Genomic DNA, 71883 nt, shown 5'->3' on the forward strand with positions numbered 1-71883 from the left:
TTGCCAGTTTCCGCTTATTCCGCAGCCCCTGCTTTGAGTTACAAATGTGAGCAACTGCACCGGTATCAAATACCCAGGAGCTACTACGGGCACTAGTAAGGTACACATCAATTACATGTATATCACATATACCTTTTGTTTTGCCGGCCTTCTTATCCGCTAAGTACTTAGGGCAGTTCCGCTTCCAGTGACCGCTTCCCTTGCAATAAAAGCACTCAGTCTCGGGCTTGGGTCCATTCTTTGGCTTCTTCCCGGCAGCTTGCTTGCCGGGCGCGGCAACCTCCTTGCCGTCCTTCTTGAAGTTCTTTTTACCCTTGCCTTTCTTGAACTTAGTGGTTTTATTGACCATCAACACTTGATGTTCCTTCCTGACTTCTACCTCTGCTGATTTCAGCATAGCAAATACTTCAGGAATGGTCTTTTCCATCCCCTGCATATTGAAGTTCATCACAAAGCTCTTGTAGCTTGGTGGAAGCGACTGGAGGATTCTGTCAATGACCGCATCATCCGGGAGATTAACTCCCAGCTGAGTCAAGCGGTTATGCAACCCAGACATAGTGAGTATGTGCTCACTGACAGAACTGTTTTCCTCCATCTTACAGCTGAAGAATTTGTCGGAGACTTCATATCTCTCGACCCGGGCATGAGCTTGGAAAACCATTTTCAGCTCTTCGAACATCTCATATGCTCCATGTCTCTCAAAACGCTTTTGGAGCCCCGGCTCTAGGCTGTAAAGCATGCCGCACTGAACGAGGGAGTAGTCATCGAAACGTGCCTGCCAAGCGTTCATAACATCTTGTTCTGCAGGGAGAACGGGTGCGTCACCAAGCGGTGCTTGTAGGACATAATCTTTCTTGGCAGCTATGAGGATGATCCTCAGGTTCCGGACCCAGTCCGTATAGTTGCTGCCATCGTCTTTCAGCTTGGTTTTCTCTAGGAACGCGTTGAAGTTGAGGACTACGTTGGCCATTTAATCTACAAGACATATTGTAAAATATTTAGACTAAGTTCATGATAATTAAGTTCAACTAATCAAATTATTAATGAACTCCCACTTAGATTAGACATCCCTCTAGTCATCTAAGTATTACATGATCCGAGTTAAACTAGACCGTGTCCGATCATCACGTGAGACGGACTAGTCAACATCGGTGAACATCTTCATGTTGATCGTATCTTCTATACGACTCATGCTCGACCTTTCGGTCTTCCGTGTTCCGAGGCCATGTCTGTACATGCTAGGCTCGTCAAGTCAACCTAAGTGTTTGCATGTGTAAATCTGTCTTACACCCGTTGTATGTGAACGTCTGAATAAAACACCCGATCATCACGTGGTGTTTTGAAACAGCGAACTGTCGCAACGGTGCACAGTTAGGGGGAACACTTCTTGAAATTAGTATGAGGGATCACCTTATTTACTACCGTCGTTCTAAGTAAACAAGATGCAAAACATGATAAACATCACATGCAATCAAATAATAAACGTGACATGATATGGCCAATATCACATAGCTCCTTTGATCTCCATCTTGGGGCTCCATGATCATCTTGTCACCGGCTTGACACCATGATCTCCATCATCATGATCTCCATCATCGTGTCTCCATGAAGTTGCTCGCCAACTATTACTTCTACTACTATGGCTAACGCGTTTAGCAATAAAGTAAAGTAATTTACATGGCGTTTCTTGATGACACGCAGGTCATATAAAAGAATAAAGACAACTCCTATGGCTCCTGCCGGTTGTCATACTCATCGACATGCAAGTCGTGATTCCTATTACAATAGCATGAACATCTCATACATCACATATAGATCATTCATCATTCATCACAACTTTGGCCATATCATATCACAAACCACTTGCTGCAAAAACAAGTTAGACGTCCTCTAATTGTTGTTGCAAGTTTTACGTGGCTGAATTAGGGTTCTAGCAAGAACGTTTTCTTACCTACGTTAAAGCCACAACGTGATTTGTCAACTTCTATTTACCCTTCATAAGGACCCTGTTCATCGATTCCGCTCCAACTAAAGTAGGAGAGACAGACACCCGCCAGCCACCTTATGCAACTAGTGCATGTTAGTCGGTGGAACCGGTCTCACGTAAGCGTACGTGTAAGGTTGGTCCGGGCCGCTTCATCCCACAATACCGCTGAAGCAAGAAAGGACTAGTAACGGCAAGAAAGTTGACAAATCTACGCCCACAACAAATTGTGTTCTACTCGCGCAAGAAGAACTACGCATAGACCTAGCTCATGATGCCACTGTTGGGGAACGTTGCAGAAAACAAAAATTTCCTACTCGTTTCACCAAGATCATCTAGGAGTTCATCTAGCAACGAGTCATTGGATGCATCTACATACCTTTGTAGATCGCGAGCGGAAGCGTTCAAAAGAACGGTGATGATGTAGTCGTACTCGACGTGATCCAAATCACCGATGACCAGCGCCGAACGGACGGCACCTCCGCGTTCAACACACGTACGGGACGGGAGACGTCTCCTCCTTCTTGATCCAGCAAGGGGAAGGAGAGGTTGATGAAGATCCAGCAGCACGACGGCGTGGTGGTGGATGCAGGGCGTCACAGCAGCAGGGCTTCGCCGAGACTACGAGGGAGAGACGTAACGGGGGGAGGTGGAGGCGCCAGGGGCTGGTGTAAAATCCCTCCTCTCCCCCCCACTATATATAGGGGTGCCAGGGGGGGCGCCGGCCCTAGTAGATGGCATCTACTAGGGGGGCGGCGGCCAAGGGGAGGTTTCCCTCCCCCCCAAGGCACCTAGGGGTGCCTTCCACCACATGGACTCTTCCATGGTGGAAACCCTAGGCGCATGGGCCTATAGGGGCTGGTGCCCTTGGCCCATCTAGGCCAAGGCGCACCCCCTACAGCCCATGTGGCCCCCCGGGACAGGTGGCCCCACCCGGTGGACCCCCGGGACCCTTCCGGTGGTCCCGGTACAATACCGATAACCCCGAAACTTGTCCCGATGCCCGAAATAGCACTTCCTATATATAATTCTTTACCTCCGGACCATTCCGGAACTCCTCGTGACGTCCGGGATCTCATCCGGGACTCCGAACAACATTCGGGTTTCTGCATATACATATCTTCATAACCCTAGCGTCACCGAACCTTAAGTGTGTAGACCCTACGGGTTCGGGAGACAAGCAGACATGACCGAGACGACTCTCCGGTCAATAACCAACAGCGGGATCTGGATACCCATGTTGGCTCCCACATGCTCCACGATGATCTCATCGGATGAACCACGATGTCGAGGATTTAATCAATCCCGTACGCTATTCCCTTTGTCTATCGATATGTTACTTGCCCGAGATTCGATCGTCGGTATCCCAATACCTCGTTCAATCTCGTTACCGGCAAGTCACTTTACTCGTACCGTAATGCATGATCCCGTGACCAGACACTTGGTCACTCTGAGCTCATTATGATGATGCATTACCGAGTGGGCCCAGTGATACCTCTCCGTCATACGGAGTGACAAATCCCAGTCTTGATCCATGTCACCCAACAGACACTTTCGGAGATACCCGTAGTCTACCTTTATAGTCACCCAGTTACGTTGTGACGTTTGGCATACCCAAAGCACTCCTACGGTATCCGGGAGTTACACGATCTCATGGTCTAAGGAAAAGATACTTGACATTGGAAAACTCTAGCAAACGAACTATACGATCTTGTGCTATGTTTAGGATTGGGTCTTGTCCATCACATCATTCTCCCAATGATGTGATCTCGTTATCAATGACATCCAGTGTCCATAGTCAGGAAACCATGACTATCTGTTGATCAACGAGCTAGTCAACTAGAGGCTCACTAGGGACATGTCGGTGTCTGTTATTCACACATGTATTACGATTTCCGGATAACACAATTATAGCATGAATAAAGACAATTATCATGAAGAAGGAAATATAATAATAATGCTTTTTATTATTGCCTCTAGGGCATATTTCCAACAACAGTCACATATGACCCGTCTCACCGTGCGTTCTTGGCGACTCGGGAGCCTACTGACCACCGTGAGGCGGTGACATCTCTGGAGTGGCGTCGCGCCATGCAACTTGAGCTTGACGCTCTACATCAGAATGGTACCTGGACTTTAGTTCCTCCTCCATCTCATGTTAATGTCATTATTTCAAATGGGTCTTCAAGCTCAAGCATAAATCCGATGGCTCTGTGGATCTTCACAAGGTACGTCTTGTTGCCAAGGGGTTCAAACAGCGGTATGGTTTGGACTATGATGATACATTCAGCCCGGTGGTCAAACCTGTCGTGGTTCGACTGGTTCTATCCATTGCCACTATGGTGTGGAGTTTGCATCAACTAGATGTGCAAAATGCATTTCTTCATGGCATTCTTCAGGAGGAAGTATACATGCGGCAACCCCCTGGTTTTGTTGATCCCTCCGCTCCTCAACATCTATGCAAACTCCACAAGGCTATTTATGGTCTCAAACAGGCTCCTCGAGCGTGGTATTCTCGGTTGAGTTCCCGGCTGTAGCAACTTGGTTTTTCAGCGTCAAAGGCTGACACCTCACTTTTTGCCTTCAATCGTGCTGGTGTTACTATTTTCATGCTCGTTTATGTGGATGACATCATTGTGGCGAGCTCCTCTCCTGTTGCAACCACCAAGCTGCTTGCTGATCTTCAAGCCTCCTTTATGCTTAAAGATCTTGGCCTGTTGCACTATTTTCTTGGCGTCCATGTGCAGTCTTCGCCAGGGGGAATCATTTTGTCTCAACAGAAGTATATTAGCGGTATCCTGCTTCCTGCCAACATGGAAAATTGCAACATATCCACTACACCTATGTCTTCAAGTGAGAAACTAGACAAGGGCAGCGGAATACCTCTCTCTTTGGAGGACAACACAAAATACCGTAGTTTAGTTGGAGCTCTTCAGTACCTGACACTCACGAGGCCGGATATCTCATTTGCAGTAAATCGTGTTTGTCAGTTCCTTCATGCACCAACAACTACGCATTTCTCAGCTGCCAAGAGGATCCTGAGATACTTGAGGTACACCCATACCATGGGACTTTCTATCAAGAAGTCTCCTTCGATGCTACTGAGTTGTTTGTCAGATGCAAATTGGGTAGGGTGCAGTGATGATCGACGATCTACATGAGGTTTTGCTGTTTTCCTTGGTCCTAATCTCATATCTTGGAGTTCAAGAAAGAAAGCTACGGTCTCTCGGTCAAGCATAGAGTCTGAGTACAAGGCCATTGCCAATGGAACAGCGGAATTAATCTGGATACAATCAGTCCTTGGGAGCTTGGTGTTTTCTTGTCACGTCCTCCTGTTTTGTGGTGTGACAATCTTGGAGCCACATATATATTTGCAAATCCTGTGTTTCATGCCAGAACAAAGCATATAGAAGTGGACTTTCATTTTGTTAGAGAACGCACTGCGGCCAAGGCACTTGATATTCGGTTCATATCCTCCAAGGAACAAGTGGCTGACATCTCCACAAAGCCACTAGCCGAGACTTCATTTGTTTCAAATCGGTACAATCTAAATCTTCTTGTCGGAAGTTCAGATTGAAGGGGGGTGTGCTAGGTAAGAAGGTTGTTAGTATCTAGGGTTATGTATATCCTCTGTAACAACCCTTGTGTAATCCGGCACCGCCGCAACCCTAGATGGCTAAGTATATAATGAACTCAAAGGCCACCGTTCCAGGTGAGCCAATCTAATCTACATCTCCATAGTTTCACAGCATTCTGCGTCACATTATCGAGATTTCGCACAGGAGTTGGCGATCGAGTGGTGAGCTGGGCCGACCTGTTAAGGCGTTCCAACGTTCCTGGTTTTGGGAACCTTCTAGGAGGTTCCTGAACCATTTTTTATTGGTATTTAGCTTTTCCCTTTTTCTTTTCTTTACGTTATTTGTTTCATTTTCATGTTTTTTTATTTCAAAGAATGTTCCTGAATTCAATAATTCATATGTTTGTTCAAAATTTTAGAAAATATTTGCATTTTTAAAAAGTTCTTCATATAACTATTTTTTTTGCATTTTTGCAAAATGCCAACCTTTTCAACTTTATTGAATTTCAGAATGTGTACCAGGTTTCAATTTATTCATAAATTCAAAAATTGCATGCATTATCAAAAATTGTTCAGGATTTTTAAAAGATATTGTTGTTTATTAAAAATTGCCTAGAATTTTTAAAGCTGTTCCTGTTTTCAAATTTGTTAACAAATTTAAAAAAATAAATATATTTTGAATTTCAGAAAAGTTCTCATTTTCAAAGTTTGTTCAAAAAAAGATAAAAAAATGTTGTTTTTTTCCTTATTTTTTATTTTTTGTAAAGAAACGGTTCGCTACATTAGCCAAATGCTATTGTGACCCAGTTATTTCAAAAAGTGTTGCAGATTGGCGCTGTTGTTTGTTCTTTAGAGTTTCAGGCTACCAATTAGAGAAACAATGCTGGTCTAGCGCAATTGGCTAGTGCTCTGTATTTAACAGCGGAGGGGGAGGGGCTGGCGGTGTTCCATTCGTAGCGAGCGCGCTTCTCTTTTCGAGGGATTTTCACTTGAAATAAATACACCGGTGGTCACTGAAGTTGTGGCTGAAGCACACTACGGTCATTAGACTTCAAAATACGCTCAATATGGTCATTGAATATGAGTTGTGGTGATTATATGGTGACTACTCACAGTAGAGCTATGTATTTTGTCCAGTTGACCGGTCAAATAGTCTATATGTCACTAAGGCAGCACCGTCAGTGTTTTTTATGTCTCTCTACTCTATGGGTCCCACCTGTAAGTGAGTATAAGAGATAATAATGAAGAAAAATAAATTACTCCAATGACCGTGAATCGAAGTCAGCGTCGTATAACTAACGCGCAACCCATCAGGACCGTTGTGTTTTAGCGTTGATAACCTGAGGGTTAATTTCTACATAAGCAATACAATGTTTCGATGTAACCCGTCTGTGTACGATTGCTTGACCACGCTATTGGCTGCTAATGCATGCATATTTTCTTTTGCTAGCGCGTGCATGTCAGTGTGTGCTTTGTGTTTTTCTCATTTGTGTCGTGCGTGTTAGTGTGTGTTGTTTTAATTATTTCTGTAGTGCGTGCGTATGGTGTGTGCATGTTAGTGTGTCCGTGCGTGTGTGCAGCCTCCACGTGATGCTCCATGGAGATGGGAACCATCGCGGCTGAGGGGGGACACCTCTTGTCGGCGCCAGACCTCCTCCCATGTCATGTTCGACAGGCCGGACAGCGTTGTCGTCCCGACCGATGCCATGACGTGCCTCGTCACAGCCTACCCCTTCATCGCCTTTGATATGCGCATGTTTTTTTAATGCTCACTACCCGCTGCGGCGAACGTGCTCCTGCTCGACATGTTCGTCGTCGATGCGCTCCTGCATGGAGTCCTGCTCGTGCGTGAGCCGCTCTTGATCACCTGCCGGATCAGCCCATCGAAAGAACCTCCTCGACTTGCAACCATGGCCCTAGCACCCGAGCAGTAGCAATACAGGCGGCTTAGCCGGGACGCTCGGCGTCAGAGGGCACCCCGTATGTCCTTGTGTGTGCGTGTGTGTTTCACTGATGCTCTAAGGCTGAGGATGTGATCGCCTTCATCTCCGTCGAGCCGTCGAGCAATGACGACAAAGAGGTGCTGCAGGAGATGGCACAGGGCGCCGTTGTGGGCAAGTTTCGCCGTACCACGATGAACCGGACATTGCCGCAGATGATGAACGCCTCCATGCACTGCAGATGATGCACCCCTCCATGAACCCCGGTGTGTGTGCATGCATGCGTTGCATATGTACGTGATGTGTCTGGTGCATGTATTGTGCGCGACTGTGCGTGCGTGCTGTGTACCTGACCTGGGTGCATGCGTTGTGTTAACTTACACTGTGCGTGTTGTACGTGGGTGCATGCACTGCTGTTTATATAGAAGATAAAAGATCTGTGTTTATTCATCCAAGCTTGTTCAAGTGGTTAGCCTCCGTGGTCTCCAACTCTGAGATCTTTGGTTGGAATCCAATCCCCGACAAGTAGGACCTACAAGATAGAGAGGACGTGGCGGTGACCATGCATCACTAGTTGACAGTTTGACTGGTCAACTAGACAAAATACAGAGGTCTACGATGGTGCAGTGACCGTATAATCACCACAAGTCATATTCAATGACCGTATTGAGCATATTTTAAAGTACAATGACCGTATAATCACCACAAATCATATTCAATGACCGTATTGAGCGTATTTTAAAGTACAGTGACCGTACTGTGCTTTGACCTCAACTTCAATGACCACCGGTGTATTTATCTCTTTTCACTTCGTGCGAACCGTTTTGCTACAACGTCATATAGGAGCCTCCCTGTTTGCGGACGTTTAGGCAGTCGAATTTGCATGATCCGGTCGTAGATGCTCAAATGGCCTGTTTTTTTTTGGTGACATTTTAAATGCCCTTTTTTTAGAATTAAATGGCCCGTTTAAATGGGCAAGGAACCCATGGACCGGTAAAGGCTGGCAGAAAGCTCAGCCCGGCCCGCTGTGTGGCCCGGCTGGAATGGAGCACTACGCCAAAAGTTGAAGTCGGATTTCTCAAATCTCAAAAAGAAAAAAGAAAGGGAGCCGGAGACTTCGCAGCGAAGGGCACATTCCTCCCCTCTGCAGGCTGCAGTCACCACGCACAGCGGCGGCGCTGGCCGGAGATGGAGCCGACCGGCCGGAGTACCAAGAGGATGAGACCCGCGCCGCCCCACACCCACGAATCTACGCCAGGTCCAGCGGAAACGACGGATCCGGCCGCGGGGAGAACCCAACACCCGCCGCCGGGAGCTGGGGGTGATGGCGGCGAGGGACCGCCGGACCGCATCAGCGATCTTCCCGACGCGGTCCTCGGCGAGATAATCTTCCTCCTGCCCACCATGGAGGGCGCCCGCACCCAAGCCCTCGCGTCCCGGTGGCGCCACCTCTGGCGCACCGCCCCCCTCAACCTCGACTGCCGCGGCATCCCCGGCAACCTCCCCGGCGCCATACTCTCCGCCCACGGGGGCCCCGTCCACCGCCTCTGCCTCCCGTCGCTCCTCCTCCAGTACAGAGCCGATGTGGCAGGCACCTGGCTCCGGTCCCCCTCCCTGGACACGCTCCAGGAGCTCGAGTTCTACCTAGAGCTACCAATAACATACAGATTTTCGTTCTCAAGGTTACAGCTGCTGCAACCACCGCCGGCGTCCATCTTCAGGTTCTCGTCCACTCTCCGCGTCGCCACCATCAGCCAGTGCCATCTCCCGGACAATACCGTGGAGACGCTTCAGTTTCCCCTGCTCAACAAGCTTGCGCTCGTGGAGGTCAAAATCTCGGAGGGCTCGCTGCAGAGCATCATCACCTCCGGCTGCCCTGCCCTGGAGAGCTTGTTGCTCAGGACTAGTTTTGACATCCGTGGTCTCAGGATCAACTCCCCTATCCTTAAAAGTATAGGCGTTCATTCTAGGTTTGTAGAACTCATCATTCAGGATGCCCCTTCACTTGAAAGATTGCTCTGTCTGAGAATGGATATGAGAATGCGAGTGTCAGTACTCTCCGCACCTAGACTGGCGACCTTGGGTTACATTTCTCAGGATTCACAGGACTCCAAAATCATGTTTGGCTCCACGGTTATTCAGGTAGCTATGCCATGTCCTTTATACTTCTTGCTACATTTTGTTGTGCCGAAATCTTACATGTCATCTGTACTTATCTCTTAATATTGTGTTCCATGCATGATGAAGAGATTGTGCGTTGTTAGCCTGACAATGGTGGTGCCTACTATCAAGATCTTAGCTGTGCATATGAATTTTAATCTGGATATGGTTATTGAGTTGATGAAATGCTTTGTATGCTTGGAGAAGTTGTATATGAAGGTAATGGTTTGCATTGATACTCTGTGAAGTGGTAGTGTTTGCTGTCCAGATGCCCTTTTGATCTACTTGGAGTTCTGAAGTTTGTGATTTCTCCTGTCTATTCAGATTCAGACAGATTCACCAGCAGGAACAAATTTCTGGCGTCATAAACACCGGAATTTTCTCACATCTCAGGACATTCGTTTGAAGACCTTAGTGCTGGGACATTACCGAGGCATCCAGGCACAAGTTAACTTTGTCACATTCTTTATACTGAATGCGAAACTGCTAGAGTCCATCCGACTTGAGGTTGATTCCAGGGATTACAATGACAGATTTTTCGCAGAACAGTGTAGGATGCTTCAGATGGAGAACAGGATTTCTAGAGGTGCTCAGCTCTGTGTTACAACAGGTTCTCACAATGATGTTTCGAGCACCGTTGACCTCAATGATTTGGATTTGGCTGATCCGTTCGCATGTAGATGTTGAGAGTGGGCCTGGCTCCTGGTTGAGTTATTCTTGCGTATCTCATTCTGTGTTTTTGCCCAAGCATGGTTAGTTTTCTCATACCTGTAGTCTTTCTAACCTTGTGTTATCCCTTAACTTTATGTTATTTAAATACTAAAAGAAAACAGGACCAAACGACGATGGCCAGAGTCAGCTATATTATGAAGATGTCATCTGGGGGTGCTCATTTTGATTGTCCACTGGCACACCTCCCAAACGGTTCCATTTGCAGTGAAGATTGTACAGTGTCTTCTCAATGTCGCTAGCTCTGAGTTTGTATAAAGGAAAATTTCTGTTGTTCTCTCCACTGTTCAACTAGGGTGTTTTGAACCATGTTATTTGACTGACAAGGTAAATTTTATAAAGGCATGTACAATGTTGAAAACCTGGGTTTGGTAATTCTGGAGTTGGTTATTCTTACATATCTCATTTCTCATGTTTGTGCTGTTGCTAAGCTTGCACTATCCCAAAACAACATGATGTTAAAACCGGCTACTTGTGAAGCCATCAGCCATGCCTGGTGGCAGCAGCTATATTCACAGGCTACTTTTGACAATGAAGATATTTTTACAGAACAACATATATAGGATGCTTCAGATAGAGAAGAGTGTTTCTAGAGGTGCTCAGCTTTGTTTCACCACAGATTGTCACCATGATGTTTCGAGTATCATTGATCTCAGTGATTTGGATTTTCGTGATGCCTTCTCGTGTAGATGATGAAAGCCGGTCTGGCCCTTGGTGAAGTTATTCTTGCATATCTCACTCAGTTTTGGTCCAAACTTAGCCAATCTTTCTAACCTTGTGTTGTCCCTGAACTTTGTGTTATTTAAACACTAAAAGAGATCAGGACCAAACAACAATGGCTGGAGTCAGCTATTTTTGTTCCTGGTGGTGCTTATCTTGACTGTCTGCTGGTACACTCGCCCAAATGATCCCATTCGCAGTGAAGATTGTACAGTGTCTTCTCAATGTCTATTGGGAAGCACCGAGGTGTTACTGAATTGTACCCAGACTGTATCCATCTGAGTTTGCATAGAGGAAAACTTGTGTTGCTCTTTCCACCATCTGGGTTCCGCTGCTAAAGCTGGGAGGGAGTGTTGTGGCAATTAATTATCAATCGCTCACAACTTCATATTCCATAACCAGGGTGTTTTGAACCATGTTTTTTTAACTGGGTTTGGTAATTGTGGAGATGGTTATTCTTTTGCCCAAAGTAACTTGTTTAGATCTCGTGTCTGTAGTGTTGCTAAGTTTGTACTATCACAAAACAACAGTGTGATGTTTAAAACAGGCTAGTACTTGTGAAGCAATCAGCCCTGCCTGGTGATGTCAGTTATATTCAGATTGCGGCGCTCATTTTTATTTTCCAATTTGAGCATCGTTCAAGTTACTTTAGAAGCTAAACTCCATGGTTTGACTCTATCAAATATTAAACTATACTATTACTTGTCATTTCCGGTTCTTACTGCAGAAAGTTTACACAAGCAAGTAGATTTTCCATTTTCTGAACAGAGACATGCTACCGAGATTGTAGCATCATGAAACTAATCACCTGAGCGGCACAGGGGAAATATTTTCTAGTACCTGAATGTACTTTAAATTGGTTATTTTGGGAGAAGACAAAACTCCAGGGGCTTCCGCCGTGGAATGTGTTGGAAATGTTCAGGCATATAACTACTGAAGCTGAATATTCTGTTTTAAAGGTGCTCTGCCTGCCTTTTTTTCTTTCTTTCTTTACCATCGAACACTCGTATTCCATTAGGACACGGCTAAATCGCTGGTCGTAGCACGGGTTAGGCATCAGTCGGGCAGTCAGCGAACCAGATAGCATGATCACCATCGACTAAACCTGCACCCAACTCAGCCGGAAACAAGCGCTGCTGGCTGGCTTGTTACAGTCTCTGAATACATTGACAACACCCGGCTCAGTAAAAGGAGTAGGTAGCTTGAACTTGAGATCGCAGGATAGAACACCCAGTGGCTCGCGAATCGCAATAGACGTCGTTCCAAACGGGGCCTAAACGCGTTGCGATACATGGGCCGTTAAAACTGGCAAGGAACAACGGGTGGGTGGACTATTAAAATGTCGGCGAATTTTCTATAAAAAATAAATAAATTAAAATGTCGGCGAAGAACTCAGCCCGGCCGGCCCGTCGTGTGGTCTCGTACTCGTAGTAGCAGATGAAGTCCCGGCCCTGCACTACAAAAAGTAAAGCTGAAGCCGGAGACTACGCAGCGAACGGCGCTAGCTGACCATGGAGCCGGCCGCCGGAAAAAGCCGCATCAGCGATCTCCCTGACGTCATCCTCGGTGAGATCATCTGCCTCCTTCCCACCAAGGACGGCGCCCGCACCCAAGCGCTCGTGTCTCGGTGGCGCCATCTATGGCGCACCGCCCCTCTTAACCTCGACTTCCGTGGCCTCCCCGCCAATCACGGTGGCGTCCTCCCCGGCATCATCCTCGCCGCCCACGAGGGACTAGTTCACCGTCTCTGCCTCCCGGCGCGCTACCTCTCGGACCACGCCGCTGCCATGGAAGCCTGGATCCAGTCCCCTGCCCTGGATAAGCTCCAGGAGCTCGACTTCTACCTACTAGAGCTATCAGTAACAGCGACAGCTCTGCAACCGCCACCGGCGTCCATCTTCCGCTTATCATCCACTCTCCGTGCCGCCACCTTCAGCCGCTGCCATCTCAGACCGTACGGTCCAGACGCTCCTATTTCCCCAGCTCAAGAAGCTTGCGCTTGTGGCGCTCGTAATCTCTGAGGCCTCGCTGTGCCGCATTATCAACATCTGCTGCCCTCGCCTTGAGTGCTTGCTGCTCAGAACCGGTTTTGACGTCTATGGTGTCAGGATCAACACCCCTACCCTTAAAAGTATAGGCGTTTCTGCAATCTCTGTAGAACTCACCATTGAAGATGCCCCTTCACTGGAAAGGGTGCTCTTCTTGAAAAAAGTGAGTCAGCATATGAGAATGCGAGTGTCAGTAGTCTCCGCGCCCAGACTAGAGACCTTGGGTTACATTTCTCACGATTCATGGGACTCCAGAATTATGTTTGGCTCCACTGTTATTCAGGTAGCTATATATGTCCTTCGTACTCCTTGCTATTATTTGTATGTATGTGCATAAAGGTCGCGTGTCATTTTTACTTATCATTGTCATAATATTGTGTTCCATGCTTGATGAAGGGATTGTGCATTGTTAGCCTGACAACAGTGGTGCGGACTATCAAGATCTTAGCTATCCATATACATATCGATTTTAATTTGGATATGGTTATTGACTTGTTGAGATGCTTTCCATGCTTGGAGAAGTTGTACATAAAAGTGATGGTATGCATTCATAGTCTAGTAGTGTGTCAGTGTTTGCTTTCCAGTTGTTCTTGTGATATTCATGGAGTTCTGAAGTGGTTTATTTTTCCCTGTCTATTCAGATTCAGACAAATTTATGAGCAGGAACAAATTTGTGGCACTCCAAACACAAGAATTTCCTCACGTCACATGACATTCGTTTGAAGACGATAGTGTTGGGATATTATCAAGGCATCCAGGCACAAGTTAACTTTGTCACATTCTTTGTACTGAATGCGAGATTTCTAGAGTCCATCTGACTTGAGGTTGAATCCACAGATTACAGTCGGGTATTTGTCTCAAAACAACATAGCAAGCTTCAGATGGAGAAGAGGGTTTTCAGAGGTGCTCGGCTTTGTTTTACAACAGACAGTCACTATGATGTTTCGACTATCGTTGATCTCAATGATTTGGAATTGGCGGATCCCTTTGCTTCTAGATGCTGAAAGTGGGTCTGGCTCCGGGTGGAGTTATTCTTGCATATCTCATTATGTGTTTTTGTCCAAACTTGGCTAGTTTTCTCACATCTGTACTCTTTCTAACCTTGTGTTATCCCGAAGCTTTATGTTATTTATTATAAACACAAACAAATCAGGACCAAACAACAAACTTGTGGTGCAGATTGTACAGTATCTTCTGAATGTCTATATTGGGAAGCACTGAGCTTTTACTGAAATTTCAAAGATTATATCCATCTGGGTTCTGCTGCTGGAGCTGGGACTGTTGAGGTGATTAATTATCAACGAAACTGCTGGACGGACAACACTAGCTGGCCGAACCCCACACGATGCAGGAATGAACGGTGTTGTCTGCTTTTGCTCTAACGCATCAACGGCTTGATGTGTAGTGTCGTCCGCTGATCGTCCAAATTTGTCCTCTGTATAGCAGCGCTCAATTATCAATAGCTCACAACTTCATACTCCCTCCGTCCCAAAATTCTTGTCTTAGATTCGTCTAGATATGGATGTAGTACTAAAACATGACTTGATACATATGTATTTTTTTTTCGAAACGGAGGCAAAAGATTTGCCTCATCTATTAAAGTAGAGGAGAATAGAGTTTTGTAGAGTTACACAAGGCCGGAGTACGGCATGACAATTACTCGCGCGATACAATTTTCCCTAATTGTTTAGCCCCTGCAGTAACCCATAGGTTGGCCTCATCTATAATAAGCTTGAGAAGGATTGGCGGTGGCGTCTCTTTGTGGCGGAAGACTCTAGCGTTTCTTTCGTTCCAAATTGTCCAGGATACGAGCATGGTAAGGGAGGCCATGGCTCGACGATCCGGAATGCTCGAATTGATGCGCTTGTCCCACCAAGAGAGGAGGGAATCCTCAAGGTGCCAGTCAGAAGGGTCCAGATGCGCAAGCCCATACTTGTCAATGAGCATCCGCCAAAGCCTCAAGGTGAAGCGGCATTTGGCGAATAGGTGGACGCCCGACTCCTGCACCTGCTTACAGAGCGGGCAAAGACCGCAATTGTCCCAGCCACGTCGCTCTAGCCTGTCGGCGGTCCAAATCCGATCTTGTAGGCCAGCCAAGAGAAGAATTTGACCTTTGGGGGCGCCCACATTTTCCAGACCATGGAGTCCATGGGGGAAAGCGTCAAACCCAGAAATTGTGCCTTGTATGCAGTGGACGCCGAATATGAGCCGTCCGAAGAGTGCTTCCAAATGATGTCATCCTCAGAGTGGATGTCGAGGTGTATGTCATGGATGAGCAGCCAGAGGGTGAAAAATTCCTGCACATCTGGCCAGTGATGGTAATGTCTCATCTGATCGTAAGCATCCAAGCATTCTCTGTAATAGCCTCTCGCACCTTCCAGTTCTTTCTCCTCGAGGCCTCAAAGACGAGAGGTGCAATGTCCTTCGGCTTGCGGCCAAGCAGCCAGGGGGAGTCCCAAAAAGGCGTTTTGGCCCCATTGCCCACGATGATGGAAGTGGAGGCGTAGAAAAAATCACGGTCCTCCTCGGTGCAAGGGTTGCCCAGGCCAACCCAGAGCTTGGAGGGCTCTTTCCATTCAAACCAAAGCCATTTGAGCCTCAAAGCACGAGAAAATTTGTCGGTGCTAAGAACACCCAAACCCCCATAGCTGGTGGGGCGGCAGACCATGTCCCAGTTGACTTTACATTTGGCACCGGTGGTCTTGTCAGAGCCGGACCAAAGAAAAGCTCGCTCAATCTTGTTGAGGTTGTCAAGGGAACCCTGAGGGACAATGAGTGGTGTGATGGAGTACACAGCCTGAGAGGTGATGACAGATCGAACAAGGGTCGTGCGCCCAATGGTGGTGATGTTCTGCCCATCCCAGGTGACCAATTTTCCAGCCGCCTTGTCCTGGAGGTATTGGAAGTCAACTTTCTTCAGTCTCCAAACCGAGATCGGGAGGCCCAAGTATTTGATAGGGGAAAACGCCCTGGTCGCCGGGATGCTGCTGAGAATGCTCACAAGATCCAGGTTGGCGCATCGAATGGGAATGAGAGAGCTTTTGTGGAAGTTGGTGCAAAGGCCCATGACGTCTCCAAAGCCTTTTAAGATGGTTGCAAGGTTGTCAATATCACTCTTAATTGGCGCCATGAACACGGCGGCGTCATCCACATAGAGGGAGGTTCTGACCATTGTACCTCGGCCACGAATCTTATGAATGATTCCCTTGCGTGTAGCCAAGTCGAGGATTTTGTGCAACGGGTCAATTGTGAGCACGAAGAGCAGAGGCAAGATGAGGTCTCCTTGGCGAAAACCACGTCCATGCCTGATGGGGGGGCCAGGCAGGCCGTTGAGGAGGAAGCGCGAGGACGAGGATGAAAGCAATGCCGCAATCCAATTTCTGAATTTGTCAGGGAACCCCATGCGTTGCATGAGATCCAAGACATACTCCCATCGGACTGAGTCAAAAGCCTTTTTGATGTCCAGCTTGAATAATAGAGCTGGAGTCTTGCACTTGTGCAGCCGACGAGTGAAGTTGCGAAGATACATGAAATTATCATGAATGCTTCTCTTCTTGATAAATGCACTCTGCACATTGGAAACCAGAGCATCCATGAGTGGCGCTAGGCGCATGGACAACACCTTGGCGATGATTTTGGCAACGGCGTGGATAAGACTGATAGGCCTATAGTCGGAGATCCCCTCAGCGCCGTCCTTCTTGGGCAATAAGACCACATTGGCAGAGTTTAGCCATTGCAGGTTGTCCGTGCGCAGGGAGTCAAAGCAGTGGATGACTCGCATGAAGTCCACCTTGATGAGGTCCCAACATTTCTTGAAGAAAATGCCGGTGAAGCCGTCTGGGCCGAGAGCTTTGTCGTTGGGCATTTCTTTGATAGCAGCCCAGACCTCCTCCTCAGTGATGGCAACGCCAAGAGCGTGGAGGTTGTGATGTTGGATGTCGAGCTCATCCCAGTTAAAGTCTACGTTACTATTGGCTCCAATCCGCCCCATGACCTCAGAGAAGTGGTCGTGTATGATCTTCTCCTTCTGCCCATGCTCAGTCACCCAACCGTGAGCCTGTTTGATGCGGTGAATATGGTTTTTTCTTCTCCTGGCATTGACACGGCGATGGAAATTTTTTGTGTTCGCATCCCCTTCTTTGAGGTTGGCCACCCTCGCACACTGGCTCTTCCTAGCTCTCTGAAGGACCGCCAGGCTAATGATTCGTCGTTTAAGTCTAGCCCGAAGGTCGGACTCGGCGGGGGAGAGGAGACGCGTCTCTTGAGCAATGTCCAACCGAAGGATGACCAACAGAACCGCATGGAGTTGGACGTTGGCCTTCGAGAACATTTTTCTACTCCATTCCGAAAGGCGGAGGGCGGTTTTTCTGAGCTTATGATGAAGGACTTGATAGGGCTCCGAGTGGGGCATGTGCTCGTTCCAGGCCGTTTGGATCACCTCAGCGAACCCAGGCAAGGAGACCCAAATGTTTTCAAATTTGAAGGAGCGTGGACGTCTGGGTCCTTTGTCATCTGCCAGGAGCAGCGGACAGTGGTCCGACAAGGAGGATGAAAGCGCGTGGAGAACGTGGGTGTTGTGTGTGGTGTCCCACTCTGCATTGCAGAAGAAGGAGTCTAGCTTGCACAGGGTTGGATTGGATCGCTCGTTACTCCAGGTGAAGCGCCTGTTCTGAAGATGGATTTAAGATAAGAATTTTGGGACGGAGGGAGTATTTGACCCACTAGGGCGTTTTGAACCTGGTGAAGTTCAAGGCTGGCCCCGAAGGCTCCGACAGTAGTCTTATAATATAGTGTGAGATAACATATCCTAACTCCTAAGCATCACCTAGAAACATAGAAAGTGCTGTATGACAGTCCTGAATGACAGTTCAGAGGACAATGAAGCCATATCATTTTGCAGTACGGGATATGTATTATACTCTAATGATTTTACAGGACATAACTTTGCATTGATTGTTTCTAGTCTAGAGAGCAAACCAACCAAGAGAGAGATTCAATTTCCATACATATACTAGTCTGCACACTTGGGGTTGACCTTTTCAGGCCGGTACTTCCAGTACGTTGACATGTTGGCGATGAACTCTTTTCAGCTAACTGACGTCATTGTACAGGACAAGTAGTAAGAGATCAGAAGGGGTCAGAATCCACAAAGTGGTTTTAAGGTGAAAAACAAAAACATATAAAACTATCAGAAACCACAAAGTACTCCCTCCGTTCCTCAATATAAGGTGTATTATTTTTCCAAAAAGTCAAACTTCTCTAAGTTTGACCAAGTTTATAGACAAAAATATCAATATCTAGAATACCAAATCATTATCACTAGATTCATCATGGATTATATTTTCACATTTTATATATTTAGTATTATAAATCTTTATATGTTTTGTTGTAAAGTTGGTCAAATATAGACAACAGTTGACTTTTTGAAAAACTAATACACCTTATATTTAGGAACGGAGGGAGTATAAGGTAAAACATAAAAAAGAAGAAAAATGCACTTTTGTACAATATTAGACAACGAGATTGTGTTTTCTGAATAAAGAGGGATCAACGTATAGCTTTGCAATCAAGATGTGTTAGCTTTGCTAAGCTTGCACTATCCCCCAAAGAAAAACATGATGTTAAAACCGGCTACTTGTGAAGCCATCAGCCATGCCTGGTGGCAGCAGCTATATTCACAGGCCACTCAATGAAGGATTTTTCGCAGAGCAGCATAGCTTCAGATGGAGAAGAGGGTCAGCTTTGTTTCACAGCAGATTGTCACCATGATGTTTCGAGTATAATTGTTCTCAGTGATTTGGATTTTTGCAATCCATTTACATGTAGATGATGAAGTTGGTCTGGCCCTTGGTGGAGTTATTCTTGCATATCTCACTCTGTTTTGGTCCAAACTTAGCTAGTCTTTCTAACCTTGTGCTGTCCCTGAGCTTTGTGTTATTCAAACAGTAAATGAAATCAGGATCAAACAACAATGGCTGGAGTCACCTATATTTTGTGGGGGTGCTCATTTTGATTGTCCACTGGAATACACCTCAAATTATTCCATTCAGAGTGAAGATTGTACACTGTCTATTGGGAAGCACTAAGGTATCACTGAATTTACCCAGATTGTATCCGGCTGAATTTGTATAGAGGAAAACTTGTCTTGATCTTTCCACCATCTGGGTTCCGCTGCTAAAGCTGGGAGTGTTGCGGTAATTAATTATTAATCGCAAACGACTAAAGATTTGATGACTAGGGTGTTTTGAACTGTGTTTTTTTAACTGGGTTATTCTTAACTGTCTCGTTTCGTATTTTTTCCCCAAAGTAACTTGATTAGGTCTCGTGTCTGTACTGTTGCTAAGTTTGTACCATCATAAGCAATAGTGTGATGTTTAAAACAGGCTACTTGTGAAGCCATCAGCCATGCCTGGTAATGTCAGTTATATTCAGACTGCGGGGCTCATTTTGATTTTCCAGCTGAACGTCGTGCAAATTACTTTAGCAGCTAAACTCCATGGATCGACTCTTATCAAATCTTACACTACATACTTCTCATTTCCAGTTCTGACTGCAGAAAGTTTACACAAGGAAAACTAGTTTTTCATTTTCTGAATAGAGACATGCTACCGAGATTGTGTCATCATGAAACTAATCACCTGAGCGGCACAGGGGAAATATTGTCTACTACCTGAATAGTACTTAAATTGGTTTGTTTGGGAGAAGACAACCTCTTGGGGTTTCCGCTGTGGAATCTGTTGGAAATGTTCAGGCATATAACTACTCAAGCTGAATACATTGACTAAACCTGCACCCAACTCAGCCGACACATACGTGGCTTGTTACAGTCTCTGAATACAGTACATTGAAAACACTCGGCTCAGTAAAAAAGAGTACGTAGCTAGCTTCGAACACCAACACTGATCTTCACCGCATTTTGTGGAGCAGGCTCGGCAGCATTCTTTTCGGATTCAGGAACTCCTTCCGCTCATCACAGTGTCTCAGTCTCCGGATGGTAAACTGAAACTGAAAGTAACTTCTTTTTTTAGGGGTAAAGAACTGAAAGTAACTACGGAGAGACACGTCGTTCCAAACCGGGCCTAATGTGTCACGACACACGGGCCGTGAAAACTCAGCCCGGCCCGTCGTGTGGTCTCGTAGTAGCAGATGAAGTCGCGGCCCTACCCTACAAAAATAAAGTTGAAGCTCGAGGCCACGCAGCGAACGGCACGTCCCTCCCTCTCTGCGGCGGCGCTGACCATGAACATGGAGCCGGCCGCCAGAAAAAGGACAAGAACCACCGTCCGGAGCTGTGGAAGACGAAAAAGTATTGCTGATCGCATCAGCGATCTCCCTGACGCCATCCTCGGCGAGATCATCACCCTCCTTCCCACCAAGGAGGGCGCCCGCACACAAGCCCTCGGATCTCGATGGCGCCATCTATGGCGCACCGCCCCTCTTAACCTCGACCTCCGTGGCCTCCTCGCAAATCACAATGGTGTCCTCCTCGGCATCATCCTTGCCGCCCACGAGGGACCAGTTCACCGTCTCTGCCTCCCGGCGTGCTACCTCTCAGACCAAGCCGCTGCCATGGAAGCCTGGATCCAATCCCCGGCCCTGGACAAGCTCCAGGAGCTCGACTTCTACCTACTAGAGCTACCAACAGTATGGATGCGTATGCAACCGCCACCGGCGTCCATCTTCCGCTTCTCGTCAACTCTCCATGTCGCCACCTTCAGCCGCTGCCATCTCATAGACCGTACGGTCCAAACGCTCCTATTTCCCCAGCTCAAGAAGCTTGCGCTTGTGGCGCTCATAATCTCTTAGGCTTCGTTGTGCCGCATTATCAACACTTGCTGCCCTGTCCTTGAGTGCTTGTTGCTCAGGACTAGTTTTTACATACTTGGTCTCAGGATCAATTCCCCAATGCTTAAAAGTATAGGCATGTATTCAAGCCTTGTTGAACTCATCATCGAGGATGCTCCTTCACTTGAAAGGTTACTCTGCTTGAAAATGCATATGAAAACGACAGTGTCAGTAGTCTCCGCGCCCAGACTGGAGACCTTGGGTTATATATATTTCCCACCATGCATGGGGCTCCAAAATCATGTTTGGCTCCACAGTTATCGAGGTAGCTATGCCCGTTGTACTTCTTGCTAGATTTTGGTGTCCAGAAAGGTTACGTGTTGTCTGTACTGATTTATGTCTTAATATTGTGTTCCATGTTTGATAAAGGGATTGCGCGTTGATAGCCTGACAACAGTGGTGCGTACTGTCAAGATCTTAGCCATCCATATGAATGTTAATCTGGATATGGTTATTAGCTTGATGAGGTGCTTTCCATGCTTGGAGAAGTTATATATGAAGGTGATGGTTTGCATTGACAGTCTATGAGTGTGTTAGTGTTTGCTTTCCAGTTGCTCTTTCGATGTACTTGGAGTTCTGAAGTAGTTTTTTTTCCTGTCTATTCAGATTCACAAAAGTTCACCAAAGGGAACAAATTGCTGGCGTCGTAAACACCGGAATTTTCTTACATCTCATGACATCCGTTTGAAGACCATAGTGCTGGGATATTATCAAGGCACCCAGGCACAAGTTAGCTTTGTTACATTCTTTGTACTGAATGCGAAATCGCTTGAGTCCATTCAACTTGAGGTTGATTCCAGGCATTACAGCCGCGGATTTGTCTCAGGACAACGTGAGATGCTTCAGATAAAGAAGAGGGCTTCTAGAGGTGCCCGGCTTAGTTTCACCACAGATAGTCACCATGATGTGTCAAGTATCGTCGATCTCAATGATTTGGATTTGGCCAACCCCTTTGCTTGTAGAAGTTGAAAGTGGGTCTGGCCCCTGGTGGAGTTATTCTTGCATATCCCTTTTTGTATTTTTGTCCACTTGGCTAGTTTTCTCGCATCTGTACTCTTTGTAACCTTGCGTTATCTCGAAACATTATGTTATTTTATAAACACAAATGAATCAAGAGCGAACAACAAACTTGCAGTGCAGAATGTACAGTGTCTTCTCAGAGTTTGTATTGGGAAGCACCTAGTTTTTACTGAATTTTCCAAGATTGTATCCATCTGGATGTGGGTTCTGCTGCTGAAGCTGGGACTGTTGAGGTGATTAATTATTAATAGCTCACGACTTCATATTTGACCCACTAGGGCGTTTTGAACCATGAGTTTGATCTACAAGGTAAATTTTATAAAGGCATGTACAATGTGCAAGGTATCGAGCATGTTCAGATGTTTGGGTCTGACCACGGATGTCGAAACAACATGATTTGGTGGAGCCATCAGTCATATGGCTGGTGGCTGGTGGCAGCAATGATCAGATTGTGGAGCCCATTTTGATTTTCCTGTGGAGCACCGTTCAGTTTAGGCAATAATCTCCTTGACTGCACAAACTTTATGCAAGGAGCAAACCAGGTTTTCCTTTTTCTGAATGAAGGCATGCTAGAGGTCCGAGATTGTATTCTGAAACTGATCACCAGAGCGGCATAGTGAAAAAATTGTTTAAAGATATATTAAAACTGAATCTCTAGGAAATGTTCATGTACTATATAACAATAGAAGCTGAAGAGTCTGCTCTTGTGACCTCTCCACCAAGAAAAGGACGGCGTGCTCTGGCCACCACAGATTTCGCTTGGGTTTCGCACCTGTTCATAATGCAGCCGAGGCCGCGGTAGAAGTTGCCATATCAGATGTGCAGACTGGTCTTCTCAGTTCCATTGTTTCTGTTTTTGAAGGGACAAGAAAAGTTTCAGATTTTCTGTGTCGCTATCGGTAAGTCGTGTGGCTTACGGAGGTTTGGTTTTTGAACGCTGTCACATGGGTATCGACCGTGATGCATTTGAAGTTGAAGGCTGGTCCCCCGAAGGCTCCGGCAGTAGTATCGAGCGCAACTGTTCCTTCAAAGCTAAGCTGAATGGATACGACAGCCATCAGATAAGTCTTGAGCTTGCTCTATCTCGGTGAAGGCGACTTGGGCGGTGTTGGCGTGTTGCCTCGCCCTGGTGAATAAATTCTAGTGTCGAAACTCATCTTACATTCTGGGACGGAGGGAGTAGTCACTTAGCTTTTAATGGTGTCGTGTAATCTTTCACTGGATGGATATGTTTACTTTGACTAGACATTGCTTAATTTTGTTGCCGGCACCGAGTATTGTTAAGCTCGATATATCCCTGTTTCCGTCGGTAGTAGTAGAAGACTGTTTTTAGGTGCGTCAAACGGTCAAAGCATCAGTAATTGGTTCCAAACAAAGGTGTCAAATTTATCAGCTGCTAAGACGTAGTAATACTAACACGCATCGTTAATCCAAAAGATTAACATCAAAGGAATACTTGTTCAATCAAAATGGATATGCAAATTGTCCATGCTAAGAACGGCGCCGGAGACTCACCTACAGCATCGCACAAGCCAACTGCACCACCATGTAATTATTGTTGAGGCAGGCACCAATCGAGCACATGCAAATGCAGGCTTCGAGAGTCTCCCCATGGACCATGGCCATCCATGATTTGCACGAGTGCCACTGTATGCGGTAACTAAATCAACTCATAATGTAGTGTGAGATAATATTGTTGGATAATGAGCAACTATCTCTCCTGAGGGCCAAAGGCCATTACATATACATGTGTGTCGAAGTGCAGAAAACCCCTTATACAACGGGGATATATCGAAAAGGGACTATACACATCTAACACCCCCCTCAAATTCATGGTGGATCAACAACACTGAGTTTGGAGAGGAAAAAGGTATGTTGCGCTTGAGTCTGTGCCTTCGTGAAGAAGTCAGCCAACTGTAACTCCGGGGGCACATAGTGAAGGGCGAGAGTCTGATCCTACACAGCAGCACGCATAAAGTGGGCATCCACACCGATGTGCTTGGTGAGCTCATGCTTCACCGGGTCACGCGCAATACTGATGGCACCAGTACTGTCGGACAATAAGGGAGTCGAGGTAGTAGCCAACACACCAAAATCCTCAAGTAACCATCGCAACCAGATCACCTTAGCCGTCAACATAGCCATGGCTCGCAACTCAGCCTCTGTACTCGAGCGAGAAACTGCAGTCTGTTTTTTTGTCTTCCAGGCAATCAGAGAGCCACCAAGAAAGACATAGTAAGCAGACAGCGAGCGTCGATCAGAGGGATCACTAGCCCAGGTAGCAACAGAGTAAGCCTGGAGCTCAAGAGAACTGGAGCGAGGAAAGAAAAGGCGCTGAGAGATTGTGCCACGAAGATATCGTAGAACACGGAGGAGGTGACTATAGTGGACAGAGGTGAGGGCTGAAACAAACTGACTCAGGATGTGAATGGGATAGGAGATGTCAGGACGTGTAACAGCAAGATAGACAAGGCTACCGACGAGGTGACGATAGCGAGTGGGATTAGGAAGAGGGTCACCATCAGAGGCACAAAGCTGAACGTTGAGCTCCATAGGAGTCACAACAGTGCGGTCATCACTAAGAGCAACTCGAGCAAGAAGATCCTAAATGTATTTCTCTTGAGAGATGTAGAAGCCATCAGAGGTGGAGGAGATCTCAATCCCAAGAAAATAGCAAAGAGGACCAAGATCAGTCATAAGGAACTGCTCATGAAGGCGGGCCTTAACAAAGGCGATGTAATCAGTGTCGTCACCAGTGATGATCATGTCATCAACATAGAGAAGGAGAAGAGTCCGACCACGAGGAGATGTGTGACCAAACAGCGCGGGATCATGGTCACTGGGCAAGAAACCAGCCGCGGTCACCACAGATGCGAAGCGCTCAAACCAGGCGCGAGGGGCCTGTTTGAGACCATATAGAGAGCGGCGAAGTCTACAGACCATACCATCAGGAGCATAGTACCCCTGTGGTGGCTGCATATAAACCTCCTCACACAACTCGCCATTGAGAAAAGCGTTCTGAACATCAAGTTGAGAGATAGACCACTGACGAACAGAAGCCACAGCAAGAAGAGTGCGGACAGTGGTCATGTGGGCCACAGGAGCGAAAGTCTCATCATAATCGCGCCCCTGCTCCTGCTGAAATCCACGGGCCACAAGACGAGCTTTGTAGCGCTCAAGAGAACCATCGGAGCGAGTCTTAAGCTTGTAGACCCACTTGTAGGTGATGGTACAGACACCGGAAGGGAGGGGAACGAGATCCCATGTGCCAGAGCGCTCAAGGGTAGCAAGCTCCTCGGCCATCGCAAGCTGCCATTCAGGCTGAGTCATGGCAGTGCGATAGGAAGTGGGCTCAGTCAAAACAGAGAGACCCGTACCAATCATGGGAGTAGCGATCAGGCGGAGGGCGAGGCTGAGCATGGAGGTTATGAACCGGAGGGGGTGTGAGAGGAGGTGCACCTGAGGTGGAAGGCTCGTCAGAGGCAATATCCTCAGTACGAGAACGTCGAGTATAGTGGAGAGGAAATGGTGAGAGAGGGCGACGGACTGGAGAGGATGGGGGAGAGGTGGAGGAGGAGGAGGGAGAAGACGGGGTCGGAGGTGAATGAGAAGGAAGGAGAGGTGCCGGAGGAAGAGGTGACACATGAGGCACATAGCAGGGTGTATCGGGGAGAAGAAGGAAAGAAAGGTCGTCCACAGAGAAGCTCGAGGAAGAAGAACGTGGGTAGTAAGAGCGAGACTCGTCAAAAGTCACATCAAGCGAGATGCGCAAGCGATGACCCACTGGATCCCAACACAGCCCTTGTGCTCATCACTGTAGCCAAGGAAAACACACTGGACCGACTGAGCAGTCAGTTTGGTGCGTTCGCGGGGGGCAAGAAGAACATAGCAGACGCATCCAAACATACGAAGAGCTGAGTAGTCAGGAGAGCGACCGGTGAGACACTCCATAGGAATGCCACCCTGCAGAGCAGTCGATGGCTGAATGTTGATGAGATAGGTGGATGCGGAAACAACCTCAGCCCAAAAATGGGGTGGAAGGGAAGCATCAATCATTAGCGCACGAGCCGTCTCAAGCAAATGACGATGCTTCCACTCGGCAACACCATTCTGAGCATGAGCACCCGAACAGGAGAATTGGGGAAGAGTACCCTATTCCGCGAGAAAACCACGCAACAGCTAAGAGATATACTCTCCAGCGGAGTCAGCACGAAAAGTACGAATGGGCGTGGCAAACTGGGTGTGAACCATGGCAGCAAAGCGTTTGTATATAGGGAGAACCTCGCTACGAGATTTCATAAAGTAGAGCCAAGTGTAGCGAGAGAAATCATCAATAAACAAAACATAGTAGCGATGACCACCTTTCGAATCAAAGGGAGCAGGACCCCAGACATCAGAATGAACTAAGTCAAAAGGACGCTGAGATACAGACTCACTAGTGGGATAAGGTAACTGAGTCTGTTTGCCAAGTCTGCAGCCATTACAATGTAAGGAGACATCTCTAGATACAGACCCTAAGAGGCCCTGACGAACTAAGGAAGACAAGCGAGAGCCATAGATGTGACCGAGGCGATGATGCCACTGCTGGAAGGGCGCAGACGAAGAGGCGGCAAGAGCATGAGAGCTGGCATCAGTGGTGGCAGCGGAAGGAACACAAAGCCAGTCAACCTCCCAAAGGCCCTCTGACTCACGGCGCCGGGGGCCAGCACCAACCAAAGCCTTGGTGCGACGATCCTGAATGGAGCAAGAGTCGGTATCAAGAATGACACGACAACCAGAATCAGTAAGTTGGGCAGCGGAAAAAAGATTCATGGTAAGGTGAGGAACATGTGAAACACTCAGAACAGAAAAAGATGGAGTGGAAAGAATACCACGACTAGCAACAGGAAGAGATGTGCCATCGGCAGTAAGAACATTGACAGGCGAATCAAGAGGTCGGAGAGAAGACAACACGGAAGAATCAGAAGACATATGAAAAGAGGCTCCAGAATCCAGAACCCACGAAGATGTACCTGACTGTGTAGATGCCTGTGATGGTGAGGAGGAGGATGCAGTCACAACAGCAGCAGAGCCAGTCGACGAGGAGCCTGAGGAAGCAAGGAGATGCTTGAGGCGAACAATGTCCTAGTCAGTGAGTGACGGAGTCGAGGAAGACACAGGAGGCCCGCTGGAGGAGGAGCGCCTCTGGTCTCGCTTCTTTTGACGACAATCAGACTCTGGGTGACCTTGCCGGGAGCAGTAACCACAGACGGTGTCACAGCGCGACGTGCCCTTCTCAGCATAAGAAGGACGGCTCACCCCCCTAGAGGAGTAGGCAGGAGCGGCGGAGCAGTGATGCGAGCAGACGACACAGGAGCCCGGGTAGCCAATACTGACGGAACCAGAAGCAACCCAGCAGAGCGAAGGCGTGTCTCCTCAGCACGAAGCTCGGCAAGCACCTCCGAGATAGGGACACGACCACGAGCAAGCAAGTGAGCACGCCTGGGCTCAAACTCAGAGCGGAGACGAGATAAGAACTCATGAACCCTCTGAAACTCCAAGTCAGACCGCGTAGTCTGACAACAACGGCAAGTGCCACAAACAACTGTCCGCAGTGAGTCAAGCTGACGCCAGATGGCAGAGCACTGTGAATAGAACTCATCAACAGACGAGTCACCCTGCTGAAGAGCATGCTCCTGACGCACCACAGAGAGGTATAAAGCATCGCCGGAGGGCTGATAGCGCTGACAAAGATAGGACCACATCGCTGCAACAGTGCCAAGGGCCATGAACTCGGAAGCAAACTGAGGAAGGACACTGGCAGTGAGAACAGCAGCAGCTCGAGCATCATCATTGCACCACTGAGTGTAAGCAGACAAATCATCCCGGTAGACTGAGAGGGCATCAGAGTAAGAGGATACCTGCTGATCATAGGTATCAACTGCAGCATCATCAAGGGCCTTGGCTGCATCCCGACTAGCCTGAGAAGCATCAGGAGCAAGGACCGGTGGTACCGGCGGAACAGGAGCCACCGGAGCAACAGGTCAGGGCGGACATGGTACCTCGCCAGAGAGAACACTCCACAGAAGAAGTCCGCGCATGTGGATACGCATGAACCCCACAAACTCAGCATAGTTTGTGCCATCGAAGATCACCGAGCACCAAGCAACAACTACATAGCCAGACGAAGACATGCTGATTGTCTTTTTTTTTGAGTCAACGGAAACAGGAAAACCCACGCACTGGATCGAGGGGATCCAGCACGCTCATGCGAGATCGAGGGGATCAGGCACCTCGCGTGCTCGCTCGCGAGCTGGATCGAGGGGAGCATGCCCCTCAGGCGCTGGAACGAGCGCTCGCTCGCGAGCCTCCCGCACGTGCACGCGCGGGCCTCTCGCGGGCCTCCCGCACGCTCGCGCGGCCAGGCGAGCAGAGCCCAGAGGCCGGCGGCAACAGCTAGAGCAGGGCTCGGCGGGAGGGAGGGGAGCGGCCGGACTGGGCGGCGGCGGAGGCGCGAGGGAGCGGCCGAAACCCGGACGAGCTCGAGGGAAGCAGCCGGTGAGCGGGTGCCGGCGGGGTAGACGGGGAGAGCGGAGCGAAGAGGAGGTAGCTGGGTCATGGACGAGGCCGGCCGGGCGCGAGACAGCAGGGACCTGGCCAGGGCAGCCGGATCCGGGACAGGATAGGCCGGAATCGGGAGAAATCTAGCACGGAGTTGCAGCGTGCGGGGGAGAGGGGAACCTAACATCTGATACCATGTTGGATAATGAGCAACCATCTCCCCTGAGGGCCAAAGGCCATTACATATACATGTGTGTCAAAGTGCAGAAAACCCCTTATACAATGGGGATATACCGAAAAGGGACTATACACATCTAACAAATATATCCTCAGGATCACCTGGAAACATAGAAAGTGTTGTATGACAGTTCAGAGGACAATCAAGCCATATCATTTTGCAGTATGGATATGTATTATACTCTAATGATTTTACAGGACATGCATAACTTTGCATTGATTGTTTCTTGTCTAGAGAGCAAACCAACCAGGCTGCCAACCAATCAAAAGAGAGAGCTAGAAAGAATGTTGATTATTCAATTTCCATACATCTACTAGTCTGCACACTTGGGGTTGACCTTTTCAGCCTGGTACTTTCAGTAAGGATGTGTTTGGTTTGAGGGCTATCCTCCCAGGGACAGGGATAGCCCTTTTTTCGATGGCTGCCACCCGTTTGGATCTGAGACGAGGAGGGATAGGGTCAGCCAGATGCTAGGAATATTCCTCCGTACTTGCTGTAATGGATTATGTGAAGTCAAATACTTGCTGTACTTCTTCCGTAATGCTCAAATACTTGCTGAAATTAGTATCTACAAGTCCAAACACTTGCTGTACCTCTTTCTTCATGCTCAAGTACTTGCTGAAATTAGTATCTACAAGTCCCAACACTTGCTGAAAATATTCTTGCTGGAATTCTTCCTATATGCTCAAATACTTGCTGAAATTGTTTCTTTATGTCCAAATACTTACTGAAATTACTTTTATTGTTTCTACAAGGCTCATCCAGAGGACGAACAGTACCTTAACAAGACTATTATTCATTATAAGGAGATGATGAATATAGCTGGAGGGAGCATGGCTACAGGGCAATATGCAAAAGACTCAAGTGACCCTCTTGCTACAGAAGTGGTTAATCTTGAAGAAGAGACAACCAAGAAACCCACTGTGCCACATGAAGAGGTTGCACAATCAACCAATGCAGGTTCATCCGGTCCCAAACCAAAAAAGGCCAAACCAAATCCTTGTGCGGAAGACAGGTTGCATGCCACCATACTCGCATCCAGTGAAAGAATTGCTATTGCCATAGAGAAGAGTTCTAGCACCGAGAACAATGCCATAGATGGTCTTTGGGAGAGCATGAAAGTACTTCCTGGGTTCAGTTTGGATTACCTTGCTCATTACTATGAATATTTGGTTGACAATCCTCGTGTTGCTATGGCATTCAAGGTGTTGGAAGAGGATCAAAAGAAGGTTTGGGTTTCTAGGTATGTCAAGAATACCTTTCCTAAAGCGTAAGGACGGTGAGTGCATATGTGGTGAACTGGTGATTGACTTGTGCTTTTGATGCAACCAAAACAGTAACTATGGGTTGTATGGATTAGCTCTTTTGACAACCAAGACAGTAACTATGGGTTGTATAACTATTAAGTTCTACTAGTACTCTATGGAATGCTGAACTGTGAGTTCTATGCACTTGACTTATGTATGAAATGTTGAGCTATTATATGTGATGAAGTCTGAAATTTCTAGTACTGTTTTGTTTTGTTTGCTGTGAAAAAGTTAAGATTTTTTAAATTATGTTTATACATACTGTATTTCCTTTCTTCCATTAAAAGGTGCAAATTATGAGGGTAATCTTACCATTTCAAGTAAAAAAGGTTACCACAACCATTATCCTTCATTCATCCCTCGAACCAAACACTCTGATGGCTATCCTCAACCACGCTTCATCCTTTGAACCAAACAAAATATGGGATAACCTCACCCTTCCAACCAAACAGAAAAAAGGGCTATCCCTAGCCACCTGGTTGGGGATACCCACAACCACCCTAGCATGTCCCCTAAACCAAACACATCCTAAGGTGCCATGTTGGACAGGTGTTGGAGGCGAACTATTTTCAGCTGGCTGACTTCATGGTACAGGACAAGCAGTAAGAAATCAGGAGTCAGAATCCATAAAGTGGTTTTACGGTGAAAAACAAAAACATATAAAAATATCAGAAACCACAAAGTATAAGGTAAAACATAAAAATAAGAGAAATGCACTTTTGTACAATATTAGACAACGAGACTGTGTTTTTTGAATAAACAGGGATCAATGTATAACTTTGTCAATACCCCGCAAAAGAAAGTATAACTTTGCAATCAAGATGTGTTTACTTGAGGCGTTTATAGGATCTACAATGTGAAATGACCGGCCACAAGAATATTTTCTATATTCGGGGCATCTATGGGCATTTCTAACCGACGCCCCAAGAGCAACTCCAACGGGGAGACCCATTTCGTCCGGCGCCGTCCGTTTGGGTCGGCGCGGACACAAAAGGCGGTCCAACGCGCCGACTCAAACGGACGCACGTCCACTTTTCATCCGTGGGCGACCCATTCTCGGCCTATTTTTGAGCCGGATTTGTATCGGCGCGGACACATAACGGACGCGCGCACGCTCGCCCTCTTCTCCCCCGGGCCGCTGGTCTGTGTCACATTGCCCTCCCCCATCCAAGAGCAACCCTTGCCCCTCCTCCTTCGTCGCCGACGCCACCGCCCATTTTTGCCGGCGACTCTGCCAGCTGCCTGGGCCTCCACATCCTCCCAGCTACGTCGCCCGCTCCTACGTCGCCTGCCACCACCTTCTTTGCCGTCGGGGAGCCGACTGCTCCCCCCCCCCCCCGCACCCTCCCACCACACAGCCGCCCCGACCAAGAAGCCGCCTTGCCGCTCGTCGGAGGCCGGTACGATCATCGGACGCCGCTAGGACAGCTAGCTGGCCGTGCGCGCCGCGACTCACTTCGTCGGCCTTCTCCTTCACCGACGCCCGCAAGCTGTTCAATAGTTTGCCAAGGTACAAAAATGGACTCTGCCGACGAGTTCTTTTTTCACAATTTCCTTTTGCGACTCCGACGATTCATCCTCCGATGATGAGGAGGAGATATTGGCTTCCGTGTTGGTCCATCACCACCTCAACAGCCAGCGGCCATTGTTCCATGGCTTCATTCTGGGCCACCTTTCGGCGTTGAATCGCAATCGAGAGAGCGGGCATTTCCTTCTTTGGAAGGACTACTTTGATACAACAAACCCGTTGTTCAAACATCAGAAATTCTGCCGCCGTTTCCGTATGAGTAGGCATATTTTCAACCATATTAATTAGAGAGGGGGTGGTCGGCTATGATGACTATTTCGAGTGCAAAAAGGATGCCGTTGGCAAGATTGGTTTTTCCTCTTATCAGAAATGCACTGCCGCCATCCGAATGCTTGCAAACGGAGTGCCTAGTGATCTCATTGACGAGTACGTACGTATGAACGAGTCTACTTGCCTAGAGTCCATGTATAAGTTATGCAAGGCTGTTATTGCTGTGTTTGGTCCTGAGTACTTGAGAGAGCCGACTGCTGAAGATACAACCCGTTTGTTGGCGATGAATGCCAGCAGGGGCTTCCCGGGGATGCTTGGTAGTATAGACTGCATGCATTGAGAGTGGAAGAACTGCCCTTCTGCTTGGCAAGGGCAGTATAAGAGCCATGTCAGGGCTTGCACTGTCATACTTGAGGCTGTGGCGTCTCATGGATCTCGCACTCTTTTTTTGGCATGGCCGGATCACACAATGATATTAACGTGCTTCATCTCTCGCCGGTGTTTGCTAGGCTTGCCGAAGGCAACAACCCACCGGTGAAATTTACTGTCAATGGCCACACCTACGACAAAGGATACTATCTGGGTGACGGTATCTATCCTCAGTGGATCACTATTGTCAAGACAATACCCAACCCTGTCGGAGAGAAGAGAAAAAGATTTGCCCAAGAGCAAGAGAGTGCTAGGAAGGATGTCGAGCGTGCCTTTGGTGTTTTGCAATCTCGATGGGGCATCGTTCGGTATCCTGCTAATACCTGGAGCACGCAGAAACTGTGGGAGGTGATGACTGCTTGTGTGATCATGCATAATATGATCGTAGAAGACGAGCACCCGGAACGTCTGTATGATCAAGGGTTTCAGTTTCAGGGTGAGAAAAAAATTGTGCCTGGGCATGGAGTAGTGGCAACGTTTGAACAGTTCACCCAATTTCATCAAGACATGCATGATTGGGAAACTCACATGCAACTGCAAAATAATTTGGTTGAGCATATGTGGGCTCATATTGGCAACCAATAGATGTATCTTCTTTTATTCGTTTGCAAAACTATCTGAGAGCTATGTGAGACCTTTTTATTTTCATTTGGCTTGTAATAAACTATGCTATTTTATTCGGTCCAAAACGATTTTATTTTAAACTATGCAATCATGCAAAAAATAGGGGGGCCAGGCAGCCACGCCGGCACATATGGGTCGACGCGTTGGGCGCCCTGCCGACCCATATCTAAAACAGGGCGGACGCCGGGCGGGCGGCCGACCCAAACGGACAAAAAGCAGACGAAATTGCCGTCCGTTTGGGCCGCCCCATTGGAGTTGCTCTAACGCCGTAAGGGACAATAAATTCGGTTTTCCTCCCTTACACTGCACCTAGCCGAAGTCATAAAACCTATAAGGGAGGATACATTTTACTCGAGCCCCTATCCAACCCCTAGCGCGCCGACATGTACGCGAACCTTGCTCTCGACGGCCACAACGACGCATGCACCGACGACTGGAGGGCATGTTTTCCTGTCCAGCTAGATGTAACGCTTCCCCAAGTACAAGTGCCGTGACTTCTACGTCGCCAGCGAGAGCTAAATCGCCGCCTTGCCCGTCCTGCCGTCGCCGGAGTGCGCGTGCCAATTGTTTGATGAAATGCTTAAAGCCAATTATAAGTTTTACTCCGCTAAATTTAGGGGATCGGCTAGGTCCGGCCAAAACTTAGTAGAGTAAAAATACTTCACTAAGGGTTTACTCTGCTAGATCCTCCTCTATTTTTAGGGGAGCAGTTAGAAATGGCCCAAGACATAAGGTGGTCAGTCGACGTAATTTTTTTTGTAAATGTTTGCCTTATGTGTTTGGTTTGAGGGCTATCCTCCCAGGGACAGGGATAGCCCTTTTTTCGATGGCTGCCACCCGTTTGGATCTGAGACGAGGAGGGATAGGGTCAGCCAGATGCTAGGAATATTCCTCCGTACTTGCTGTAATGGATTATGTGAAGTCAAATACTTGCTGTACTTCTTCCGTAATGCTCAAATACTTGCTGAAATTAGTATCTACAAGTCCAAACACTTGCTGTACCTCTTTCTTCATGCTCAAGTACTTGCTGAAATTAGTATCTACAAGTCCCAACACTTGCTGAAAATATTCTTGCTGGAATTCTTCCTATATGCTCAAATACTTGCTGAAATTGTTTCTTTATGTCCAAATACTTACTGAAATTACTTTTATTGTTTCTACAAGGCTCATCCAGAGGACGAACAGTACCTTAACAAGACTATTATTCATTATAAGGAGATGATGAATATAGCTGGAGGGAGCATGGCTACAGGGCAATATGCAAAAGACTCAAGTGACCCTCTTGCTACAGAAGTGGTTAATCTTGAAGAAGAGACAACCAAGAAACCCACTGTGCCACATGAAGAGGTTGCACAATCAACCAATGCAGGTTCATCCGGTCCCAAACCAAAAAAGGCCAAACCAAATCCTTGTGCGGAAGACAGGTTGCATGCCACCATACTCGCATCCAGTGAAAGAATTGCTATTGCCATAGAGAAGAGTTCTAGCACCGAGAACAATGCCATAGATGGTCTTTGGGAGAGCATGAAAGTACTTCCTGGGTTCAGTTTGGATTACCTTGCTCATTACTATGAATATTTGGTTGACAATCCTCGTGTTGCTATGGCATTCAAGGTGTTGGAAGAGGATCAAAAGAAGGTTTGGGTTTCTAGGTATGTCAAGAATACCTTTCCTAAAGCGTAAGGACGGTGAGTGCATATGTGGTGAACTGGTGATTGACTTGTGCTTTTGATGCAACCAAAACAGTAACTATGGGTTGTATGGATTAGCTCTTTTGACAACCAAGACAGTAACTATGGGTTGTATAACTATTAAGTTCTACTAGTACTCTATGGAATGCTGAACTGTGAGTTCTATGCACTTGACTTATGTATGAAATGTTGAGCTATTATATGTGATGAAGTCTGAAATTTCTAGTACTGTTTTGTTTTGTTTGCTGTGAAAAAGTTAAGATTTTTTAAATTATGTTTATACATACTGTATTTCCTTTCTTCCATTAAAAGGTGCAAATTATGAGGGTAATCTTACCATTTCAAGTAAAAAAGGTTACCACAACCATTATCCTTCATTCATCCCTCGAACCAAACACTCTGATGGCTATCCTCAACCACGCTTCATCCTTTGAACCAAACAAAATATGGGATAACCTCACCCTTCCAACCAAACAGAAAAAAGGGCTATCCCTAGCCACCTGGTTGGGGATACCCACAACCACCCTAGCATGTCCCCTAAACCAAACACATCCTAAGGTGCCATGTTGGACAGGTGTTGGAGGCGAACTATTTTCAGCTGGCTGACTTCATGGTACAGGACAAGCAGTAAGAAATCAGGAGTCAGAATCCATAAAGTGGTTTTACGGTGAAAAACAAAAACATATAAAAATATCAGAAACCACAAAGTATAAGGTAAAACATAAAAAATAAGAGAAATGCACTTTTGTACAATATTAGACAACGAGACTGTGTTTTTTGAATAAACAGGGATCAATGTATAACTTTGTCAATACCCCGCAAAAGAAAGTATAACTTTGCAATCAAGATGTGTTTACTTGAGGCGTTTATAGGATCTACAATGTGAAATGACCGGCCACAAGAATATTTTCTATATTCGGGGCATCTATGGGCATTTCTAACCGACGCCCCAAGAGCAACTCCAACGGGGAGACCCATTTCGTCCGGCGCCGTCCGTTTGGGTCGGCGCGGACACAAAAGGCGGTCCAACGCGCCGACTCAAACGGACGCGCGTCCACTTTTCATCCGTGGGCGACCCATTCTCGGCCTATTTTTGAGCCGGATTTGCATCGGCGCGGACACATAACGGACGCGCGCACGCTCGCCCTCTTCTCCCCCGGGCCCGCTGGTCTGTGTCACATTGCCCTCCCCCATCCAAGAGCAACCCTCGCCCCTCCTCCTTCGTCGCCGACGCCGCCGCCCATTTTTGCCGGCGACTCTGCCAGCTGCCTGGGCCTCCACATCCTCTCAGCTACGTCGCCCGCTCCCACGTCGCCTGCCACCACCTTCTTTGCCGTCGGGGAGCCGACTGCTCCCCCCCCCCCCCGCACCCTCCCACCACACAGCCGCCCCGACCAAGAAGCCGCCTTGCCGCTCGTCGGAGGCCGATACGATCGTCGGACGCCGCTAGGACAGCTAGCTGGCCGTGCGCGCCGCGACTCACTTCGTCGGCCTTCTCCTTCGCCGACGCCCGCAAGCTGTTCAATAGTTTGCCAAGGTACAAAAATGGACTCTGCCGACGAGTTCTTTTTTCACAATTTCCTTTTGCGACTCCGACGATTCGTCCTCCGATGACGAGGAGGAGATATTGGCTTCCGTGTTGGTCCATCACCACCTCAACAGCCAGCAGCCATTGTTCCGTGGCTCCATTCTGGGCCACCTTCCGGCGTTGAATCGCAACCGAGAGAGCGGGCATTTCCTTCTTTGGAAGGACTACTTTGATACAACAAACCCGTTGTTCAAACATCAGAAATTCTGCCGCCGTTTCCGTATGAGTAGGCATATTTTCAACCATATTAATTAGAGAGGGGGTGGTCGGCTATGATGACTATTTCGAGTGCAAAAAGGATGCCGTTGGCAAGATTGATTTTTCCTCTTATCAGAAATGCACTGCCGCCATCCGAATGCTTGCATACGGAGTGCCCAGTGATCTCATTGACGAGTACGTACGTATGAGCGAGTCTACTTGCCTAGAGTCCATGTATAAGTATGATCTCATTGACGAGTGACGGTATCTATCCTCAATGGATCACTATTGTCAAGACAATACCCAACCCTGTCGGAGAGAAGAGAAAAAGATTTGCCCAAGAGCAAGAGAGTGCTAGGAAAGATGTCGAGCGTGCCTTTGGTGTTTTGCAATCTCGATGGGGCATCGTTCGGTATCCTGCTAATACCTGGAGCACACAGAAACTGTGGGAGGTGATGACTGCTTGTGTGATCATGCATAATATGATCGTAGTAGACGAGCACCCGGAACGTCTGTATGATCAAGGGTTTCAGTTTCAGGGTGAGAAAAAAATTGTGCCTGCGCATGGAGTAGTGGCAACGTTTGAACAGTTCACCCAATTTCATCAAGACATGCGTGATTGGAAAACTCACATGCAACTGCAAAATGATTTGGTTGAGCATATGTGGGCTCATATTGGCAACCAATAGATGTATCTTCTTTTATTCGTTTGCAAAACTATCTGAGAGCTATGTGAGACCTTTTTATTTTCATTTGGCTTGTAATAAACTATGCTATTTTATTCGGTCCAAAACGATTTTATTTTAAACTATGCAATCATGCAAAAAATAGGGGGGCCAGGCAGCCACGCCGGCACATATGGGTCGGCGCGTTGGGCGCCCTGCCGACCCATATCTAAAACAGGGCGGACGCCGGGCGGGCGGCCGACCCAAACGGACAAAAAGCAGACGAAATTGCCGTCCGTTTGGGCCGCCCCATTGGAGTTGCTCTAACGCCGTAAGGGACAATAAATTCGGTTTTCCTCCCTTACGCTGCACCTAGCCGAAGTCATAAAACCTATAAGGGAGGATACATTTTACTCGAGCCCCTATCCAACCCCTAGCGCGCCGACATGTACGCGAACCTTGCTCTTGACGGCCACAACGACGCAGGCACCGACGACTGGAGGGCATGTTTTCCTGTCTAGCTAGATGTAACGCTTCCCCAAGTACAAGTGCCGTGACTTCTACATTGCCAGCGAGAGCTAAATCGCCGCCTTGCCTGTCCTGCTGTCGCCGGAGTGCGCGTGCCAATTGTTTGATGAAATGCTTAAAGCCAATTATAAATTTTACTCCGCTAAATTTAGGGGATCGGCTAGGTCCGGCCAAAACTTAGTAGAGTAAAAATACTCCACTAAGGGTTTACTCTGCTAGATCCTCCTCTATTTTTAGGGGAGCAGTTAGAAATGGCCCAAGACATAAGGTGGTCAGTCGACGTAATTTTTTTTTGTAAATGTTTGCCTTATGATGTTTTTTTAACGCCGAGGCAAAAGATTTGTCTTATGATGTTGCAACACATACTGCATGAGGGGCAGAATGGTCTTTTCACGTATCATTTAGGCTTAAAATGGACGGAAGTGTCGTATAGGGAATAAAATTTAGAATTGACGTCAAATAGGAAAGAAAAACGTTTCCAGTGTCAAATAAGGAACCAGATTTTAAGACAGTGTCAAATAAGGAATTTTCTCTTACTCTTGCCTATCTCATTTCGCGCTATGCCCAAGCTAACTTGGTTGGACATCATGCTTGTACTGTTTGTAAGATTGTAGCCATTGAAACCCTAACAATATACTCCCTCCGTCTGAAAATATTTGTCATCAAAATGAATAAAAAGAGATGTATTTAGAACTAAAATATATCTAAATACATCCTCATTTATCCCTTTTGATGACAAGTATTTCCGAAGGGAGTACACTTTCGCTATAGGCAGCAGCGCCATCACTGAGGTTGTTTGCGTTATTGGCCGGAGTGGGAAGATAATGAGCTTTGCTAGCGTTAGTGTATCTATCGATATCTCTTGCTTTTCAACACAAAGCAGGAAAAAGCAAAACCACTCACATGCATACGTACAATAATATTACCTGCAGTATAAAGCACATCAACAACTAAAGCAAAGCAGATAATGTATATAGGGTGGTATAGCGGCGCACATATTCTCACCACGAACGAAATGCTCATGCAAGTAAACTATTGGCCTGTTGCTCACCGACGAATATACCCGCACAACTCGTCAAGGAGCAGGAAGAAAGTGTGCGTAAAGGTGCGCGCGTTATTGCTCATTCACTCGTCAGGTTAACTAGCATGTACAATCAATCCTTGTTAATTTCACTTTCACAATACGAACCACACATGTCAAATTCGCAGCATCCATCTTTCGGTTACGTATCAGGTAAGCTATCTCTGTGTGGTTCTAGCTATACTACTACCTCTGTACCAAAACAGAAGGCAGTTTTACACGCTAGTTAGTCTAAAAGTCATCTTATGTTTTGATACGAAGGGAGTATTTAGCAAGCTAAAATACACCAAAAGGAACTTAAATTGGTATTGAGACGCGGGTGGAGGAATCTAAAAACAATTCTTAATTTGTTTCATCTGAGAGTCCATTTGGACAACTCTTCTCACCGGAAACAACCTAGTCGCTACGCAAAGTGTACCATATAAAGATCACACCAAATTTTGAACATAACTCTGATCACGGAATTGAATACAAGATATAAATTATATACTACACCTGATCAAGGCATGTAATTCATTGTTAACCAAATTAGTGGCCAAAGTTATGTTGAAAAATTGAGGGGAGCTCAAGAAAATACCATATATAGCACCTAGCACCCTGATATTCCCCGCCCCTTCGTCAGGCATCTTCTAGGGTCGCCAAGAAGGTAGCGAAGTATTTTTTTTCCTTTTTAAAAAGGAGGGTAAACTCTTGACCGGTTAGCAAAGCCTACATGAACTCGACGGTTTTATCTTGTTTGTTCGGGGATGAGTAGGACACGAGGCATCACTGGTTGTCGCACAAATACAAGAGACTCTGGTATATTCTTTCTCAACTGAATTGATGTGGAATTTTTGCCATAAAAACGCAGGAATGCCAACACACAAAGAAGCATCAACGAATAGTGTGATGGAAAATAACATGGGAAGAGGAAGAAGCTCCCCGGCTTATATTAAAAGTGATGTTTTTTCATCAGAAACCACAAACAAGGGAGGCTCAAATTCTGGTAGATGAGATTGTTTGTTTAAATCGACACCGGTGGCCAAGGGAGAAGGCGTGCCGTGCCGGTGCTACGCAATGACGGTCGGCGACAAGGATGCCAGTGCCTGGACCCTGGCGAAGCAGCAATCCGGACCCGCCAGTGACCTCGTGGTGGTGCAGACTCGAATCATTTGTGCCCTTGCCGTGCTCCCTGCCCTCAAAGAGGAGGTTCTGAACTTATCATGTGCCACGTCTGACAAACAAATCCAACTCCGGCGCCAGGAAGATCCGCCTCGATCCATATTGTGTCTTCTATCGCTGCTTCTACGACCACGAGAACAAGGGCAAGGGCAAGGGCTGCCGTCCACTACTAGGGAAAAGCCTAGCAGCAACGCGGGTTTTGGGCCTATTAGTAGCATGGGGGCCGGCGCTACAGCTAACGTATAGCAGTAGCGCGGGTGCCACCCGCGCTACTACTACGTCCTTTAGTAGTAGCGTGGGTAAAAACCCACGCTACTACTACCAGCGCAGGTTTTTTTTTGAATTTTTCGAAAAAATATTTCGATTTTTTCCCTAATTTTCAAATTTCTGAATTATTTTAACCTCAAATCTCTAATCACCCCTCATCGCTGCTCAATTTAATCTCTAATCACCCCTCATCATTCCAAATCATCTAACTTCCCGGACGGTCACCCATCCTCTAATTGCTCCAGCCTGAGTACGCTTAACTTCCGGGTTCTATTCTCCCTCGTTTCCAAGTCTGCACTTGTTGTTTTCCTGACAATAGTAAGATGTCAATCCTATTAACCTCAGGAATTTAGCTTGAGCATGAAGTCACACATTTCACTATTTGAGTTTGAAACTATTGTTCTAAAAAATTAGTAACACTAATATTTCTTGAATAATTAGTTTGACCACAGTTTGGCCATAGTTTGACCAGATTTGACCAAAATTCAAAAAAACTAAAATAATTATTTAGTAACACTAATATTCTAGAATAATTAGTTTGACCATTGTTTGACCACAGTTTGAAATTTTTTCAATTTTTTCCACTCTAGATCATAAAAGCCCCATAACTTTTTTTCTGTTAGGTTTTTGAGGATTTTGAAAATGTTTAATGGGGTTCCCTAGTTAAATTTGGATGTAACTTTTCGAGTAGATGATTTTTCATATAAAAAACTTTTTCATCCGAGTTAGTATGCAAAAGTTATGCCCATTTTTACAAATTCTCGAGAGATTTTGCAAATAAAGTCGAAATTCATATTTGCAAATTTTCCCAACAACTAGACCACATATCACATAGGAAACTTATTTTCTTTTATTTTTTTTGACATTTTCATCATTTTCTTTTATTTTTTTTTAAAACTGAAAAGGCGATCCGGGGGGGTAGAGTTTGACAATGGGACCTTTAGTAGTAGCGCGGTTTTTTACCCCCTCGCTACTACTATGGCACCACTTAGTAGTAGCGAGGGCTAAAAACCAATGCTACTGCTATTAAACTTAGTAGTAGCGAGGTTTTAAAAACCAGCGCTACTACTATGGCATGTCCCAGGGGGCACCGTAGAGACCGCTTAGTAGTAGCGAGGGTTAAAAACCCGCGCTGCTGCTATCAACTTAGTAGTAGCGAGGTTTAAAAACCCGCGCTACTGCTATCAACTTAGTAGTAGCGAGATTTAAAAACCTGCGCTACTGGTAAGTAGCAGTAGCGAGGGTTTTTAAACCTCGCTACTAGTAACTTTCTGTGTATAGGCTTTTCCCTAGTAGTGGTCGATGACGAAATTGGCCTATCCATATAGAATTAATTCAATTTAGAGAACATGTCGTGATTTTGATTGTCTCATGGTGTATGAACTCCCACATGCAATGTCAGTACTACCTCCGTCCGGGTTTATTAGTTCCCTTTGTATTTTGTGCCCAATTTTGACCATAAATTTGACTAACAAATTATAAGTTGTATGTCACAAAACTTATATTGCCAGATGCATATTTAAAAGAGGTTTCCAATTATACTATTTTTTAGGGTATATAACTTAAATTTTGTATAGTTAAATCAAAGGTCAAAATTTGGCCCAAACTACAAGGAGGACTAATAAACCAGGACGGAGGTAGTAAGTTCTATTATGTCCTAAAAGCCAAAGTGTGTGTGTTGATCAATGTGCATGCTTGTGTATGAGTTTGAGGTTTTAGACATGACTAGCAATGTGCCCGTGCATTGCAACGGATCCAAAGTAGAATAGTACTTATTCACAAACTTGAAAGAAAACACTCTTGTTTTGATATACATATACCACTATACGTTTCACTTAAATATATTTCTCAGGATGTTTTGATGAGGTGAGGGAGGGATGTGGTTGCTTTCAAGATAATAAGGGGTTTTCTGCAAATTGGAGCAAAGAAGTGGGCTATTATTGCAAAAATGCCACAACTTACCTCACAACCATTAGATGCAGATCTAATGGTCAGAAATGACGAATGGCAGACACACCATGCATTATCACCAACTGAGTCTTTTATAGGAGTAGAGAGACTGAGGGCTACAGATGTGGACAGCCGGCCGGGGCTGTCTCACACTCGTTCATTGGATTCCAAATTTGACATGTATGGTTGAAGATGGAGCAACTCCAAGAGCGCAGGTACAAAATTCATCGTAAAGTCTGGTTATTATTTAGAGTAGTTTCTCATGTGAGCTCTTTTCTCAATCTCTGTAAAAAAAGTCCCAGAAGTGATTTTTGAAGAACTTAGGATATCCTGTAAAAATATTGTGGGAAGGCCATCTTTCCATAATTGAAGGAGCTTGTGTCGGTGGTTGTGTTGGGCCGGCCCCCATGGGATTTGGGTGTAATTTCAGTTCTTTCTGGGTGCTTGTGTACCACTGTTATTGTGAGATCTGGGGTCTATTTCGTAAAAAAGAATGAATTTACGAGGGTGTCATGAGGATGGTGGATCCTTTGCTGTTGTTTGCCGAGATGGTACAGTTCTAGGTGCATCTGCAGTTTCTGTCCAGGACATTTTTTTTTCGAAAAGGGGGAATACCCCGGCCTCTGCATCTGGACGATGCATACGGCCACTTTATTGATTATTAACACAAGACCTTACAAAGTCGTACAACAGTAAGACCAAAGCCACCATCTTCGCAACCTCTGTCGCTACTCCTATCTAACTGATGAAGGGGCGCTGATGGTCTGGGCCTAATACCAAACAGACCTCGCAGCCAAACCTAACATCTTAGACCTGAGGTCCCAACCAGGACTCCTTCCGGGTATGGGTACCCACCAGTCCGGCGTGCTCGTCAACCAGGCCCCCTGCCGGGTATGAGGCCGCCGCAGCCACGTACCATCAATCCATCTTCAGAGCTAAACTGTTGCATGAACCGTGCCAGGCCTCACTGCCATCGACGCCACCACGACGCCAGACAGCGTCGTCCTCCTGCGCGAGTCCATCCTCCCACATCGAACTCCGAATCTGCACTGCGCCACGCCGTCAAGATCCGTCGCCATCAATGGATGGATGCAGCACCGCTCCACCAAAGAAACCGTCCGCTGGTCCCGCGAAGCAAGGCGCTGCACCAAGTAGAAGGCCGAAGCCACCCACGCCACCAGCAGCCCCGCCACCAAGAGCTGTTCCCAGCCGCCGCCTTCAAGAAGGAGCACGACACCAGGGTGCCGTCGACGCCCAGACCAGGGGAACAAAAGCTTTCGCCATAGCTCGAGGAGGAGGCGGAAGGGAGAGGATCCACCCCAAAGCCTTCAGGAAGGGGATCGGCGCCAAAGGCGTCGACTTTGGGGAGGCAGCCGCGCCAGCCAGGGGTTTCCCCCGGAACCTCACCCGCACGCCAGATCCGCCAGGCCGGCCATAGGGGACGCCGAAGCCGCCTCCAAGGACCGGTGCCAGCACGGATCGGGACCGATCGGAGCAGGGACAGATCTTCTACATGGAGCCGAGAACCCGTGTGGCGGCGGCGGTGCACGCCGCACTGCAGGGCCTCCTGCCGAGCTCCAACCGCCGCTCCCCACCTCCGGCCAGGGCAGATCTGGCCGGCCAACCCCGCCACGAAGAGCGCCGGGCTGCCGCCAGCCCGCGCGCGCCACCACGACGTGCCGACCCCGGCCAGCAGCAGCGCCGCCGCACACCGCCATCTGCCAGCGCGCCCCGCCCGATGCGCCAGCCGCTGAGCACCGCCGTCGCCTGGAGAAGAAGCCCCCCGTGGCCCCGCTCCAGGGGAGGCAAGGAAAGGGCCCGCCACCGCCGGCACCGCGCGGGCTTTGCCCGGCGGCGTCCGCCGGCGGCGGCGGCGGGAGGGGAGGTGGATGGGGGCGGGGGCTGCCGCTAGGGTTCGGGCGCCCGGGTCGCCCGCGGGGGAGCGACCGGGACGCGTAATTATGGTTTCTTCTGTCCAGGACATAACTAATCCAGAAGTGCTTGAGGCAATGGCTACGAGTGAAGGGATGTCACTAGCACTTGACCTTGCATGCAACAACATTGTTATTGCCACTGACTGTTCTGCCACGGTGAAACACATCAAGGAGGCTTATTTGGGGACCTTGGCTGCTACTATTCATGAGATAAAAAGGTGCACCCAATTGTTTGCATTAGGGGAAGTGGACCATGAAAACAGATGCATGAAAGTTTTTTTTTGAAACAAGTCAAAAGACTTGCCATTTTCATTTAATAAGAATAGATTTCAAAACAGACATCGCCAAGCGACGGAAAAACAAAACAATTACTCTCGTGGCATTACATTACGCAAATTCTTAGTGCCTGCAGTGGCCCAAATAGAAACTTCCTCTTTTGATGTGTCGCATGACAGTCGCCACCGGTGCCGCTTTGCTCCTGAAGACACGAGCATTCCTTTCATTCCAGATCTCCCATCACACAAGTAGTAACAGGGAAGACAGGGCCTTCGTCGGGAGTGTGTTATCAGAGAGGACCGCATCCCACCAAGATTTCACCGAATTGAACAGGAGCCACGGGCCGTGGGGATAACAAGCCCAAGCCATGAGAAGACCACATTCAAAATCCGGACAGAGAAACGACAATTGAAGATCAGGTGTGCTGCAGATTCTTGCACCTGACTACAGAGTGGGCATTTGTCACAATTTGGCCATCCTCTCCTCTGAAGCTTATCAGCCGTCGAAACTCTGTTTTGGATAACAAGCCACGCAAAAAATTTGCATTTGGGGGGTGCCCACGCCTTCCAAACAGTAGCAGCCAAACTTGAGAGCGGGAGGTCATGAAAGTTGGCCAAGTAAGCAAACTTTGCAGAGTACTGCCCATAATTGGTTGACTTCCACACTATAGAGTCCTGGACACCCGGCTGAATGGCCACAGTCGCTAGCTTCTCCCAAAGGGCCAAGAATTGTTGAAGGTGTTCTAGAGTGAGGCCAGCGTCAATGCTGATTTGTGCTCCTGGGTTCTCCCCGATTGGCTCCTGGGCAAGGGATGTAGCTTTCCTTGGATTGTGGCTTTGCTGAGAATATGATGTAAGGGTCTATGGCAAGCACGAAAAGGAGCGGTGAAAGCGGATCCCCCTGCCTGAGACCCTGACCGTGCTTGATTGGGTCACCAGCAATACCATTTAGCAACACTCTCGAGAACGCGGAGGAAAGAAGTGCCGAGACCCGGTCACGAAAGCGGGTAGGAAAGCCATGATGATTTAGCAGCTCCAGCAGGTAGTCCCATCTAACCGAGTCGAAAGCCTTCTTGATGTCTAATTTGAATAGAAGCATAGGTTTCTTTGTGCAGTGAAATTTTTTGGACAGATTCCGGACATACATAAAGTTGTCATGAATGCTTTTCTTTATGAAGGCACTTTCGCAGTGGAGACAATGGAATTCATATGAGGGACCAGTCTAGTGGCAAGAATTTTGGCAATGAGCTTGGCCATGGCATGAATCAGGCTAATGGGTCTGAAGTCAGAGATGTCCTCGGCACCATCCTTCTTGGGAATGAGGGCAATATTCGCCGAATTGAGCCAGTGCAGATTTCCAGCATTTAGGTTGGAGAAGCTGCTGATCACTAGCATGATATCATCCTTAATAATATTCCAGCAATTTTTGAAGAATTTTTCGGTGAATCCGTCCGGGCCTTGCGCTTTGTCGGAAGGAAGAGAAAAGACAGCAGCTCTGACTTCCTCTTCCGAAATGGGATCGCCAAGCGTGGTAGGGTCAAGGTCAGCGGGTGGGATGCATGAAAGTTGAAGATCATTCACCGGCAAAGGCGGGGACTACTCTAGCTCGTGGCCGGCATGTGTAGCTAATCGATAGACCTGATGTTGTTTATATTCATGAGAACATTCTAAGCTAATAGAGTGTTTTTTATTCTAAACAAAAAAATCGACTGGCCCAAATTCAAAATTCAGTTGACTTGTCTATAACTAAAGTGACAACGAAATGCCCTCGCAAAAAGAGTGACAAAGAAATGGATACAATGGCCTACCACACAGAAAGCTCAGCCAGCCTCCTACTACGTACAAATGCCAGACGAAGAACCTGGGATGTCCTCGCACGTCGCACCATACCGCTCGCCGTCACACAGCCGCTAAAAACAAGAGAAGCAGAACTCCCGATAGCAGCAGGAATCTTTGGCTCGCGTTAATCCATCGGTTATCGAGTCGATTAAGATTTAACTATTTCTCGGAGAAATGGCAAATCCGGAGGAATATTCTTCTTTTCCTGCGAGGTGGAATATTCGTTGCACTTGAAGTACCTTAGATTTGAAACCTTCATAGATAGTAGCATCAATCATCGATGTCTTAATCAGTTCCTTGACAGTACTATTACATATATCTTATACGCGGCGAAGTGTGCAGCATTTTCTTAATTTTTATTATCGGCAGTACGGGGTCTTCGGGCACACCTCGTTCACTTCACTCGAGATCTATGCCATTGCAGGGCACAGATTCGAGCTTCTCGAAGCTGGCGGCGCCTGTGCCGACCTGAATCATCTCGGCGAAGAAATCCGTGAGAGCAGTCTCATAGCCCGGCATCTTGGCGAACCCCGGGAAGTAGTTGATGTCGACAAGGAAGTATCTCTGCCGGCCGCCGTCGTCCAGCTCCGTCGCCGCGAACATGTCGAAGTTGAGGAGGTGCAACCCCAGCGCTTGGCGGAGCCCGCGCGCGACCTGGTCGACGAACGCGGCGGGCGGCATCGAGTCCTCCCCCTTGTCCAGCGCGGGGCGGCTGGAGATGTTGGCGAAGGGGACGGAGGCGTCGGCGTCGGGGTCCGCGAGGCGCGCCGCGGGCACGTCCGGCAGGCTGCTGCGCCGGACGCACACGGCGCGGCCGCCCACCACGTAGACCTTGAAGAGCACGCCGCCGTGGTTGACGAACTCCTGGAGGACGACGGGCGTGTGGAGGCCCCGGAGGCCCTCGGCGCGGTACACGAGGCACAGGTCGTGGGACCCCGCGCTGCCGTCGACGGCCAGCGGCTTGGCGATGAGCGGGAAGCGGAGGCCGTGGGAGGGGTCGTCCGCGGCGAGCGCGGCGGCGTCGCTCACGGTGACCTGCGCGGGGACGGACAGCGGGAAGTCCAGGCCGGCGGCGAGCCCGGGGACGACGTCGAGCATGGTGAAGCGGTCGAGCAGGCGGTCGACGGCGGCGGGGGCGTCGACGACGGGGACGGAGGGGTGGAGCGCGGAGAAGGCCTCCAGCTGCGCGCGCCAGGGCCGGTCGAAGAGCTTGTGGATGATGAGGTCGAAGGGGCCCTGGTCGGCCAGCGGGAGCGAGGCGTCGACGGCGACGAGGCGCATGCCGCGCTCCGCCGCGAGGGCCTCCAGGGGCGGCTGGATGACGCTGCCCGCCTTGCCGGGCGGCAGCGCGTAGCCGATGGTGAACCGCGGCCGCGGGGAGGCGGGGGAGGAGGACTGGTGGTCGGCCACCATGACTTGATCGCTCGCTCGACTGGCTGACTATTCCTCGTGCCTGTTTGGGTTTGGGTCGCTGTCGTAGTGGCTTGTGCAGGCAGGGGCACTGGCAGGCCCGTTTTATACACGCGACGGCAGTACTAGTCTAGTCGGCAACCGCTTTGGAGCCACCGACCGACCGGGTGGGCGACTCATGGCTTTGGCCGCGTTCGCTCGCACCGCTCTGTGCCAGCCAGCCAGGGCTGAGCGAGTAGTCGAGTACTGCTCCCACCTGCTTTGGATTCGTCTTCGCTCGACACGCCACCGGGCATCGCCTAATCAATGGGAAATGTGCATGGCACCAACGGTCAATGTTGCTGCGTCGTACGCCGCGAACCCAGCCTGAGCCGTTCGATTGGGTGACGCAGCAAGGGGCTCTCCGCCATGTGACCGACCGGCATCACGTGCTAGCCAGAGACAAAGTCAAACCAAACCTCCAGTTAATTTACTCGATATAAATACGTACTCCTTTCGTTCCACAGACTATAAATTTTTTCAATAGTCAAACATTACAAACTTTAACCATATTTATAGAGAAAAATAGATACATCTAGAATATCAAATGCACATTACTGGATACATCATGAGTTACGTTTTTAGAATTTACCTTGGTTAAAATTGGCAAAGTTTGACTTTAAAACAAAATCTATAAACACTACGTTGTGGAATGGAGAAAGTATGAACACTTCTACGACGCGGCGCCGGGATGTCCCTCATCCAAGGGCATCTCGAACGTTAAATAACCACCGTATAAGAAGGTTGGGTAAAAAAAATTGTCTGACGGTTATGTGTAATTCTTATTTACTAAATCTCGTAAATTCTTTTTTTATACAAAATAGACCCCAGATCTAACAGTAATAGTGGAACTCAAGCACCCAGAAAGAACTGAAATTACACCAAATCCCTGGGAGCAGAATCAAAATAGATGAACGAATTGTAGCAGTTAGGTACATAATACGCAGCGATTAGCGGCAACGACCCCCGTGTGACAGTTAGGGAAGGCGAAAAAAGAAGTTCCTCGCTCCGCTCACAGCCGGATCGATGGTCTCCTTCCTATTCGGCCATGGCTGGGGAGTGGGGGGGGGGCTTGGATTCGTGTCTGACGCTTGTAGATAGTAGGGTAGTGTTCTCCGGCAGCACTAGCGAGGTGGTGGTGCTAGTGGTGCGGTGGAATAAGGGTGTTGGAGTTCGATTCCCATCGCGACGAGGTCCTATGTGGCGGAGTCGGCGAGCTTCTGGCGTGGTTTCCTCCTGGATTGGTTGATCTGGCGAGGCTTGTTTCTCCTGTTGCAGTCTTCATGGTGGAGATAATGGCCAGATGTGGGGAATTTGTTCCCCTGCTTCTCTCTTCGTCGTGGTAAGGTGGTTCCTTGTTGGTAGGGAATAGAGAGATGGGTGGAATTATTTGATGTATTACTGAGTCTCGACGGCGAGTATATATTGAGTACAAGATGCCTCTCCTAGAGATAAGGCAGGAGACAGATTACAAACCCTAAACTACCAAACACATGTAACCCATATATATCTCTAACAACCCCCACAGTCGTAGAGGTAGCGTTGCGAACAACAGGAGCGTCGCGGACGGTCAGACTGAAGAGAATAGCAGCCGACAGGCTGACGCACCCCCCTCCCCCGCGCAGTCGTAGCGGTAGCGTTGCAAACAACAGAAGCATCACGGACGGTCAGACTGAAGAGAATAGCAGCCGACAGGCTGACTTCCCCCGGCAGCCGCAATGGGAGCATCATGGATGGTGTCGCGTTGCGGACGCGTGGACTGTAGAGGAAGTCAACGAATTGCTCAAGCGAGGTGATAGCCCTTTGTGCCGATGTTGAGGTAACTGAGAGCGTATGATGGTGTAGCCGAGGTTGAGGTAACCTTGCGAAGAACGCCGTGGTCCATGTCACGTCGGGGGAGCCGCTGTCGTTGAAGTCATGGAGGAGCCGCGGGCCCAAGGAGACAACGTGTTAGTCATAAGCACAGTGGTGTCGAAGTAGTGGTGCACCGGGAAGCAGGCGTTGTTGACAACGCGTCGCGCAGGGTTTGCCAAGCTAGGGGACACATCATGGACGGCGAAGGCACGCATCGGTGTTGCCAGCACCAGACATGCATAGACGGATGAAGACGAAGTTGACGAAGCGTCGCACCAGGCTTGCCAGGCCCGAGGACACGTCGTGGATGAAGGCATGCATCGAGCACCGGGCATGCGTAGACGAGGGACCTGCATGAGTTGTACGCTATGTCGAGGAGTCGGAGGGACCAGCAGAGAAGGAGACTCGATGACGGTTGTGGGAACAATCGGCGTGGAGCCTATGCCATCAACGATGGTCGGAGTAGACGAAGTGGTCGGGGAAGATGACGGCGACGCTGGCGACGAGCTAGTCCTAGAGGAAGGCGAAAGGGATCGACGGGCGGTGGCGGTTGATGGGGTCATGTACCTAGGGTAGGGTCATGAACCTGATCTAAGTACCTTACCCAAAGACATCCTTAGAAGAGGTCGCCTTCCAGTCGACCAACGAGGGACTCACTCGACTGACCTGAAGGACTCGACCACGAAGACTCACTCGACCACCAGAAGGTCAAGAGGCACTTTGCACTGCAACGGCCTGTAATTAAGTAGGCTTTATGATAGTAAAGGCACTTTATGTGGGGCGTTACCAGTAACGCCCCAGACTTAACTCACCTTAAACCCTCTCCTACGTGGGCTGGCTGGGGTCCTGGCGCACTCTATATAAGCCACCCCCCTCCACAGGCAGAAGGGTTCGGCACCTTGTAACTCATATACTCATAATCCACTCGACCGCCTTCGGGCTCCGAGACGTAGAGCTATTACTTCCTCCGAGAAGGGCCTGAACTCGTACATCCTTTGTGTTTACAACCTCTCCATAGCTAGGACCTTGCCTCTCCATACCTACCCCCACTCTACTGTCAGGCTTAGAACCACGACAGTTGGCGCCCACCGTGGGGCAGGTGTTTTAGCGATTTTTGTGGAGAAGTTGCGATTCTTCCGAGTACTTTCATCATGGTGTCTACTGGAGTGTTGGTCGGGGGTCAAGAGATCCGTCTCGGCGCTCTCACCTTCATCGCCGACGATTCCGCGTGGCTCCAGGAGGCTCCACTCGACGTTGATGCGCTCCCCGTCCGCGGTGCGACGCATTTTCGCGCATGTGTCCGCGGCGTTCTGCTGCGGCAACCGTTGACCCAGTATCGGTCGGCCCCTCCATCGTCCACCCTCCCGGTCTCCCGCCAGCGCAAGCGCTCGGGCCGGTCGAGGCTTCAGCGATGGGTGAGGCACGCGGTGGCTCGCCAATCGGCCGCCACTCAAGTTGCGGCAATCGAGCCCGACGAATCTCTCTACGACTTGTTCGATCTGTCGACTGGCTCCGTAGAGACTGCATCCGAGTGCGGTAGCAGTGATCCAGCGGCGGAAATCTTGATGGTCGACGGGCCCCGCAGTCCCCCTGGCTTCGCCCGTGATGATGGAGCAGGTGACGGAGGCGACCCCGCACGACGCCACGAAGAGTACCAGCCCGAGCCACTCGACTCTCTGCAAAGAGAGGAACTTCGACGCAGGAATGTGGATGCCCTGCATACTCCCATCGCAGGAGAAACCCCCGAGGCTCGTGCCTTGGAGGAGGCGCGTCTGGCCAATTTGGCCGAGCACACTCGACTGGAGAACCTTCAGCGAGCACTCGACGAGCGCGCGCGGCAACGAGTTCCCGACACCAGTCGATGTCAACTCTTCCCGCCGACTCAGGTATATCGAACCCCAATCCAGAATTTAGCAGCTGCGACCCGTATAGCAGAATCCATCCAACCTTCACAGTCGGAAGCTGGCAGAGGTTTGCTGCAGATCAGAGATCTGCTCCGGGCAGCAGGAGATCAGAATTCAGCCGTGTCTCAGTCGCGCAACCGAATTCACAGTCGATCCGTCACTGCGAATACGGTTCAGTCGGCTCACAGCCCCAGATCGCCTCCGCGGCGTGAGGAGCACGAGAATTGGCGAGGCCAATATGGCGACCGACTCGACCGAGATGATAGGCGTCGAGTGCCCCATTCCCCTCCGAGGGGTGGGTCTTATGCTCCTCGGCGGCAAGATGACAGGCGTCAGTACAGTACAGGGCGAAGGGTTCCAGTCGACCCCAGAGAACCAGGCTTCGACGCGCGATCCATTATCGTGCAAGGTTTGGTCGACCGGAACAGAGCTCATCGAGGCGGACTCGACAGAGATGCACCCACAAGCAGTCGAGTGCATGTTTCTGGTCCTGAATGTTTCAGCAGAGCTATCAGAGCCGCAGTTATCCCTCCCAATTTCAGGTTGGCAACAGGAGTCAGCAAGTTCACTGGTGAGTCTAAGCCGGAAACTTGGCTTGAAGACTACCGAGTGGCAGTTCAGATTGGTGGTGGGAACGACGAGGTGGCCATGAAGCATTTGCCCCTCATGCTGGAAGGTTCTGCCAGGGCATGGTTGACTCAATTACCTCCTAGCAGCATTTACACTTGGGAAGATCTATCCCGAGTGTTCGTCAGAACGTTTGAAGGAACTTGCAAGCGACCAGCTGGATTGACAGAGTTGCAAGTCTGCGTGCAGAAGGCTAATGAGACTCTCAGAGAGTATATTCAGAGGTGGATCACTTTGCACCACACTGTGGAGAATGTGTCTGATCATCAGGCAGTCTGCGCCTTCAAAGATGGCGTCAAGAACAGAGAACTGAGTTTGAAGTTTGGTCGAACCGGTGACATGACCTTGAGTCGGATGATGGAGATTGCTACCAAGTACGCCAACGGCGAAGAAGAAGACCGACTCTGAAGCGGCAAGCACAAGCCGAGTCAGTCGGAAAAAGGAAACACCAGTCGGAAACAGAAGCGGAAGGCTGAACCGGCAGCTCCTGGAGAGGCTCTGGCCGTGACTCAGGGAAAGTTTAAGGGGAAACCAAAAGGATCCTGGAACCCCAAGAAGGTAAAGGATAAAGAAGGGAACGACGTAATGGATATGCCATGTCACATCCACACGAAGAAAGACGAAGAGGGGAATATCATCTACCCGAAGCACACCACTCGCCAATGTCGACTCCTGATCCAGCAGTTTCAGGGAAAACAGTCTAAGGACAAGGAGAAGGAGTCGGACAAGGCTGAAGACAAGGAAGACAGTGGGGAAGGATACCCGCATATCAACTCCACTCTGATGATCTTTGCAGATGTGGAAAGCAAGAGTCGACTGAAAGTCATTAACCATGAGGTGAACATGGTTGCCCCAGCAAAAGCAAATTATCTGAAATGGTCTCAAATACCCATCACATTCGACCAATCTGATCACCCGACTCATATTGCCACCCCTGGGAGGCAAGCTTTGGTGGTCGATCCAGTTGTCGAAGGCACTCGACTGACAAAGGTGCTGATGGATGGTGGAAGTGGGCTGAATCTGTTGTATGCAGACACACTGAAAGGAATGGGCATTCCGATGTCCCGACTGAGCACTAGTAACATGAGCTTTCATGGAGTTATACCAGGGAAGAAAGCCGAGTCACTCGGCCAAATAGCTTTGGATGTGGTGTTTGGTGATTCGAAACATTTTCGCAAAGAAAAGTTGACGTTTGAGGTCGTGGATTTTCAGAGTGCATATCATGCCATTTTGGGGAGACCAGCTTACGCACGGTTCATGGCTCGACCATGTTACGTGTACCTCAAGTTGAAGATGCCCGGCCCCAAAGGAGTGATCACTGTCACCGGTGATAGGAAAAAGGCAGAAGAGTGCTTTCAGAAGGGCTCCAAGATTGCCGATTCCCAGGTGACAGCGGTCGAGTTCGAGGAATACAAGCAAAACGCAGATCCGAGTGACTTGCTGCGATCAAAGAAACCCGCCACAGAGTCTGCATTCCAGTCGTCCGGTGAGACGAAGCCTGTTCACATTCACCCGACCGACCCCGATGCAGCTCCGACTCGCATCTCCACAACACTCGACCCAAAATAGGAAGAAGCGCTCATCCGGTCGACCATCTACCAACAAGATTTGAGTCATTTCCACGCCAGAAATGTGAGAGGTCGAGCCTTCCAGGAAGGGGATTTAGTTCTCCGAGTGGATCAGCACAAACCACACAAGCTTGCTCCTTCTTGGGAAGGCCCCTTCATCGTCACCAAGGTTCTCCACAACGGGGCATACCGTCTTTACAACGTCGAGCATAATATCGACGAGCCCCGAGCTTGGAATGCGGAGCTACTCCGCCCATTTTACACTTAAGTTTTATCACTCGGATGAGTTGCAATAAAGTACTTCTGTAGTTCATGGACCTCAAAATAATAGTGTCATAGTTCCTCCATAATTTCTGTCACTTTTTATTTTTGTCCACATAAAATTCCCCCTCAGTGGGTGACTTAGCCGCGAATCCGTTTCGCCTAAGTTTGTAAAAATCCTACCGAGTGGTGAGCCAGACTCTCACTCGGAGGCTTAGCTGCGAATCCGTTTCGCCTAAGTTATTAAAATCCTACCAAGTGGTAAGCCAGACTTTCACTCGGGGGCTTAGCTGCAGCCCTGTGCTCGCCTAAGTTATAAAAATCCTACCGAGTGGTGAGCCAGACTCTCACTCGGAGGCTTAGCTGCGAATCCGTTTCGCCTAAGTTATTAAAATCCTACCGAGTGGTAAGCCAGAATTTCACTCGGGGGCTTAGCTGCAGCCCTGTGCTCGCCTAAGTTATAAAAATCCTACCGAGTGAAGAGCAACCCTCTCACTCGGGGGCTTAGCTGCAGTCCAAGCACTCGCCTAAGTTATCAAAATCCTACCGAGTGGTAAGCCAGACTTTCACTCGGGGGCTTAGCTGCAGCCCTGAGCTCGCCTAAGTTATAAAAATCCTACCGAGTGGAGAGCAACCCTCTCACTCGGGGGCTTAGCTGCAGTCCAAGCACTCGCCTAAGTTATAAAAATCCTACCGAGTGAAGAGCGACCCTCTCACTCGGGGGCTTAGCTGCAGTCCAAGCACTCGCCTAAGTTATAAAAATCCTACCGAGTGAAGAGCAACCCTCTCACTCGGGGGCTTAGCTGCAGTCCAAGCACTCGCCTAAGTTATCAAAATCCTACCGAGTGGTAAGCCAGACTTTCACTCGGGGGCTTAGCTGCAGCCCTGAGCTCGCCTAAGTTATAAAAATCCTACCGAGTGGAGAGAAACCCTCTCACTCGGGGGCTTAGCTGCAGTCCAAGCACTCGCCTAAGTTATAAAAATCCTACCGAGTGAAGAGCGACCCTCTCACTCGGGGGCTTAGCTGCAGTCCAAGCACTCGCCTAAGTTATAAAAATCCTACCGAGTGGAGAGCAACCCTCTCACTCGGGGGCTTAGCTGCAGTCCAAGCACTCGCCTAAGTTATAAAAATCCTACCGAGTGAAGAGCGACCCTCTCACTCGGGGGCTTAGCTGCAGTCCAAGCACTCGCCTAAGTTATAAAAATCCTACCGAGTGAAGAGCGACCCTCTCACTCGGGGGCTTAGCTGCAGTCCAAGCACTCGCCTAAGTTATCAAAATCCTACCGAGTGGTAAGCCAGACTTTCACTCGGAGGCTTAGCTGCAGCCCTATGCTCGCCTAAGTTATAAAAATCCTGCCGAGTGAAGAGTAAACCTCTCACTCGGGGGCTTGGCTGCAGCCCAGTGCTCGCCTAAGTGGACTAAAGAATAAGTCGATTGCAGTAAGGGCGCCTTGCTTTGAACCTGCAAAAGACATTTTGAGCCAAAGGCAATCATATTCAAGCACCAAATTCAAGTTTGAATCGGTATCTAAAGGAACCGAAAGTGCTCAGGCGATTAAGCCTGTTAAGGTTTATCGGTTACAATTCCACTCGGCATACCGAGGCAAATTCAAAACGTCCATCCAGAAGAAGTTTTTTACCCCTCCTATGGAGGGCTGGAAGGTGCAACAAATTCATCAAGGTCAATTCCGTCGGCGATCTGAGTGACAGCTGCAAGAAAAGTTTCCATAAAGGACCTGAAGTCGTGCTTCTTGGTATTGGCCACCCGAAGGGCCGCCAGCTTCTCTTCTCGCGCATCTTTACAGTGGACTCGGGCCAGACACAGAGCAACATCTGCACCACACCGAGCCGAGGACTTCTTCAATTCCTGCACTCGACCAGGGATCGTGTTCAAGCGGGCCATCAGCGACTCAAGGTCATTCTGAAGTGTCTCCTCAGGCCAGAGCGTCGAGTCGATGCGAGATGTGGCGGCCTTCAGCCTTGCGAGATAGTCCACGACAGCTGCAACACGGGACTCTAGTCGGAAAACTTCCATGGCAACTTCGTCGTTCACCGGAGAATTGACGGGGTCGAGGTTTGGCTCCAGCCGGCTAGTTTCTTCTTCAAAGTTTTGACAAAATTCTGCAAGGGTGATCACTAAGTCAAAAGAATGGTCGAATGGAAAAACCACAATTGGAAATGTGTGCCAAGCATAAAGGTTTACCTTCAAGCATAAGAAACAGCCTCTTGGCAAGACCACTCAGGAAGGCCTCCAGATCGTTTTTCTTCCCAATCAACTTATTGACTTGGTCGGTCAGGGCAGCTTTATCAGTTTTTAGTCGACTGACCTCCTTGTTGGCGATCCCAAGAGCAGCTTTCAGATTGGTATTGTCTTGTTCAAGCTTGGTGACTGAAGCTAACTTCTCGTCAGCAAGCTTGATCTTCTCAGCTAGTTCGAGGTCTTTCTTCTGCTGGGCCTCCCTTACCTTACCTACAAGTTACAGCAAGATCAGATTTTGAAACAAGCAAGGAGAAAAGCAGTCGTCAGGATCTCACCAAACATACCTTCGGTATCCTCCTTTGCCTTCGTCAGCTTCTCCTAAACCAGCTTCAGGCTCAGCTCGAGTTGAGTATGCTTGTTTTCCAGCTCAGAATAGCGAGCCACAAGATCACAAGAGTTCTGCGAAGAACCAATCGACTAAACGTCAAATATAATTCACTTCCGAGTGAAAAAGGGAAAAACACACGTTTCTAAGACTACAGCCGAATACAAGCATTCGACCGTAGTCTCGGGGACTACACCCAGTGGGTGCACTCAGCGTGCCCCCACTAATCCTGTTGAAGACAAAGTCGACCAGTCGACCTCAAAAAAAAAACGAGATGTATTCTTTAAGACTGTGATCAACTGCAAGCAGTCGACCACAGTCTCGGGGACTACACCCAGTGGGTGCACTCAGCGTGCCCCCACTGGTTCGTGAAATCCAGTCGACATAGTCGACTGACAGAAAGATTGACATCATAGAGCCTAAGGCCGACTGCCAGCAGTCGACCTTAGCCTTGGGGACTACACCCAGTGGGTGCACTCAGCGTGCCCCCACCGGTTTGTGAAATCCAGTCGACATTGTCGACTGACAGAAAGTTTGACATCATAAAGCCTAAGGCCGACCGCCAGCAGTCGACCTTAGCCTTGGGGACTACACCCAGCGGGTGCACTCAGCGTGCCCCCGCTTACACGGAGTTAAATCGACAACACCCAGTGGGTGACTACTATAAATTCCGGAAAGGAAAAGTTTTTGGCAGCATATACAACAGAACAAACTGTGGTCGACTGACCTGCACATTGCTTTGAAGGGCAGAACTGGTGTCATAAGCTGCCTGGTTCGCATCCCGGATGGTCTTCAACTGCTCCATCATGATTCCCGCCTGGCGTATTGCCTCCTTCGCCGCGCCGGCTTGGTCCTCCGGGACATGGTGCGTCGTGAAGAGGGAGGGCTGCTGAGCACTTGTCAATGGATCTGCGAAGGACACCGTGTGTCGAGTGGTGTTCTCTTCCTCCGCAATCAGAATCTCAGGCGCCGTCACATCCTGGGGCACCTTACTGGCGGACGCTTTCCTGCTCCTTCTGCGCGTCGGTGGTTCTTCATCCTCATCGTCATCAGGGAGATTGATAACAGTATTGGGTGGAGCTACGAAGAAGAATCAGGATCAGAGATCGCGAGTCAGTCGACTGAGAACAGAATCAGGATCAGAGATCGCGAGTCAGTCGACTAAGAATGGAATCAGGATCAGAGGTCGCGAGTCAGTCGACTAAGAACGGCGTTAAGAATACAGTACCTGGGTTCGAAGTTGCTGCGTCCTCCATCTCATGGTCATCAGCCCGGGCTGAGGTTTCAGAAGTAGCGGCACTGCAACTCCAAAGGATCAGTCGACTAAATTTCAGCGTCGACCAGAGACAAAGTTCGCACAAAATAAGAAGACTCAAGCAGCACGATTACCCTGATATGGTGGGGATGGACACCTTCATCTTCGGCAGGAGCTTGATCGGCTTCGATGAGGCCGCCCTGGGCTGCTTCGGCGCCTTTTCAGTCGGCACCGGGGAGGTGGTCCGAGGACGCTTGGTCGACTGAGTGGCGGTCGCAACCCCCTTACCACGTTCAGTCGAAGGATCGTGGACAAGCTTCGACCGCCTTTCCGAGCGTGGTGGTACGACCTCCTCCTCCTCTTCCTCCTCGTCTTCAACGTCATCTTCATCACCATCATCATCATCATCGTCGTCGTCAGCCTCTGCAACGTCCGAGTCCCATTCCTCCTCTTCCTGGCTCTCGCCTCCGCTCGCCTCACCCTCCTCAGTTGGAGCTTGTGCCCCATTGGGCATCGAGTACAGCTCGGTGAGAGCCTAACAGATATCAAGGCAAGGATAAGTCGACCAGTCGACAGGATAAACAGAAATGAATGCGACAAGAACGCAGTGGAGAGCAGAGCAAATGTACCTTGTTTGGATCGCTGTTGTGGTCGAGTGGAGGAATCCTTCTGGCTCCGCGTGGGTTATCCTTATTTCCGGTAACGGCTACCATCCATCTCTCCAGAGTGACATCGTCGACTGCTTCTGGATGGACTCGAGTCTCGTCTTCAGTCCCACAGTACAACCACATGCAGTGACTCCGGAACTGAAGGGGCTGGATGCGACGCCTGAGGAAGACCTCCAGGAGGTCCATGCCCGTCACTCCCTCCCGGACCAACTGCACCACGCACTCCATCAACATCTTTACGTCAGCTTTCTCCTCCGGAATCAACTTCAGAGGGGAGGGCTTGTTCACTCGGCCCATGGTAAACGGAGGGAGTCCACTCGACTGCCCTGGCGTCGACTGGACCTGGCAGTAGAACCAAGTCGACTGCCAGCCTCTTACGGACTCAGGAAAGGTCATGGGCGGGAAGGTGCTCTTGTTCCTCACTTGGATGCCCAGACCCCCGCACATTTGGACGACTCGGGTCTTTTCATCGCCTGGGCTCGCCTTCTTCACGGTCTGAGAGCGACACGTGAATATATGCTTGAACAAACCCCAGTGCGGTCTACAGCCCAGGAAACCCTCACACATGGGCACAAATGCGGCAAGATAGGCGATAGAGTTTGGGGTAAAGTGGTGGAGCTGCGCTCCGAAGAAATTCAAGAAGCCACGGAAGAAAACACTCGGCGGCAAGGAAAATCCACGATCAACATGGGTGGCCAAGAGCACACACTCACCCTCTTCTGGCTGGGGCTGCCACTCTTTCCCCGGAAGCCTCGCAGCTCCATGAGGGATCAAGCCCTCGTTGGCCATGTCGAGGAGGTCATTCTCTGTGATGGTCGACTGGATCCAGTCTCCTTGGACCCAGCCCTTCGGCAGGCGGGATCTGGACGAGGACCCGCCGTGGCTGGTGGATCTTCCCTTTGCCTTCTCCGGCGCCGACGCCTTCTTCGCACGTTCTAGCGCCGCTGTCTTCTCCTTGGCCATGGTTGCCGGCGAGATGCGCGAAGGGAAGTTGTGCGGGGGCGAGAGCGAGCGCGCTGGGCGGGGACGAAGGGAGCAGAGAGAGGGAAAGAATGCTGAGGCGCAGCACAGAAATCCTCGCCGGGCGCATTTATAAGGTCCCTTCCGAGTGGATGACAGGTGGGCCCGGTCGATCTAATCATATCCGGGAGCAGTTATGCAGACGGGATACGTGGTGAAGAAAGCGGCGCGGAGATCGAGGCGTCTATGTCCCGTCCCATCCGAACGCCGCAGCCCGCTCCACTTCGCGCGCGTCCCCAAATTTCGCATCCCGCGGAATCCGCGAACGGCAGATCAGTCTGTCAGACGCGGAGTTTCCCGCGATCCGTCGCTCGGGGATCGCCGAAGCCCGAAAGATCACTCGACGCAAGAAGAGAATGGATCGAGTCGACTGAAGACAAGTTGCTCACTGTCGACGAAGAGATTCTTTGGTCCAGAACAACGCACGACCAGAGCGCAAAGGTTAATCGGAAACGACATCAACTCCTTCCTGACTCGAAGCCTCAATCCATTCGGGGGCTAATGATGGGGTCATGTACCTAGGGTAGGGTCATGAACCTGATCTAAGTACCTTACCCAAAGACATCCTTAGAAGAGGTCGCCTTCCAGTCGACCAACGAGGGACTCACTCGACTGACCTGAAGGACTCGACCACGAAGACTCACTCGACCACCAGAAGGTCAAGAGGCACTCTGCACTGCAACGGCCTGTAATTAAGTAGGCTTTATGATAGTAAAGGCACTTTATGTGGGGCGTTACCAGTAACGCCCCAGACTTAACTCACCTTAAACCCTCTCCTACGTGGGCTGGCTGGGGTCCTGGCGCACTCTATATAAGCCACCCCCCTCCACAGGCAGAAGGGTTCGGCACCTTGTAACTCATATACTCATAATCCACTCGACCGCCTCCGGGCTCCGAGACGTAGGGCTATTACTTCCTCCGAGAAGGGCCTGAACTCGTACATCCTTTGTGTTTACAACCTCTCCATAGCTAGGACCTTGCCTCTCCATACCTACCCCCACTCTACTGTCAGGCTTAGAACCACGACAGCGGTAGCCTAAGAAAAGCGGTGGCGGTGGCCTAACGGCGGCCGCGACGACTAGGTTAGGTGCGCGGTGGTGGCTCTCGAAGTAGGCGAAGAACCCGACAACATGACGAAGACCGACACAGACGGTGGCATTCCCGCGCCAAAGGATGCGGGCCGGCACATACCACATGAAGTCAACACGCGAAGACGACGGAGTGGATGGCGGGCCGTGGTGCAAAGGCCCGAAGGGGGGACACAACAACAGCAGGCGGGTCGAGGCGACGGCGGTGACCGTGGGCCGCGACGTTACGACCCAAAGGGGCGGCGCAGCGACATGGCGCAGGTCAGTGCAACCACGGGGATGGCCTCGGGTGGTGACGGAGACCGCGTGCCACGCTCGCTACGACCCGATGGGGCGACGCAATGGCAGCGCAAGGGTCGGTGCAACCACAGAAACGGCATAGATAGGACGGCCTCGGGACGGCAGTAGATCGCGGGTCGCGATACTATGGTCTGAAGGGGTGCCACAGCGACAGCACGCGGGTTGATGCAGCGCGAGAAGAACCACAGGACGGCGGCGCTGCGGCATGAAGGGGTGACATAGCAACAACCCGTTGTTCAATGAGTGAAGATGTGCGGATACATGATGACGATACGCTCATGTGCAGTTGATCAGACCGAACATGCGACGAGGACAGAGTGGATCGCTTGCTTTCCGAGTGATCAAGTCGACTGCTCGCGGGGTTGAAGTAGCTGCTCGGCGTGAGTACGGCCGGACCGAGAATCGCCGTGGTGCGATGCATGCATGCACATAAGCACACCAGCACGTGATGCACAAAGACCTGCACACGCCATGCACCAACAAGGTGTATGGACGTGGCCTTGTGGCATCACACCACGCCCGCGTGCTGGACGTGTACGACAGCGCGACGAGCCGCAGGCCGCATCAGCACAGAGGACGCCGATGCATGCGTCAAAGCCGGTGTCATGCAACAACTATTCCAAATCCAATGACGAAGTAGAGGCGCGACGTAGATGACGAACAACAGCGGGCGACGCAAACCGATTTGAGATCGGAAATAAAAAAAATACCGACCAAAGCGACCGGCGGAAGAGAGAAAAATCCGGATCAAGAGATCGTTGAAAAGGGCCGCCCACCGCCCCCTGCCCCGGGGACGGCGCACAGGGCGGAAGAGGTGGGTGGTGGCTAGGGTTTGGAACGGTTAGTGTTGGGGATATAACTATTAGGTATGACCCACGCAGGAGGGGCCGGATCACACCTATGACAAAGCCCATTGAAGGCACTTGAAGATGGCGGGTCAGTAAGGCCCAAGGCGACTTAAGGCGACTTAAGGCCTATAGAGATAAACCGCCATGTATGAGTAAACTTGTATTGTAAGGTAGAAACGAAGGGAGACTGAGCCGGACACTGTTTATGAACCGTCGGGACTCTATGAGCCATTGGGCGTCGACCTCTGTATATAAAGGGACGACCCGGCGGCAGTTCAGGGCAAGTAACAACAGATCAAGAACTAGGTCAAGCGGGTTCGCTCTTTGGTTATCGATTCACAAGCAATCCCATCCAAAACTGGATCGTAAGCTTTTACCTTCATCGCAAGTGGCCGAACTAGTATAAACCTCGTGTCATTTGTCCCGTTTAACCCCTTTAAGCTTCCTAGTTGCGATGGCTCCACGACTAAGTCCTTACGCTAGGACATCTGACGTGACAATTCCATGACAGTTGGCGCCCACCGTGGGACCAGCCCACGGTGGATTTGAGTTCTTGAAGGGCAGCTTTGAAGGGATCAAGGGATACGCTGTGGGCTGGATAACCAAGAGTCGTTGCGGCAAGCTCTACATCGACGATGCAGGCTGGGGCCCCCACGCCGGCTTAATTGAGTATGGGTACCAGCTCCCCTTCGGCGGAATTCACGTCTTCATCGGCAAGATCGGCGAGCCTGGCCCTGAGCCGGACATCTGCACCAACATCATTGAGACGGCTCAGCATGCGAGACCCGCCCGGGCTCAACCCGCCGCGAGGCGTGTCTTCGTGGGATGCATCCACAGAGGAGAATTTTCTGAAGGATCTGACTCCGGCGGTGAGACGGCCATCTACTCCGATGGTGAGTCGTCCACGGGTGAGACGGATTCGTTGTATCAACTGCAAGACGGCGGGCTTGGGGGCTGTTCCGATGGCGATAGTATTCCGGCCCCCTTTGAGCCGCCAAGCAGAGTTGGAATCTTCATGGCAGGTACCCAACCTGCGTTAACTTCATCAACTGCGGTGGCCATGACCTCCGGGACAACAGCAGCCAGGGCAGGAGGCCCTGTGCGCTCGCCGGCTCAGGTGTTGATGGATCTCACTAATAAGTTGATGACCCTATTAACCGCCATGGTCAACCCGGCAAATCAGGCTCAGCACGATGCAGAAGTGGCATAGTTGAAGCGTGATATAACACAGGCTAAAGAAAACCTGGTGGCAGAAGACGTCAGGATGACTGCTGAGCGGGCGGCTCTGGATGTCCGAGCACAGCAGATTCAGTCACAGGCTTTTCAGCTCACGATGGAGCAGAAGGGATCAAATGAGGTTATGAGGAGAAGGTACCAGAAGGCTCAATCTCGTCTGCCTCCAGTTTATGATCCTAGGAACCTTTTCTAGACACCCGGAGTGGCACCCAGTAACCCGCCGGGAGTAAATCAGGTCACAGCGCCCGAGACCAATACTCGGATTCAACCACAGGTTATGGGACCCCCACGTCCGAATACTGCTCCGCCCCCTTATGTGCCGACTCCACCGGGTCATTACTCTAACCCGCTAGAGAATAGGATCGCGGCGGCAGCACGACTAGCGGCTCTCCCAGCTGATGGCGATTCACTGACGACGGTTGAAACACGAAGGGTCCGAGATCTTCTTCAGACAGCCTTGGCACAGCAGGAGGCATACTCTTACAGTAGAGACATGATTCATTCTACCCCGCGCGCAGGCCGGACCAAGAGTTACATCACACACCTGGAATCGTCAGCCGTGTCAAGCAATGCCCAGCGCCGTAATCAGCCGCGCGGGTACAATCCGGCTCAGGGTGGGGCTCCTAATATGCATAATCAGGACAGAGTGCGACAACAAATTGAGCAGACGGCTCAGCAGACAGCACAGGTGGCGGCTCAACAGGCGGCTCAGTAGGCGGCTTATCAGCCCCTGCCGGTTTATCCAGCAGTGTCGGTTGAGGCAGGAATAGTCACCAGAACCGGGGGTGTGCCTTGTTTGGTGCCGGCTCTGCATAACAAGCGGTTGCCCAAGGTTTTAAGGGGCCTCGTAAGGTACCGAATTACACGGCCGATTTACAGCCCGAAGCATGGATTGAAAGTTAGGAGATGGCCATGGAGTTATTAAAAGTTAGCGACAATGTGATGGCCAAATACTTCACCATGATGTTAGATGGAACGGCCCATAATTGTTTAAAGGCGTTGCCACCTAATTCTGTCAGTTCGTGGGCAGAATTAAAGGAGAGGTTTATCCAGAACTTTAAAGATACATGCAAGCAGCCCATGTCGATTGTGGATCTCACTAGTTGCAAACAACAGGAGGGTGAGTCCACGACCCATTGGGTGCGCCGGGTCAAAGAAATAATACACTCCTCTGATAAGATGGATGCCGGCTCTGCAGTATTAATGTTAGATAAAAATTGCCGTTTTGAGCCTCTGAAGATGAAGCTGGGGCGTCTCAAGCGTGAATGTCCTGACATGGGTCAATTGATGGTGGCTCTGGTTAAATATGTTGATTCTGATAGTACCAAGGATCCCGAGTCTGACAATGAGAAGGCAGGGAAGGGAAAGAAGAGCAGCAACGCTAAGGGCACTCAGCCTAACCCAGCCAGTCAAGGCGGCAGCAATAAGCGTAAGGCGGATGGTAGCTCGGTGTTTGTGGCTAACGCCAATGCACAGGGCAACAATCGGCGGCGTAAGGGGAGGCCACCTCCTCGGTTTGGCTGGCCAGGCCCTACCCTTGAGCAATTGTTAAATGAACCTTGCCCGAAGCACGACACTGAAGAAAAGCCGGCTACTCACCTGTGAAAGGATTGCACTATCATGAAGGCCTTCAAAAATTCCAACATGTTCAATGGAAATCATGGGTGGGCGGCGGTTCAGGAGGCGGCGGTTTTCATGGCCCGAACAACGGAGGTGGTGGCTCTGGTTCCGGCTTTCAGGGCCACCAAAACAATCAAGGCAATTTCAACCAGGGTGGTCAAGGAAGCTACAATCAACAGTCTGGCCAGGGGGGTCAGCAGCAGTAGCAGTATGGTTATCAGAGTAATCCAAAGCAGTTAAACAGTGGACAATATCATGTTTTCACCACAAGCTTATGTAAGCGGGATCAGAAGCTTCATAAGAGGGCAGTGAACGCTGTTGAGCCGGCAGTTTCTCGCTACTTGCGATGGTTTGAGAAGGCCATCACGTGGAGTCGGGAAGATCACCCGCCCCGGGTTGACAATCCGGGGCACTTGGCTTTGGTGGTAGCACCTCAAGTTGGGGGGTACAAGTTCACTAAGGTGCTCATGGATGGAGGCAGCAGCATCAATATCCTCTATTACGAGAATTTCCATCGTATGGGGTTAATAGATAAAAATCTTAACCAGTCCAATACTGTTTTCCACGGTGTAGTTCTTGGTAAGTCGGCATACCCGGTAGGTAAGATCGAGATGGAGGTAGCCTTTGGAGATGAGTATGATTCCAGAGCCGAGAAGTTAACTTTTGAGGTAGTTAAGATCAGGAGTTGCATCATGCTCTGTTTGGGCGACCGGCTTACACCAAGTTTATGGCACGACCGTGTTATGTTTATCTGCAGCTAAAAATGTCAGGTCATAAGGGGACCATTACGGTTCATGGCAGTCGAAAGGTGGCTCTGGAGTGCGAGGAAGGCGACGCGGCTTACGCTGAGTCGGTCTATGCTGCGGAAGAGTTAAAATACTATAAAGACAATGTTGACCCGACAGACATGACATCATTGAAGAAGCCCACCACAGAGCGTGAGCCGGAGATGAAGTTTAAATTGGCTGAGGACACCAAGATGGTTGATTTTGTTCCTGGCGATTCATCTAAGCAGTTCAGCATCAGTGCCAATCTGGATCCCAAATAGGAAAGCGTGCTCATCGAGTTCAACCATGAGAATCGGGACATCTTTGCATGGAAACCTTCTGACATGCCGGGTGTACCGAGAGAACTCGCTGAGCACACTCTCAACATTGATCCGAGTTTAAGCCAGTCAAGCAGTTCCTTCGGCGGTTTAACGAAGAGAGACGCAAGGCCATTGGTGAAGAGGTGGCCCGGCTCTTTGCAGCTGGGTTTATCATTGAGGTGTTTCATCCGGAGTGGCTAGCTAACCCAGTGTTGGTGCTCAAGAAGAACGACACTTGGCGTATGTGTGTGGATTACACGGACTTAAACAAGGCTTGTCCGACTGATCCCTTTGCTCTCCCGCGCATTGATCAAATTACTGATGCAACAACGGGATGTGAGTGAGGGAGTCCTGGACTAGGGGGTGTCCGGATAGCCGAACTATCATCATCGGCCGGACTCCAAGACTATGAAGATACAAGATTGAAGACTTCGTCCCGTGTCCGGATGGGACTTTCCTTGGCGTGGAAGGCAAGCTTGGCAATACGGATATGTAGATCTCCTACCATTGTAACCGACTCTGTGTAACCCTAGCCCTCTCCGGTGTCTATATAAACCGGATGGCTTTAGTCCATAGGACGAACAACAATCATACCATAGGCTAGCTTCTAGGGTTTAGCCTCCTTGATCTCGTGGTAGATCTACTCTTGTAATACCCACATCATCAATATCAATCAAGCAGGACGTAGGGTTTTACCTCCATCAAGAGGGCCCCAACCTGGGTAAAACATCGTGTCCCTTGTCTCCTGTTACCATCCGCCTAGACGCACAGTTCGGGACCCCCTACCCGAGATCCGCCGGTTTTGACACCGACATTGGTGCTTTCATTAAGAGTTCCTCTGTGTCGTCACCGATAGGCTCGATGGCTTCTTCGATCATCAACAACGACGCAGTCCAGGGTGAGACTTTTCTCCCCGGACAGATCTTCGTATTAGGCGGCTTTGCACTGCGGGCCAATTCGCTTGGCCATCTGGAGTAGATTGAAAGCTACGCCCCTGGCCGTCAGGTCAGATTTGGAAGTTTAAACTTCACGGCTGACATCCGCGGGGACTTGATCTTCGATGGATTCGAGCCACAGCCGAGCGCGCCGCAATGTCACGATGGGCATGATTTAGCTCTACAGCCGGACAGTGCCCTGGAGGCCGCACACGAGTCTGCTCCGACCCTCAATTCGGAGCCGGCTACGCAGATCGAGGGCGGGTGGCTAGACACCGCCTCGGGGGCTGCAACCTCTACGGCGATGGAGCCGAATACTGACCTTATCCCTTGTGAAGCTCGTGACTCCGAGGTGCGGACTCCTCGCCGGACTCCGAACCTCCCGCGCCCCCTCCAATCGAATCCGATTGGGCGCCGATCATGGAGTTCACCGCTGTGGACATCTTTCAACACTCACCTTTCAGCGACATCCTGAGTTCGCTAAAGTATCTCTCGTTATCAGGAGAGACCTAGCCGGACTGCGGTCAGGATGGTTGGGATGCGGACGACGAAGAAATTCAAGGCCCACCCACCACCCACTTAGTAGCCACTGTCGACGATCCAACCGACATGCTAGACTTCTCCGAAGACATCGACGGTATGGACGACGATGCCGGAGACGACCAAGAACCAGCGCCTACTGGGCACTGGAAAGCCACCTCAACTCACGACGTATACATGGTGGATACGCCAAAAGGAAGCGATAACGAGGAACAACGGGATGTGGCGAAGGACAACTCCCCCGACAAACAACCAAAACGGCGACGCAAACGCCTCCCAAAGTCCCGCCTCGATAACAACGGCACCCATACTAACCCAGCCTTAGAGCAGGGTGAAGCAGTGGACGACAAACATGCCACCAAGCAACCATCCGAACAGGATATATTGGACAAGCAACCCATCCCCGGCGAAAACAACAGTCCAGACGATCTCACGCCGGACACATCACCGGAGCATAAGAACCTTCATAAAAGGCTCGTCGCCACTGCAAGAAGTTTGAAGAAGCAAAAGCGGAAGCTCAAAACAGCGGAGGACGCACTCAGAATGAGATGTAGCAAAGTACTCAATACCGCAGATAAATACAACGATAGTCGCCAGGCAAAGAGCTACCCGAAGCGCAAGCTGTTGCCCGAATTTGACGAGGAGGCCGTAGAGGCCCCACAGTCAAAAAAGAAAGAGGCCGCTTGGCCGGATAGACGACCAGATGACAGGCTAAGAGCAGCAGGCGGCGCCGCACACAAGCCAGCACACGATCCACATAAAGATCCTCGCAAAAAGGATGGCCCAGTCAGGTCCATCTATGGGCCAAAAAAGAAGACTCCAGGGAGCAACACAACCCGCCGAGTGTTTGAAGACAACGGCACACCTAAATACAGGGGCGCCGCACACCCACTATGTTTCACCGACGAGGTACTGGATCATGAATTTCCAGCGGGATTCAAACCCGTAAACATAGAGGCATATGACGGAACAACAGACCCCGGAGTCTGGATTGAGGATTATATCCTACACATACATATGGCCAGAGGAGACGATCTCCATGCCATAAAATACCTACCCCTCAAGCTCAAAGGGCCAGCTCGGCATTGGCTCAAAAGCCTCCCAGAAAATACCATTGGAAGTTGGGAAGAGCTCGAGGATGCGTTTCGAGCAAATTTTTAGGAGACCTATGTCCGCCCTCCGGATGCAGACGATTTAAGTCACATAACTCAATAGCCTGGAGAGTCAGCACGCAAATTCTGGAACAGGTTCCTCACCAAAAAGAACCAAATAGTCGACTGTCCGGACGCCGAAGCCTTAGCAGCCTTTAAGCATAACGTTCGAGACGAATGGCTCGCCAGACACCTCGGCCAGGAAAAACCAAGAACAATGGCCGCGCTAACAAGCCTCATGACCCGCTTTTGCGCGGGGGAAGATAGCTGGCTGGCAAGATGCAGCACCAGCGACCCGAGTGCATCCAAGGTCAGAGATGGAAATGGAAAATCACGACGCAGAAAAGATCAGCGCCGGAATAAGGAAAATGGCCCAAATAGCACGGCGGTCAACACCGGGTTCAAAAGCTCTCGGCCGAATAATAAAACACTGCCTTTTAAGGACAACAGTGATGAGCTATCCAACCTAAACAAAATCTTGGATAGGATATGTCAAATCCATAGTACCCCCGGGAAGCCTGCAAACCATACCCACAGAGATTGTTGGGTCTTCAAGCAGTCCGGCCGACTTAACGCCGAACACAAGGGGCTCGGCGCACCAAGTGAAGACGACGACGAACCCCACAAGCAGCACGCCGGTAAACAGAAGACTTTCCCACTAGAAGTCAAAACAGTGAACTCACTTCATGTGATAACAAGGAAAAATAGTGCGGCACCTGCTAAAACACGCGCCGCACGGTCCACCCCCAGCAGAGTCCCAAAATTGGATGTTTAAACCAATTACTTTCGACCATCAGGATTACTCCAGAAGTGTTCGAAACGCAGGAGGGACTGCTTTGGTATTGGATCCCATAATTGACGGACTACAATTCACACAAGTCCTAATGGATGGCGGCAGCGATATAAACCTGCTATACCAGGACACCATCCGCAGAATGGGGATAGACCCTACCAAAATTCGCCGTAGCGGCACTTCCTTCAAAGGAGTGGTGCCAGGCCTTTACGCCAATTGTACAGGCTCTGTACTACTAGAGGTCGTGTTCGGTTCATCCGACAACCTCTGTCGCGAAAAGCTCATTTTCCATATCGCCCCATTCAAAAGTAGCCATCAAGCACTACTGGGACGCGAAGCTTTCGCCCGCTTTAACGCAATACCGCATTACGCGTCTCTTACGCTTAAAATGCCCGGTCCACGCGGCATAATCTCATTAAAGGGTAACCCCGAGTGTTCCTCGACCACGGAAAACGTGAGACTGCCTTGACAGCCGCACACTAATTCAGACCTCGGACACGGTTAGGCGAGTCTGGCATAAATAAACAAGGGGCTTCCCAGCCGCATACCTCTTTACAAGGGGATGCACGTATAAACAATGAGAGCCAATAAAGCTCAACTTTATTCATCTTCCAAATCATACTTTATTTTAAATACATCTTTTGCACAGTATTTTTTCCAAACTAAGTTCTTCTCTTTTACAGATGAAGCACGTGCTACACCCATCCAGGATACAGCACAACGGAGACACAGGCGCAGACGAGCATCAGGGACCCGTTGCAAGGATTCTTTTCAGATTAAGACCCCGCGTAAACCTTTCTTACTGTCTCTTGTTGATACACATCCCCCGGTTTCCTACCATAACTGAGGAGGAGGCTGGCGTTTTGGCATCGGTCGCGTCAGAAGTTCTTGCCCGTACCTGGACACTAGGGGCTTAGGGCATTGTTCTGCCCGGTATCATAAAGACCGAATACCTCAGGGAGTGTTCGACGTCTCGAGTTAGGCCTTATATGCATCAGCTCCGAATCATGTCTTTGGTCAAATGTTGGGTTTGCCCGGCTCCTGTGTTTTGCTGCCTTACATTCCGCTCCATCGGCTAACACGGCACCAGGAGAACTACTGCGATTGTGCCCCGGTTCGGCCGGGCGAGCACCTCAGTAGAGAAAGCCGAAAACTGACTGTCATGATATAGCGAGAGACTGGTCAACCACTCGATTGACTATTGGAATGTTTAGAATTCCTCCACTTTGATGAAGGACCGCTTCCCGGTCAGGCACATACGCGCCCCGAGTTCGGAGAGCGCGGTGCCTCTAGGGGCTATATAGTAGCCCCACCATCGAGCTCCTATGGCTATGTGAAAGTGATAAAGCATTATAGTTCGGTTGCCTAGTTTGCTATGCTATCACCTCCTTCAAAGGACCAAGACGTTGGATTAAGTGTGAAAAAAGCGCTTTTTTTTCAAACACCCCCGCACCATGTGCGTGGGGGCTGAAGCCAAAGACTGCCATCTTTCAGGTTATACATACATATACGGCCGCACAGGAGATAGTTCAATACTTGAACACACAAGTATAAAAAGCCGTTACATTATAAACATGATCTCATAAATCATACATGTCATTTGAACATAACATTTTTCGAGCACTGTGACTCTATTAAACGAGCGCCCTGCAGGACTTCCTCAAAATAGTGCTCGGCGGGTAATCGGCTTTTGTCCGAACCCCGGGATGCAACATCGGTGGCATCCATCTCCGCCCAGTATGTCTTAACACGGGCGAGAGCCATCCGTGCACCCTCTATGCATGCCGACCGCTTCATTGCCTCGATATGCGGCACCGCCCCAAGGAATTGCTGCAACAAGCCAAAATAACTCTCCGACTTGGGCCTTTCCGGCCACAGATGAGCCATCACATCCGTCATGGCAAGTCCAGACAATCTATTCAGCTCAGCCCACTCAGCCAACCGATCGGTCAACGGAAGTGGACGCTCCAGACTATGGAATTGAGACCAGAAAAGCTCTTCCATTTCGTGATCCTTCTGGCTTCGGAAGTGCACGACTGCGTCCGCCACACTCGCCGCCAAATCCATATAAGGATCATCCGCACCACACAATTGGCCCAACTGAGCATACTTCGGATCCGTGAACTTCCTACACAGCAGAAAGGGCTTTCCAGCCGCAATGTCTCCGACCTGACGCAGTTCCTCCTTCATAGTCCGCATCGCACAACGGGCATCCTTGGCTTTGGCGGCGGCCTTCTTTAGGTCCTCTTGCTCCGCTCGGCGTTCTATTTCAAGAACATCATAGCGGTCGGTAGCATCTTTTAATTTCACGGCCATTCCGGCCATCTCCTCCCTGCTTCGGCAGTGAGCAGCCTTTTCGGCTTTTAGCTCTTCCGCTGCCTTCAAGGCAGCCGCATCACTTTCCTGGCTTGCTCCTTGGCTCGAGCAAGCTTTGCTCGAACGTCTTCCACAGCAGCGGCACCATCTGCATCAAGCATACAAATTTTAAGGAATGGGCATCAGCTCCCTTCCTAGGTGACCGCGGAGAACCACCTACCTTGTGACTCGTCAAGTCGTTTATTGACCAGCGCGGTGTCCACATCCGCAACATCGAGTTGCCGCTTCAGCTCGGCAACTCCATCAGTCCGGCTGGCCACCGAACATTCCGCCACCTGCATAGGAAGGGCGACATTCTATAACTGAGATTATGATCGTCGGCACGCTGTCGCTTTCGACAGCATACCAAGTCTCAGGGGCTACTATCTATACAGGGCGCGCTCCATGTGCAAAACTGTCAAAAGGTATGTCATTTTTTGCGTACCTCAAACCCCGTCAGCAAACTTCCGACGGCCTCATGCAACCCGCTCTCGGCGGATGAGATCCTTTCAATCACCATACTCATTAATGTGCGGTGATCTTCTGAGATAGACGCCCTCTCGAGCAATCCTGCAGCTCCACCGGCCGTACTCCAGTGGGTG

At 49.5% G+C, this 71883-nt stretch overlaps 2 protein-coding genes across 6 annotated transcripts; one reads left to right on the forward strand and one right to left on the reverse strand.

Moving 5' to 3' along the window:
• The first annotated feature begins 8601 nt into the window (after nt 1-8601).
• On the forward strand, nt 8602-11686 carry LOC123139772 (putative F-box protein At3g44060). 5 transcript variants are annotated; one of them, XR_006469641.1, is made up of 5 exons: nt 8602-9643; nt 9749-9880; nt 9986-10413; nt 10488-10717; nt 10822-11686. XR_006469641.1 is itself a non-coding variant. In XM_044559483.1 (3 exons), exons 1-3 carry the CDS (start codon nt 8690-8692, stop codon nt 10346-10348), a joined length of 1449 nt encoding a protein of 482 aa, XP_044415418.1. In that variant the 5' UTR covers nt 8602-8689; the 3' UTR covers nt 10349-10765. The 5 variants fall into 5 exon arrangements, 1 of the variants encoding a protein (XP_044415418.1); XR_006469639.1 differs by having other exon boundaries at nt 9986-10717; XR_006469640.1 differs by lacking the exon at nt 10822-11686 and having other exon boundaries at nt 10488-10765.
• Nucleotides 11687-46360: 34674 nt separating this feature from the next.
• Nucleotides 46361-47644, reverse strand: LOC123139798 (inositol-tetrakisphosphate 1-kinase 4). The gene has a single exon (XM_044559496.1). It carries the CDS (start codon nt 47547-47549, stop codon nt 46536-46538), a length of 1014 nt encoding a protein of 337 aa, XP_044415431.1. The 5' UTR covers nt 47550-47644; the 3' UTR covers nt 46361-46535.
• Between the last annotated feature and the right edge of the window lie 24239 nt (nt 47645-71883).

The sequence above is a fragment of the Triticum aestivum genome, chromosome 1B, assembly GCF_018294505.1.
Source record: "Triticum aestivum cultivar Chinese Spring chromosome 1B, IWGSC CS RefSeq v2.1, whole genome shotgun sequence".
NCBI lineage: Eukaryota > Viridiplantae > Streptophyta > Magnoliopsida > Poales > Poaceae > Triticum > Triticum aestivum.

Bases quoted from the DNA above. Each gene is read 5' to 3' on its own strand.
- LOC123139772 (XM_044559483.1), top strand. From the start codon at position 8,690: ATGGAGCCGACCGGCCGGAGTACCAAGAGGATGAGACCCGCGCCGCCC. The intron at 9,644-9,748 runs GTAGCTATGCCA...TGCATGATGAAG, and splicing joins TTGGCTCCACGGTTATTCAG to AGATTGTGCGTTGTTAGCCT. The intron at 9,881-9,985 runs GTAATGGTTTGC...CTGTCTATTCAG, and splicing joins TGGAGAAGTTGTATATGAAG to ATTCAGACAGATTCACCAGC.
- LOC123139798 (XM_044559496.1), bottom strand. From the start codon at position 47,549: ATGGTGGCCGACCACCAGTCCTCCTCCCCCGCCTCCCCGCGGCCGCGG.